Genomic DNA, 72089 nt, shown 5'->3' on the forward strand with positions numbered 1-72089 from the left:
GCAAGAAATATCTATACCTTTAAAAAGTGATGATGTTTGTACTTAAAAGAAAATGTGGAAAACCTGAGAAATTGTTAATTAATCTTTTAAGAAGGTGTTTTACTATGTGGGAAATTAAAGGAATGGTGAATTCAAGTTTACCTGCCAAGCACATTTTCACTGACTCTCTGGATGAACATACAATGAACAGAACATCAGTGAATAGGGAACTGCTATTTCATTAAGCTACCTAAATGAATTTATACTACTTAATATGATTAACTATTATTGTACACAAATGCTTCATGACCCTTACTGAATATTTACACAGAATCCTGGGACTTGCACAGAATCCTGGGCTGTTGTGAAGCCCTCTTATGAGCCGAAGAAACCCAAGCCAGATAACTTAATGGAACCTAGTTACAGGTACTCTAATTTTTTTAGCAGAAGTCATAGTTCACAAGATTCAAGGCTCAATATTTCAGGATAAAAACTCAGAATACCCCCTGAAAAAATTTCATTATTTCAAACCATTTGTTTCTAATAGTTGTATAGTACTTGGTGAAAAAGGTATATATGTTATAAATCAGAAATCATATAATATCTCTAATCTTGATTTGTCTCTACCATTTAACTGATCTTCTGATCCGTGATAGGTATGCATAAGGATCTGCATCTCACAACACTTTTTGAATGTCTATTCAAGTTTTCTTCTCTTTTTGGTTTCAGATTTGTATTCTGTTGTCATAAGCCATATAACATGTCTCCTAGGGCTGAAATTTATTAAAAAAAAAGTTAAAGAGCAAGAGGCAATTATTTAAATTTAATTTTTTAAAATACAGCGCAGTCATTAAGGAAAAGAATGAAGCAATGGAAAAAAAAAGTGACAAAAAGAAGAAAGATGAGAGAGACAGGGAAAAAGAACAGTCTTTGAATACAAAAAATGCTGAATTCAAATCTGGTTCTTTTTATTCCCTCAGAAGTTTCTTTCTTCTCTCCTTCTGCAGTGTTAAGTGCTAAAATGGTGTGAACAACCCCATTGTTTCTCTGTACGCTATTAACAATGATTTGTTGATCTGGGATCATACAAAGGCATTTATTACTTGAACTAAGTAATCACTTCGGCTTTTAACTCCAAAAAAACCTAGAACAATTCATTTTTATTTAATTACTATGCATAGTTCTTTTAGAGTTTACTAATAATGAATACCTATTCCCCCTGAAGTGGCATTGATCACAAATTTACACTGTTGCCTTACTGATTAGATGTGACAAATGTCACAGATCAGACACTCAAAGCCATTGCTTTTGCATATATACAACAAAATCAATTTATAAGGCAATCCATATTACATATGTAGAGAACTAGTTATTAACTCAGTATTATAAAAAAGTCAATTCCTTCAAGAAGATTTACTCTGGCTGAACAGAAGTATGCAACTTATTTCATTAACTTAAAAGCAATGCACTGACTTCTTTTCCTTCTTCCTCCCATATTACCTCCTTCCTAATCCTGCATCTCCACAGTGAATGTCGTGAAAACAAATCGATCCATTTCAGTTTAGGAGAAAATACCTCCAATTGATGTTTTAGCTGTCTTTTTAACAATGTTAAATGGTTGGAAACTGTTGAAGTGAAAGTCTTTTACTGTTTGCTGCAAGTGAATAGTGTAAGCTGTATTGATCTGCTATGAGGGCTTTACAGTAGAGAAACATTTAGCACATTATTTAAAGTGTAAATACCTATTTGATTTATTTTTGGCTTTTATCCAGATGTTTATAAGATGGCTTTTCCCTCCTTTGCAAAGCTTTCTTTAAAAATACAAATGGCATTCAGGCCTCTCTCGCAGATAGAGTTGCTCCTGTTTTCAGCAGTAAAAGCCAAAATCCTCTCAGGGAAAAAAGAAATAAAGCGGAGGAGGGAGGTTTAATGCTCCTGTAAGTGATGAAGCTGAGAACTGAGCATCAAGAAGAGGAAGTGAGAAAAGATTCACAGCTTCAAAGTTGGAGCTAGATGCCAGGAGGCAAAGCTAGAGATACTAGAAGGCACAGCCTTGTATCTTTAAGTCTGCTACTTCTTTGCTTTTGATAATATTCATCCAGAAACTCTTAAAGTTAAAACCCAGAGATCACAAACCTGGAACAATGAGAGCTAAAGGAACCCCAGGGACTAGGATTGTGACATGAGGTAAAAATCAGCACGGTTGATTTTTCACATATGAGGATATAAAGGATTATTCCCCTTCTGCCATGAGTTGTTCAATGCTTTCCAGAGAAAGGAGAGGTTTGGTTGCTTTCAGTATACTTCATCTAATTTATTTATTAATAAATCTGTACAAACAAAAAGGCAGAAAGTACTGTTAGTAATTGTATGATTAGTTTATATTATTTTATGCTTTTATTTGTATTACCTGGTTATGCAGTGATTCACTGGCCTCAACCAAGATGTCAATCCATCAAAGATATTTTTTTCTTAATTGTTTGCAATCATGGGCTGCAGACTAAAGAGCAAAGTACTTTGAACTCCTTTACAGAAGCACACAATGATCAGATCTAGCTTCAGCTGATGTGGCAGAAAAAAGACCTCTCCTCTCAGAGCAAACCAAGGTATGCCTCAACACACCTAATGAAGAAGACCAGATCTGTACAAGATTTCAATGCAAACTGACAATAAAAGAGATGAATTAGCATAACTGACTGTTTCACTTATGAAGATTAAGTAGCCTTTTACTGCAGATATTTGCCAAGGAAAATGCTCCCTAGTCGAAGACTATAAGCAGTTAAGATAGATTTGTTGAGGATTTTAATTGCTGTTATGCAATTGGTAATGGAAAGTTTTTATTAAATGTCATGCAAAAGCCAATCAATATTTTGGAGCAAAAAAGCTCTTTGTTGCTCAATGCTTGGACAGTTTGCTAGCAGTAATTCAGGCAGCAAGGAAGTACCTTCTTAATTTTTGTTCCCATTCCTGCTCTCTGACTTTTAAAAACAATTTCCTGAAGAAGGCCAAGTCACATTTCAATGAGGTAAGGGCAACTGCCTAAAAGCAAAAAAACCCACATCATCTCTTTCTCCTGAATGCAGCTGGAAAAACTAGGATGTGGACACTTGCCCATCTCCCTCTTCAGAAGGGACTAAGTAGTTTGAGCACTCCTTTCAGGAAGGACACAAATAATCTAACTTGTTTGCATGATGGTAATTTGCTTTACACAGGAAACACCTAAGAGCAGTGCTATAAGGTGTTATAGGTTTTTTTCAACCCCTCCTCTAGAAGCTGTTCCATATTGCATGAAACTATTAAATATTCACCACCTTGCTCACCAGAAGGGGGGAAGGAGGGAACATAGCTGCATAACATAATGGCTAGCTCTAAGAGACCTAGCTTTCTTGCTCCAATGGATACTTTAATTCCCTGCTCCAGTTGGTTCAGGAGCTGGGACTCGTGTCTTCCTCCCAAATGAATGCAGTAACAGACTATGACATCATGCTTAGCTTCAGCTCTGGAATAATTATTGGGCCTTGCAAGCTGCAATAACAACATTTGGTTAGTAGAGCACTCACAGCAGAAGTGCATATTCAACTTTTCCTTCTCTGCCTGCTCATGTCTCTGAAGCCAAAGAAAGGATCCTACAGTCCTACCTGCCCAAGGACTGTAGCTGCTGAAGTACCAAGAATAAAGAGAAAAGGACAGTACCCTCTTGGTCACACCTAGAATGCCTTTGTCTAAGTGCAATGATGTGCTCTCCAAAAATGTGCCTTAGATAGTATGTGTGAGGACACCGGTGCAACTTATATGTGAAAGAGCAGTGTAAATGCTCAGCACTGCCATCAGCTAGGAATGTCCCACAGGCACTGGGGCACTGAAAGGGTATAAACTCTGTTGGGGTGGGGCTGAGCAGGCCTGCTGAGCAGGACATTTAACTGAAAGAAAAGTCCAGAAGAGTTACTGTGCATTAGATAAGCTTCTTCAACAAAATATGAGATAGAAACTATGTTTACTGGGATTGCATCATGCTGGTTGTTTTGGGGGAAAAAACCTATAATTTTAAACATGAAAACATATTGGAACCAAACAAACAATTCAACAGTGTTTCTTCTAAGGTGGACACTTTCTTGGTAGGCAGCTCTAATTGCTGCAATAGCTTTTAGGTGTTCTAATGCACTCATGTGAATTATGCACCACACTGCTTCTGAATGACACAGCCATTTCTGACTCCATTAATATGGAAGATTTCAGCCAAATGCTTTTAAACGATAGCTTCTCTTTATTTGTAATTTCAGACTCTATTGATTTCCTTCTGTTCCCTTCATTATGATTTCAATTGATTACCTTGGCAACTGCAATAACAATGATTGCACTTGACACTGTCTGAGACTCTTGAGATGGTATTTGAATAGGAATGGTATAATTTGGGGAAAAATGCCTACAAAAACCTGCCATTAACAGTACACTTACACTTTACTTTTATTGACTTCCCTCTCTTTCAACAGGCCCTTGACAAGGAATCTGTTGCTAGATATCAGTTAGGATTTCAGTGACTCCTTGAAGTGAAAGATTCTTATTAACAGAGAGCAGATTTTATATTAGTGGGCTTTTTTCCGCACTGTGAAAATTCAGGGAAACCTCCTATCCTAGATGAGATTTTTGTCCCCTTGGTAACAGGGCTAGCAAGTCTTTGTAAACAGTGTTACTGGCCAAGGCTTAATTTTACTAGCTGTATTATGTCCCAGCACACAGAAGAATTTCAGGTACATAAGCGTTACTTTGGATTAAAAATTGTGACAGCTTTATTCAGTTTAATTGCAGTTTATACCTTGTAGAGGAGCGATTACATGTGTTTTTCTTACGGAAAAAAATGATTCTTTAGCTTATTTAGCATTTGTATTCTTCAGTTTGCACATATACCTTTCAGCTTTATTTAAGAACTGTCTTTAATGTAGTAGCAGTATCCTTCCTATGGAAATAATATTATACGGGAAGTCTCTTTTCTTATTCAAGGTATGTCAGAACTGTATTTATGTCAGAGCAAATACCACAGGGAAGAGAGGGTAAAGCAAAAGAAAGACATCCTTCTCTCCAAATTACAAAGGTAATTCACATTTATGAATACAATATTAGAAAGACACAGCTTCAGTTTACTCTTTGTCGCTGTGTCCATGACCTTTGATTTTGATTTTATTCCACATCACCAACAGTATCTTCTGATTAAATATACCTTGTATGAATGTCAGTCATTTGGTACTTCATATAATAATAGCATTCCTGTTTCTAAACATACTGTTTCAATTTCAAAAAGAAAGAAAGGCCAGCCTGGAAAATAGTTCTTTTTCCTTAAAAGCTAGGGAATTGGATGCGATACATAGTAAAGGAGTAATTTCAGCAATCTGCCCTTCTGTTATTCGTTGTGCACTTTGCAATGAAAAGCTGTGCTCTTCCTTCCCAGCCACTATTTTCTAGGGAAACTGTATAATTACAATTAGTGACTACTGATAGCTCGAAATCACAGGTTAGGAGAGGAACACTCGAAGTCAGACATGATCACATTCTTCAATGTGATAGCCCCCTTCTGCCATCTGACCAGAAGATTCAAGTACGATGAGAGTCAAGAAAAGGTAATTGTAGAATAATGGATATTGCATGCTGTCAATATACTTTCTACTGAGAATATTTATCCATAATTGTCTATATAAAAAAAGAAAGTAAACCTTTCCTTTTATCCTGTGCCCTGTGCTTGGTGAGGTAAAAAAAATTTCTGGGTAGCCCAAGTCAGCCTTTGATCAGACTTTATAGACATGAACTTCAGCTATGTAGAAATATTCAAAAGTGATTCAGTCCGTTACTTTAACTCTGGTGTCATTCGGGGCAATGCAAATTTTATCCTAACTCAGATGAAAACAGCTTTAGAAACTGTGTTAACAGACCTCCTGAAAATTTCTGACTCAATCTGATAAGACAAGCTCAAGAAGAAAATAAGTAGAGTCTTTGTATTGGTCTGTATCAATGTTTTACATGATCATGAAAAGATTTGAGAAAGAGGTTTGTTTTATAAAATGCTACTTTGTCTTCCAACCAATAGCCAGATGTTACAGCCAAATCAGGAAAAACTAGTGACATCAATAATTGAGTAGGCAGACTTCAAAAAAGGTAAAGTCTTTTGGAGAATAATTAGAAAGTAATTACATAACAAACTACAGTACAATAGAATAATGTACAGAGTAATATGATCATCCAATAGGAAAAATCCAAATAATTTGAAAAAACAGATATGTTACCCAGAGATCTTACTTTTATAATTCCTTCACTTATGAATCCTAGAGTTCTCAGCCACACAGTCTGAGATGATCCAGGGTTGATCAGAATAACTGTTTTCTGAACAAATGAGAGGCATACCTAGCTGAAAACCTGTAAGATCCTTAGAAGGAGTGAGGGAAGTAGATTAAGGAGAGAGAGTGAGAGAGAAGGATTTCATGGTAACATGTTGCACACGTGGATGCAGCACCTCACTGTCACTCTGTTGCATTTAAGGTAATGAATTAATTTGATAAGAGATTAATCCCCTTGTGTTCTAACTGGTCCTCAGAGATTAGAGGGACTAGGGGTGGCTGGATTTACGTCTTAATAGGTATCCCAATTACGGCCGTAACTATAGACCTGACCAGATGCACGAACAGTCCGTATGCTGTAGGTCTGGTTGCTTTCAAGAGAAGCAGTCAGGTTCATGAATAGTACAGTTTATTCTTACATAACATCTACAGATTTTTTGAGATTGCCTACGATAAATGCACAAACTGCAGGTTGGCTATATAGTGCTGTGGATAAAAAAATGATTGCAATCACACACATTTAATTCCCAGGTAATCACTCGGTATAGCTGAGGGCCCAAATCTTAGCAAAAGGCGTACTTTTGGGGGGGGGGGGAGGGGCAGTGAGGAGCACAAACCCATTGATCTGTCCCTGCAATTTGGTATCGGATTATCATCCCTCCGAGTTAGATACAAACTCAGGGTAGTATTTATCTCAGTATGTATGTGTGAGTGGGTGGGACTGTGGTCAAGTCATTGTTTCTTGAGTAATGACACAGCACATTCCTTGGTGCAAGGTGTGCACTATTTTTGTGGGAAAAGAGGAAGAATGAGAGATAAGGTCCACAGAGTACTGCAAAACAGTCCTTGAGAGAAGGGGAAGAGCAGGATATAAATCTGCATAGTCATGCAGATTTAAAGCAACTGGAAGGAAAACACTAAACTGACGTGCCTTAAAGAAGTGGTGTTAGTGAAGGCCAAAAGAAATTAAATGGTTATAATGACTATCATGAGTAACTCAAGCTTCACCTAGATAAACAACATTAAGTATTAATTAATTTAGTTAGCTGGATGGAAGTTCTCTAAAGTTCACATAGCCTTACTTTTGAACATTCTCACTGCTATGTTACTGGAGTAATGATGCTCAATTTCCACCTCACTGATGACCAAGATACCTTGACTTGAACCACCTGGTCATGTGTAGGCAATGATAACTTATCTTAGCACAGTTTATCAGCAGCCATTGCAGTGGTTTTTTATTTTCAATACAGCTTTATGTTGTTGCTGTGGTTTAACCCCAGCTGGCAATTAAGTAACATATAGTTACTCACTCACTCCCAACCAGTGGGATGAGGGAGAGAATCAGAAGGGTAAACATGAGAAAACTCATTGATTGAGATAAAGACAGTTTATTAGCTAAAGCAAAAGCTGCATACGCAAGCAAAACAAAATAAGGAATTCATTCATCACTTCCCATCATCAGGCAGGTGTTCAGCCATCTCCTGGAAAGCAGGGCTCTGTCATGCACAAGGATTACTTAAGAAGGTATGAGAAAATTGATTGCTGGGTGTCAAGTGTCTGTATCTTCCCTAAACCCAGTGAGCATGTGGGGGCTGTGTATATTCCCTGGCAAACTTTAAACTGGACTAGCCAGCCAGGGGTACTTGTGAGTGTGGGGTGCCTGTAGGATGAAGGTGTCAATGCCACATGTTTCCTAACAAGCATTGAGCTGGACCAGCCAGCGAGCAAGAGGCCCATGAAGTGGGTAAGAGAGCCCAGGATGTGGGCAGGGATGCCGGGTGGACAGAGGGGCTGTGCTGACACTTGAGGGATCTGCAAACATGCATGTGCTTATGAAACCCAACAGTGTAATCAGTGTGCTTTGCTAGTGACCTTCTGCCTCTGCCGGCCCAAGAGGAGGAGGAGACTCACCTATCTGTGCTTGTGTTTTATGTGAGTCCTGTCTGTGGGTGCTGTCGAAGGCAGTGCTTTACCTGTGGCAGTGTGTGTGACCAGCCATGTCAGTGTCCTCCGTGTGCCTCTGTGTGTGACCACACCCATGGCTCTGTGTGTGTCTCTGGGATATGTGCTCAGTTTCACCACTGGTTGAACCAGCAAATGGGACAGTGGCAGTCACGTCCCTCAACCTGGGCAGAGACACTGGGTCCCCAGGCTCACTCAGCTGGGCTCCAACAGCTCAGCAGGAGGGAGTCCTTGACCAGAGCAGCTGAATGAGTTGGCCACATTCTTAACATCCTTTAAAAGCTACTGCAAGATCTCCAGACCTTTTCAAAGGTCACCATCTCTGTCCAGTAATCTACATGCATCTTGGTTCCGGTCCTCAAGCAAGGGCCCTGGGTTTGCCACATGATTACTAGACACTGTCAAAATGTCTGCAAAATGTCTGCATCATATCTTGAGTCCTGTAACTGTTGCCTTTTTCCACTCCCAAAAGTTTGCATGGGTTATAGTTATGGCAATATTTGGCATTGATAATTTTTCATTTATTGCCAGCCAAGCAAGGATCAATTCACTTGGCTTCCCAGATAGGATCTACCCATTTTCCCAATGGACAAAAACCCAGAAACTGTGTCATCACACATCATAAAATAGGATTACAGGGAACACTTGTATGGAGTTTGCAATGGCTAAATTTACAGAGACTTGCTGTGTCCAGATTTCTTCACCTGTCTGAAGACAGGCTGGTGTAGCTGAGAAAGGAATTTTTCCACCCACTTTTGTACAGATAACAGTGATGAGTAGTTATTCTGTGTAGAATGAAATATTTATAACTCTGACACAATGACATAGAGCAGAGAAACACAGCCCTGGTACGATAACAAAGGCCTTGAGAAGTTGGAGACATGGGATGTGGTATAGAGGAGTACAGTCATGGGATGATAAGAGATGGTGTATACACTGAAGACCCAAGAGCCTTAAACGACTCAGTTGATGGTCAGATAGAAAAATGCAGACCTGGAACTGTACACGACTGATATTGGGGTTAGCAAAGAAAACAAAGAAATAGCTAGTATTCAACACACAGAAAGGCATCCCATACTGAGTTCATATGTCATGTGGAGCTGCAGACCAGTGAAGAAAGGGAAAGATGTAAAAGCATGTTAGCAAACATTAAAAAAATTCTCCAAGTGGATCCCAGGAGGATGAAGAAGAAACCATCAACATGAACACCATATTCCTCCTGGTGCAGGACTCCAGATGCTGACAACTAACCGTAACACCTACTCCCTCACCATGCATAAGATCTAGAGAAGCTGGGGATAAAGGTGAGCATAACACAGGAGAACAGATAGAAACTAAGAAGTGTGTGTGTGCAACAATTTTAACTCTATTACTGTTCTTTCTTGTTCTGTTACAATTAAATCTAGACTAATACTGATTTGTATCTAGTTTTCCATTCTATTAACAAGAATTCCTTTGTTTACTTAGATGTAAGGTGGTCTTCCTTTATACCTGCAAAAAATATTTTGAGCATAACATCAAGAAATTCAGAAGCTTGATTACGGAAAATAAATAGGTTTGGTAACTTATTTACTGACAACTGTGTGGCAAAGGTTTATCCCCTCAAAGCTTTCTGATTTTCTTCTCTTTTGTCAATTTATTTGTTTTCTTTCTCCAGTTCTCTCTATTGTTTAATTTCTTTTTTGTCTCTTTTCCTTGCTCTTTCCTCTTTTCCAGCGTCTTCCTGTTGTGTCTAACAGTCTTTTTTACAATCCTTCTTTCTCTTCTTCATCTGACTCCCCATAAAGTATTTACCAGTGTTGCTGCATGAAATCTCTGAGTAGAAAGAAAACAACATTCTTTACAGGACTGCAGTACAGTGGAGTCTGAAGCCTCTAATAAGGTAATAGGAAGCAATTCCCTTTTTTTGACACTACAGTAACAGGACTGGAATTTGTCTGCTTGGAAAATCCTCCAGTCAATCCTCCAAGCTTTTCTGTTCATATTCTGGGCTGACCATTGATTGTCTTTTCCCAGCATTTTTATGAGAATGTCTGTGTTCTTTGGCTTCTACACATCATTGAAGAAACCCCAGATTACCTCAGAAGCTTTGAGAAAGAACTCAGAATAACTGTTTATAGGCTAAAAATACTATTTGCCTCAACTTCTAAATTTTCATTGCTTCAGTACATATAAATAGACAGCAAACATCAAAAATATGGTTGCTGTAATAAAGTTTTGCCTCTAGTTGTTAATAGCATCACTGTACAACCCACATTTCATCAAGTTGGTTTTCCATGATTTAATCATTTACAAATAATAGCCCCTTGTAACCCTCCTGTCTGTTCATACACCTTTAACAATGTTACTAGTTCTTTATGCATGTCTGTGCAGACTTGTGACACAGTACTGACCTCATGATACAAAAAGTTTATACACACAGACACACACGTTTTTATCACAAATAGGAGCACCCCTCCATTTACTAACCTTCTCTAGCTCACAGAGGAAGTACCATTCTGGGTCATATATTTGAATGGTGCAAGTACAAGATTTAAACCTGTATATAAGTAAATGCAATGTTTTTAAAGTCCAGGTAGAAACAGATGTACTTCTATGAAGAAAATGCACTTTTTTAGAAGTCGCATTGACTTTAGTGGAAATATTTGAAAGAAATATACCTTTCAATATAGTGTATTGTATTGAATTAATGTATCAAGACTTGCTTCTTAGGATATGGCAACAGAACAGTACCATTATTTTCCTAAATGCAATTCTTGCCTGACAGTTTAATCATAGTATGTAATTGTCACACACTTCTATAACCAAAAAGGTAGAGTATTATAGCTAATGTAGTTTTCTTTTTTAAAGTAGAAAAGTTTTCAAACTCCCCTAAAGAGTGAGCTTGTTCAGATAAAGATTTTTTGGTTCAGCCTCATTTCCACTTATAGTTACTATTTCTTACTCTGTTTCTAAAAAAGGACAAATTATTGAATTTCATTCTGATTTGCCAAGTTGCTGACTACAGTGGAGAATATCATCTCTCTGAATAGCATTCTAACATTTAAAAAGCAGCCTACAGGTGCACTTTGTCTAACATTTGGTGTAACAGAGCAATCATAGTATCTTATTAAGTTGAATTCTATGCCTTACCAAGAATTGAATATCAAGATATTTTGTTCCTTTTCATATATTTTTTTCTCATATTTTTCTTTGGTCTGATGATGCATTGCAAATACTGTTAAGTAAATAAAGTGCTGTTTGGTTTTTGGTATAATGTAATCTAATAAAAGAATAAAAGAAATAAACTTCCATAATGGTAAAATTAGTGGAAAATTCTTTGCCTGACAGAATGAAAAGGTTGTTATGAAAATGGTAACTCCATTACAGAGCAGTACTTGCTCTTAGATTGTAAGTACTGTAGTTTAAAATGTTTTAAGAAGCTAATGGTATTAGCTGACTATAATTAAGGGTGATAGGAACAGCAGATTGAGGTAGGCACAATAAAGTATCTCATTGAGTTGGGCAGTTTATTAATGCTTCCTTCTGTGGTCAGGAGTTGTCTGATCAGATGTCTGCATGGACTATATGCTTCATATAATGGATGACATGAAATTTCTTTCAGTGGTTCTGCTTATAAAACATGCTCAGTTATGTGAAAATCTATGAATAAAAAACATTAATCCTAAAATATTATTTTAAGGAGCTTTGAGAGCTGATGAATTATACTTCCCTTTGGTTGCTTGGTTTGAAAAAATGAGGTGCTGGAAAGCTGTAACTGCCACCATTCCCTCTGTTTCCTCTTCCCAAAGACAACATCAAGACTTCAAAGTACTTCTTCCTGAGTCTTGTCAGCTATAAAAACTACTTAAAATATATTTTCTGTTCATCTTTCTAGTTACTTGCTTCACTTTTATGAATGGTAATTGACGTGAAAAATGTCAAAAAACCCTCCAACAAATAGTAACAACTGACAGAGTAGACCATAACACAGCTTCTTAGTCTATGCTCATGTGGATCTGTTCTTAGATATGACCTGAAGCAGTATGTGCTTGAAAGCTTTTGTCTTCACCAGTTATAGCAGCTGGTCTAACGAAAAGCATTGACACTGATACAAGTTTTGTCTTCAAGTCTAACAATAAGAAATATTTCTTTATAGGAACCACTCTCCCACTGGTAGCTAAACACATGTATGAAAGTGCTCAGTCAATCAATTACACAGAAGAATATTAATAATTTATTTGTTGTTAACTCAGTCTGGTAGAATATCAGCAATGAGCTCTGTGTAGACCCTCAGTCATTTCTGAGAAGGCCACTTGCTCCAGATGGGAAATTGTTCATCTACACATGGTTAAGGAAAAATTGCTGAAAGCCCCAAAACCATGGTCTAAGGTAAATTTTTCTGTTATCCAATTGGCATCTACACATGTAAGAGCTGAAATAAACATTGCATGCAACAGGAAGAAACAATTTTTTATATTAAAAATAATTTTTTAACATTTTCCATACAAAACAACTGCATTTGGTATTTTTCTTCCATTCAAAGTGAGTCAGTTAAGGATTCACAAGCCACAAGATGTCACAGTAGATTGTGAATGAGGAAAAGCAGACAATGAATTCTTTTGAGTGTAATAAATGAATCTGATGTTTTCCTGGTAAGCTCCTAAACAATGCTGTTCAGAAAGAATTTGTAACAAATTAGACATTTGGATAACTAAAAGCCTCTCCCATACAGAGTTGAGGTGCCTTCCAGCCATTGCACTAGCTGGCTGCTGCTCACTGAACAAGTTTGAAGCCCTTTGCTGGGACAGCAGCAAGATGTCAGCAGGAATCAGGCATATGCCTGGATTTCTCATTCTTGATATAGTGGAGGAATTTATTTTTCAAGCAATTATTAAGATTCAGAAAAAAATTAACAGAATCCTTTAACAGAGTCACTAAACTGTGAATGTCTTCACATCATAAACTTAGTCAACGACTGGTGTAAGCCTTAAGAATCCTAAGAATAATAGCATATTCCTTGGAAGTGAGTGGCATCTGACTAAACATTGTCTGGTAAGCTATTGTCATCAGTAACATAATGAAAGTCCAGGTGTCAAGCACCTTGGTGAGAGCAGTTGCATCAGTGATCTTGAAAGTACACAACATCCACAAAAGACTGCTCCTGAGCACACAGAGACATTGCACGATGCATGGATAAGTCAGCCCTGTGCTTTCTAACATGGCAGATAAGCAGGTACAGGGAGAGTCTGTTTTCTTAATCTGTTCTGCATTATTCTCATGACTCAAATCAATTGTAAATCCCATATAGAGCTTTTCCAGCCAAAGTATTTTGAGTGGACACTTAATGAAGTGTTTCATTTTAGTTTCCAGGGTTGCTTTATTTTGTTTCTCTTCAATATACTTTAAAATTTAAATGTAGGCAACTTTTATCCTTCCCTTCCTTTCCTTTGTCCCTTTCCCTTTCCCCTCCCTCTTCCATTTCCTCTTTTCTTCTCCATGTTACTTTTTCAAATTATTTTTCTGGCTATTTTTCTGTCTAAAATGTTAATCAAATCTGCAGTGAGCTAAAATCATTCTGATAGAACCTATGCATATTATGTTCAATAGAAAAACTACCTGTCAAAAACCTATATTTGTGATTGTCGCTGCAGCAAAGACTGCTTTGATGACATGTTTCAGTCATATTCACTACTAACTATCCACACACATTTCCTCCTGCTGCGACTGTCAATGAGACTTTCAAGTGGAACATACTACATACTTGGAGTACTTGTACTAACTTGTACTTGTGACTCTCCTGCAGGAGAGCTGGAGAAGGACTTAGTTCGTCAGACCTGTGTAATCAATGATACTTAAGAAACAGTTGTACAGTATGTCTGTTACAAGATTTTGAGGCTTACTTTTCTCAGCTTAGTCATAATGCCCATTGGATAAGCTGCAGCTCCATATTTTAAACAAGACTTTGGGCTTTTTTCTGAAGACATTCTTGCATGGTTGCACTGTTGGGCTTGTGTTTTTTGTGGTTTTTTTTTTTTTTTTTTAAAGAACTTATGCAATCTTCAGCAGAAGCAGCAAACAGTTTCCAGGTATTAGCCTGCCAAGGCAAATCATAAATTATGCTTAGGGAAAACCCATTACTGAGCTTCAATCATTTATTGTATAATGAATGTATATTTCAGGTACAGTGAAACATTTATAAGGTTACTGAAAGTATAGAAATTAATAAAGCACAGGCAAAGTCAAACAGCAGTGTATTTGGTATATAAGAGTTCACTGGTGATACATTGTATAGGATGTTAAATATACTTTAAATATACTACCTTTCCCCTCCTCCAAAGCCCCAGACTTGTATTGCTTCATTACTGGGAGTAACAAAATGCATTTATTAGGAAGTATTCATTAATAAAAATATTAGATTAATTATTAAAAAATTGTCTTTTTCTGATTAAGTTAATAACAAAAATCAATCTGTAACATCATAAAGGTCAGATTACACATCTCAGGTGGTATTTTCTGGTTGCAGTTATGACCGCATCCTTCTTCCAAGCTGTGAAATGTCTAGTCATATTTCATACACATTCACCAAATGGAAGTAGCCAGATCTGCTCTGGTATAATTTGAAAGTTCTGAAATCACGTAAGACTAGAAATGCTCCCATCCTCCATCTCTTTTTCTTGTCATTCCCATGTTCTATGTTCATGAAGGTGGTTTATGATTCCATATGAAAATATTAGCATAAACCATAATCAGTTATTTTATCGAGTAAGACTATAACAAGTCTGTTCTTGCTTCTACAAAAAGAAGTATTTATGCATGGATCAAATGTTATTAATAAAAGTGATACATGAAACATATTGAATATCCAGATGATACCTACTGGGACTTTCTACACATTTGATTAAGAAACTGCAGTGATAGAAATTGAATGCAAGGGTCCATTTTGTTTAAAATGCACCAGTAAAGTTTGATACTCAATTACAAAAGCAGAGTGCAATAATTGACAGTCTAAGCCATCAAGGAAACCAAGCTCTGAATGAACTTTTAGACAAAATAAGAAAACACAGCAGCTGCCAGGGGCAAGGACTACCTGAAGACTCAGGAAAAGGAGACTTTGACTATATTTGCTCATTTCCAACTGACTAGATTAGTGAAATGTGAGCTGGAAAAGCAATCAACAAACTTTGGCACATAACCACTGCAAGCTTCAGGGATGTGTAAGGCATCAGACCAGCAGGTGACAGAAACCCTGGTGACAGCTGCTGACAGGCCCTAGATGAAGGTGTCACAGAGACTGGGCCAGAACCACATCATCAGTGCATGACTACTGCCTAACATACACAGTAAGAGACAGCAAAACCAATAGTTCTTCAGTTGGGGACACATGTCCACAAATGTCTGACACTGTGTCAAGGCAAAGCCTGACCTGCAGCCATGGTGAGCAGAGGTCAGCCATCTGGCTGTTGGCCTGGCTGTCCTGGGCCTCAAGTGCTAGGCTGGGCTGTGATGCAGCTGTTGGTCCATGTAGGTGTGAAGTGCATCTTAGAACAGAAATCTTAGAAGAGGGATTGCAATCCACTCACTGTACCCATCATGCTTAGGAAATTCATGTCTGATCATGTGTCACTAAGCAATGCTGATTTGCTCATGTGGACACACCACCAACACTCTCCATGACAGCAGCAAAGGTTTCATAAAAGCATTACATGCTCCAGAAGAAATTATGTGATGTTGTTTCTGCATGTGGCAGAAGAAGATCTGCCAATTTTAAAAAACCGCATTTTTTTTTTAAAAAAAGAAGTGTTGTTCATAGATTGATTGGAAACAGATTTATAGCAGTAAATATAAGAAAAGTCTGCAAGGTCTAGAGACAAAGAGGGGTTTTATCTTTTTTGCACAAAATAAAATAAATATAATACAATTACTGATGCATATGAAACCACCTGGAAGTAGCTTCTAACTATGTGAATGTTAAATGTGATGTAAATCATTCCATTGTGTACAGGGCTCTAGGAGAACCATTGCAAGACAAGTCATTATGGCCAAACACACCCTAAGTATCAGCAGAGGACAGTAACCTCTAAGAACTCATTCCTGGTACAAGAAGGAATTGAATACATGTTCTGTACAATATGGAGAAAATCATCACAGTCTCAGTTTTAAACTTACTCTACAAAAAACAAAGAACATCTTCAGGCTTGCTGTATTGGGAGAGTTTTCAGTAGAATGGCCTCCAGTCCACATTTCAGTGCTTTACAGTAGTGCCCACCAACTGGTGGGAGGGGGAGAAAGAGTATGAAGTCCAGTTACGGCTGAAGGCAGGAAGTCATACAAAAAGTTCACTAGAAATGCACAACTGACATATGAGAGATAAGAGTATAGCAGACGGTGGACAAAACCCCTCATCACACAGAGTTTTGTTTTTGAATGTAATTGCTGGAAATCTAGCCAGTACAACTGTTTATCAAAATTGTGCAGTGACTGTAGGAGAAGATGTGTGATAATTATGAATGTGCTTGTTTGTGACACTTCAAAGGAGGAACAGAGATTGACACTTCACCAAGAATCATTGTTGCACAACCAAGCTCAGGATCAAGTCTTCTTTCAGATAAGGAAAGGCAAGCATCTGGGAAATTTAACTTAAACTGTACTTTCTATAAGGAGAGAACAGAAGCAAACACTTATTTCACACTGTGGTGTTTGGCTCGTAAGCAATTCTTGGTTTGCCAGTAGTAACAAGCATAAATGTAGAGTCAATATTGTAAAGCAGGAAGAAGTGAATGCTGACATGTTTACAGCATACCAGACTGTATTTGAAGGAGTTGGGTGTGTTCCAGGAAAACAAACCATAAAAATGAACTCAAATGTTATACTAGTAGGAGAGTACTGGGGAAGGTAATGGTAACGTTACAAATGAAAGAAAAAGACGGCTAAGCTGTGTTGGAGAAGCGCAATCTAGAGAGAAAGAGAGAGAACATATAAATTGCAGACTCAATGGTAGTTGCTGTTAAATCTGAAAGGACTGAGATAAACACAGATTTGGGTCCTTGAAATCTAACTGTGGTTACAAGGCAAGAACAGTCTTGACTACACAGTACTGGAAAAATAAAAAGCAATAGAGAATGAAAAATTATTTATACATTTATGCACTGGCAGTGTTTTTAGTAATTCTACTGGCCAAAAAAGTAAAAGCAGAAAGGAATCTGTAACTGTAGACTTTTACAAGTTAGTTAGAAAAGTCAGATTTGCTGGACAGATGTTTGGTACACAGGAAACAAATATATTTCCTAGTGTGCAGTGGCAGAACTTTGAACAATATTACATTAGTTTGTCTTAGACCAAGAAAGCCAATATAGGAGAAAATCTTTCAAAAGATTCAACTGTAGTCACATTTTGACTGTAAAATTTGCAATCAGATATTATGTATAAAAACATCTCAAAGTGGTGTTGGTACTAATATATTTTTACAAAGATCTTTGAAATAGTTAACACTGTGGAAATTTTACAATTAAAATGCTGCACTGATGTCATTAATGACATCATTCCAACTTTTTCTGGAGACAAGTGTAATAGTTTATCAAAATGTCAGTACATGAGAAAGTACAGAAGGTAGTAATATTTCCTTGCTTTTAAATAGTTGAGCACAAAGAGGTTTTTGGTTTGTTTCTTCTAACAGTGGATTCAGATTTCATAGGATCAACATGTTGAGCCAGACTTTTTAATAGTGTAAACCATGTCTTCACTAGTATTTTACAAAGAGACTGCTTATTTCTCAGTGCTTGTCATGCATATGCAACACAGGTAGCCCAACAACATAATCCTGCAAAAGAAAGGAGATTATCATAGTGTTGTGTTTGGTTCTGGTCAACTTCATCAATATGTCTATAAGAAAGATGAATGTAGAAATTAATGGCAAGTCACATGGGGCCACTTTTAGAAACACTCTGATGAGCAGTGCTTTACCAGCAGTAGAGTGAAAGCAACTTACCACTACAGAAGTACCAAAAGAAAGCTGGATACAAGCCATGAAAGTGTTCAAAAATAGCAGATGTCTTTCTCAGAACATATTTGCATTATGGAGAAGACTTGAGAATGGAAGTCAGATCAGAGAGTAGGTATGCATGAACAGCTGGGACTTATCATGGTATATTCCATGTCACCATGACTGATCTGTGATCTTCGGTTCTGCTTGATGAGTATCACTGTGATGGAGAGTAGACATTGGCCTTGTGGCACTTCAGTCAGAACAAATACTAAAATATTGCAGAGGCTGAGACACACCACATCTTAAAATATTGTCCCTTGAGGACACACCTGTATTTTTCATATATGGCATTAAACCACTTCTGTACATTAAATGAAAAACATAAAGAGTTAACAAGTGAGAGGCTGTTACTTGGCTCAAGAGAGAAGTGAATAAGTAGATGTACTCTGATACATTATGCACTGTTGTTCTCTAAAACCTCCCCATGCTTTTTCTCTCCTTAACACTAAGAATGTCCTAGATTTCACTTTGAAGATCTGTCATCCTACTCGAGTGAAACATCATTTCAGTGCTATCTGTACCATGCTATCAGGAATTAGTAGGATGTGCATTAAACCCCTCTAAAACTGTATTCTGTGTTGGCCCACATCAAAGGTTTAGCATGAATAACCACTCTAGTTGCTTCATTCATTTATTTAACTGATCAGTTAACAGTAAACAAAACCATCACCAAATTTCTACTCTTCACTGCAGAGGTGAAGATCCCAGATTATGGGTTTGCCCCAGTGTATACAGAAATTTCAATCAGCCTTGAATATCTTCCTTTGCTATCTACTTCACTCTACTGTTATGTCATTAAAATAATGCCTGCCTGCGATGTTCACGATGCCATCTTCCAGGACTGATCAGCTTTATAATATCACCTCACATTGTATCTCTTGAGTTTAAACTACCATAAGGCAGCGGTTTGGCAATATCTTTATGGGACTGATAGGCAAGAATGCAGAAGTTTCAGCAAGGGTGAAGGGGCAAAGTGCCTACAGTAATGATATTAATGATCTCACTAATGTATTTATTAGTCAGTGTGTAGAGCAGAAATCAGAATTGATTCATCTGTCATTATAATTTCCTGCATCAGCCTCATTCTACTGCAAAGCAAAATGTCAGATTTGCTAAAGGAAACTAGTGTTATTGAGCAGGAATGATGTACAACTCTCTCACTTTCTCTGTAATATTTTGTGTTACAAATCAACACGGTACTCAAGAACTTGACAATCCCAGAAGGAAAACTGCAGAATAAAGTTTCAAGATCATGTGTATGACATGGGAGACTAATTACCTCCTAAACAATGTAGGTACTTTTCAAAAAGTTCACTCTATCCTTATCTTATTTCTGTATCCCAAAGCAGCCAGGATTGCTTTATGCAAACTTGTGCTCCACCTCTTTTCTTGTCCTACATCTGGGAGTGAAATGCATTAACCAAAGTTTCTGGAAGGATATACATAATACTGTCTCTGATACCTGATGTTTTTCCTCTGATTTTCAGCTGATAACTATTCATGAAATTGCTGCTTACATTCTCTTTCTCTGGGGAATAAAGCTAGTGAGAACTAAAAAACACGCTAAAAAAAAATTATTCTAAATTAATTAGTTAAAAACTATCTGTTGTCTTTTTAAAAATATTTTTTAGTCTCAGAAGGTTAAAAGTGTCAAACTGAACTGAGACATAGAGTGATTGTATCAATATTCATAAGCTCAATTGAAGTGCCACTGGCTCCAACATAGTTTTGACACCATGCAATCTGACTAATAAAATAAAAAACTAATTTTTAAAATAATTTACCTCCTGGAGACCTTAAAATGGATTTTACTAATGAAAAGCTACATAGATTTTTCCTGATAGGTGAAGCAAATGAGACTGTGGAAGCATGTATATGTTCACAAGCGCAAAACGAAATATCCAGTAAGCTGTTCTATTCAATTAGAAGTAATTTTGAACATTGTCTATCAGTGTTTATACACTGCAGCCTAAGCAAAACAAAACATAAATTGTTTATATAGCAAAATGATCATTGACAATTGTACTCACCCAATTGTTCTCTAATGACAAATTATATTGTCTAAATCCATAAAACAGCTCTGTATTTTTTTCAGCTGGTGGATAAGTAAGACTAATCATTCAGTGAACTCTGCAGAAGCACTTGGTACAGATCCTCAACCTGACTTTGCCTGTGTAGAGTAGATAGGGTTTTTTTTTAAGCCATAGGTAGAAACATCCATCTGCACAGAGGTCTTTTTGAAATTATGGATTCATTTAATTTACTCATTTTAGTCAAGGTTTATATTACAAAAGAAATTTCAGGAAACTGAACCAGTCAATCTATCAGAAATCCTTTAAAGGACAAAAGGGCGAGATCTACTGCCTTCTAAGCATTAGCAGGTTATTGAGGTGGCTTCTCCATAAGAAGGAAACAGATAACATAAAATGCATGTTATATTCTGTATATGACATATGCCCACAAATGTATTTTGGTTTAAATTCACAAAATTGTAGTAAGATACGAAAAAAAGTTTCAGGGTTTGGTTTTTAGAATTGCTTATATATCTGTAGTTAAATATTTAAATCCCCATTAAAATGTTATAGTCAAAATGACTTCCACTGCAGAGGGCAAGATCCCCTTTTAGGACAGTTTACACACTTGAGAACAAAGTAAAAGGAATCTCACAGAGACTAAATGTCCAACTTGGCAAATACAGATTGGATGGGTAGTCTGCAAGATGGGTAGAAAATTGGCCAACAGGTTGAACTCAGCTGGTGTTGATCAGTGGTTTTTACTCAGGTTGACAAGCTGTTATGGCTGGGGTCTCCCAGGGATCGATAGTGGCGTCCACACTGCTCAGCTTCTTCTCTGGCTGATGGGATTAAAATCACCCTTACCAGGTTTGCTGGTGACACCAAACTAAGTGGTGAGGTGGACATGTCAGATGGGAGAGCCACCTTGCAGAGAGACCTAGAGAGTCTGGAAGAGCGTGCTAGCAAGAACTCTATGAAGTTTACAAAGACAAGTGCAAAGTCCTGCAGGTGGGATGACATAATCAAAGTCCCCAGCAGAGGCTAGGACTGTAAGGCTGGGGAGAAGCCTTGCTGGAAAAGACCTGGGGGTACTGGTGAACGACAAGCTGAATGTGCATCAGCAGTGTGCCACTGCAGCAACAAAGGCAAATCAGATCCTGGGCTGCATCCTCAGGGACATTACTAGCACAGATGGAGACATGATTATCCTACTCTCCTCAGTACTTGTCAGGCCAGAACCAGACGTGGAGTATGGTGTCCAGTTCTGGTCCCCACAATTCAAGAAAGCCACAGACAGAATGGAGAGAGTCCAAACGAGGCCCACAGAGATGATCAAAGGTTTGGAGAACCTGCCCCTTGAGGAAAGACTGAAGGATTTAAGTCTTTTCTCCCTGGTAAAGAGAAGGCTTATGGGGGACCTCATCACAGTATTCCAGTACTTAAAGGGCCTCTACAAAGGGGATAGAAGCTCTCCCTTCACAAGGATCCACATGGAGAAAAAAAGGGGAAATGTGTACAAGGTACACCAGGAGAGGTTTCATTTCAATATAAGAAAGAAATTTTTTACAGTGAGAACAATCATTCATTGGAACAACCTCCCCAGGGACATGACAGAATCCCCGTCACTTGAGGTTTTCACTTGAGGTGCTGGATAGTCTAATATGGGTTTCCTTTTCTATGCAAAGTTGGACCAGATGATCTTTCAAGGTCCCTTCCAACCTGGGAAATTCTATGATTTTATGAACCTTTCATGACCAGATTTGAAATTTTTTGTCTACGTGATTTCCTGTCAGGTATTCATTAAGTAAAATTTGCAAATTTAGGAAAAAAAGCAATGGTCCTACTTTTAGTGGCAAGCAATGGCTCAAAAGCTGTGGCTGCAGTCTGTCAAGGATTTTTCCACACAGTTTTATAGATCATTTGCACTAGGATGAAGTGGAAGAGACACTTTCACATCATAAGATGCCTGTCTCAGTTGGGAAGCCATAACTGATGGCCCATAGATGACAAAAAAACCACTTTCTGAACAATCTCTCAGCTTTAACTGTGTAGATGACCACTTCTCAGCAGCTTCAAAACAAACTTGAACAGACTGTTCTAAAAGAGGGCTTTGTACTGAAGCAGATTGGTCACAGTTTTACATGGCAAAGGGGAACATTTTTAATGTGCTCCCATCTTCCCATTACCTGACCATCGAATGGTTCGTTTTTGTCACATCTCCAGATTAGATTTCAGGTCTATCTCTACTATGTCCATCTCACAAGGAGTCAAGTGGTTAGCTTTGAATCTGAAATCCTAGTCCAGTCCTTTTCTGTTAGAATGCTTAGTTTGGTGTTAGCATGTTTTCAAGTCTAAGCTAAACTCTTCTGGCTCTGACACTTCAGGTTTAGACACATGAAGGTTGCTTTTGGCCCTGAAGTACCAGTTGCAAGGTTGTGAGCGATTCCTAAAAGGTTGTGTCTGCTGCCTAGGAGGGTATCTTTCAGATGCTTGTCTTTCAGATACTGAGGATTAGAATTGCTGAACATAAATCACTGGCTAATTTAGATCATATGGGAAAAATAAGAAGCTGATAAAGTTTATCACCAGATGAGGAATTAATTGAAAGAACTGTAATTATATGAGATACACAAAAGACTGATGCCATTGTTAACACCAACTTTTTCTTTGCACTGAAATGTTTTACCTCTGTGGCTATCCTTTCACATTAAATTGGAAAGCTTTGCTGATGTTAAAATTTGTTATCTCCTTCCTTTCTTTCTTTCTTTCTTTCTTTCTTTCTTTCTTTCTTTCTTTCTTTCTTTCTTTCTTTCTTTCTTTCTTTCTTTCTTTCTTTCTTTCTTTCTTTCTTTCTTTCTTTCTTTCTTTCTTTCTTTCTTTCTTTCTTTCTTTCTTTCTTTCTTTCTTTCTTTCTTTCTTTCTTTCTCTCTTTCTCTCTTTCTCTCTTTCTCTCTTTCTCTCTTTCTCTCTTTCTCTCTTTCTCTCTTTCTCTTTCTCTCTTTCTCTCTTTCTCTCTCTCTTTCTCTCTTTCTCTCTCTCTTTCTCTCTTTCTCTCTTTCTTTCTCTCTTTCTCTCTTTCTTTCTTTCTCTCTCTCTTTCTCTCTTTCTCTCTCTCTTTCTCTCTCTTTCTTTCTCTCTTTCTCTATTTCTCTCTTTCTCCCTCTCTTTCTCCCTCTCTTTCCCTCTTTCCCTCTTTTCCTTCCTTCCTTCCTTCCTTCCTTCCTTCCTTCCTTCCTTCCTTCCTTCCTTCCTTCCTTCCTTCCTTCCTTCCTTCCTTCCTTCCTTCCTTCCTTCCTTCCTTCCTTCCTTCCTTCCTTCCTTCCTTCCTTCCTTCCTTCCTTCCTTCCTTCCTTCCTTCCTTCCTTCCTCCCTTCCTCCCTTCCTCCCTTCCTCCCTTCCTCCCTTCCTCCCTTCCTCCCTTCCTCCCTTCCTCCCTTCTTTTCTTCCACTCATTTAGTCTTTCTTTTAATTTTCCTTTCCTGTCTTTCCCTGTCTTTTAGTTTCTTTCTCTCTCTTTTTCTTTCTTCATCAGTTATGTAATAAATTCCAGATACACAGTAATTAAGGCCCTAATAACCCTTCACAATGAAAGCTTCAATGAAACAGCTTTAAGTGAAAAGCAATTTCATCAATAACTTGCTTTGATTTGTAAGTTCATAATCTTTATGACTTGTTATAAATAAAATTACACTCACCCACCAATCCATAAATACATATGTATACATACTTAAACTTCATGGAAAACTATCCAGACTGGAACAACATGTTTGAGTCTGATCAGGTTTGTTAATGAAGAAATGAGGTGCAAGCATATGAGGAAGAGAAATTACCATGCTACAAGTAACACTTTGGAGGAACTGAAGTAACAACCTGAAAATATTAAGAAAACTCAGATGAGAAATATTTCACTGAACTGTTTCAGAAGAGCTCTGCTTATCTAGAATATGTACTCAAGCAATAAAATAAAGTCCAGTGACCTTAATCTCTACCTCAAATCAGAATATGTATGTCTTAACAGAAAGTGTATACCATTTTCATCAATGATGGTTGAGTATTGCACCATTTTTTTGTCAGAATAACCCTTGTGAAAACAAAATAGTTTAACAGTTTACTCATGACTGGACATATTCCAAGCCATTTTCTGTGTGGGTCAATAGATAATGCTTCCACTGTTCTTCGCAAAACAAATCAAGAAAAGTCACCACAGTGAAAAAAAAACACCTCAATGCCAATCCACCTATAAGCTGTTAGAGTTCTAAATCTCACTCAGAGGCCAAATCAGTGAACATTTAATGAAATATCTCCAAGTGTTCCAAGAACACAACATACTTAAAAAGAACAGCAAAGCAGTTGTCAAGGAACCACCACTCTGTGGTGGTCTGATGAAACCATAATTAATGTCTCAAACACCAGATAAAGAACTTTGGTCAAGGATACGGTCTCTGTGGACACGCAGGGGTTGTGCAGGCGAAGGCAGGAAGACACGGCAAGAGGAGGTGGTGCCATGGAGGTGAGACCACACTTTTCTGAGGCTGAACTTCCCTATTGTGAGCGACTCCATAAAGAACAAACACAGAAGTTGTTTTCAGGACACATGTACTGAGAAGAAGGTCAGACAATGGTCATACCTGTAGGGAGTGGGGAGTACGACCCCCAAGCCCACCAACCCATTTGCAGATACAAACTATGCATGCACCAAAGCAAAGAGAATTTGAGAAGCACAGACTACGCATGATGCCTAATTGACTTAATGAGTCCAAATGTCCACCGGAAGAGAGGCAAGGATTTATAAAAGGACATGAGTCAAAGCGCTGGGCAGTGGTGCCCCTCTGGAACTGAATCTCTAGGCTGGCTGGACCAACACTGGAACTAGGACTGGTAAAATATTTCTTTTTTGTCTTTCTCTCTCCTCCCCTGCCTCTCTCACTCTTTTTCTTCTCCTTCTCTCATTTTTTCTCTCATTATCTATCCCTGTATCCCTGTGTATAAGGCAAGGCGTGTCAGGGCATTTTTAAGGCTTGTGGCTTGTCAGTATATGTTGTGGGATCTGCCACTTGTCAGCGTATATTGTAAGGTTTGCAGTTTGTGTGAGGTTAGTCACTTGTTGCAGAGGTTACAAGGCTTACTGACAAAGTTTTGTGCCAATATCTATTGTTAGCAAACAAAAAATGGGTTTTGTGAATTGAAGAATCCCTGGTATTATTTCACCTTAATCCTGACCTGGGAATTGGTGAATCTGAGTCGTTGTCCCAAGAAATTGAGATGTGACACACCCAAGCGAAGGACACCAGTGGGCAAATGCAATCTGAAGGCATCATAGGTGTCCAATGCATTCAGTCTAAAAATACGGCAGTAGGAGAAAATACTACTAATGTGTCTTACCATCAATCAATGTAACTCACACTTTGGTAAAAGACGGTGCATAAAAGTTATGTCTGTCTATAGAGAATATACAGGATATGCTTGGGTAAACATAGCTTTCTTATTTCATGACTGTGCTCATGAAACTATCTCTTCATTGAGATGAGTTTTCATGGGGTGAGCTTACTTTAAAAACTATGAGCTCCTTTCACAGTGTATCTTGTAGCAGTAATGCTTATATGCTTATAGAAAGCCTTTCTGAACTAACAGCAAGGCTTTTGTTATAATTTCTTTAAGCAGTTTCAATATTTTTTCACTGTTGCTAAAACTACTGATAATACATACCTATCTAGACAAGTCATTTGTATGAAATGTCATATTTGTCCTGGATAATTGTGATAACAGAAAAAAGTTTGTCGACATGATTCCATTTCCATTATGTTCTGTTTGTTTCATACTGTTTTATAATATTTTCAGTTTAGGCCACCCCCCAAAAAAATTCTTTTGGTGCAGTGCACAAATTTGGCACTGCTTCCTCCCTTTTCTAAAAAGATCTGATCTGAGAAGTCAGTCCAAGTAGAGGTCACGCATACATGCATTTTAATTTTTTTGTTATACAAACAAAATGAAAATTCCCTTTCTTACTCTTTGTTTGTACTGTGGATATGGAAAGATTAGAATATTCAAAACCAGAATAATCCTCTTATGCTTATATTTAGTGCTGTGTTGACTGTTCATGATCATTTTGGGAGAACTCTGTGGTGTGACTTTCCTAGCTTTACAAATTAAACACTGAATCTGAAAATGTGCTCACTGGCCACTCCATTTGACTTTAATTGTCTTATTCTTGGTGTGACACTGACATCAACTTGATTGGCTTAAGTGACCTTCAGCACTTTCAGGAAAACAACATCCATGCCCCTCCATGCCCTCTTCACCCACAGTTTTTCTAGCAGGAAAGCTGGTTTCAGACTAGAAAGAGCCAACTCCTTCTTCAGTGCAGGTTTCGCCCACATGTGCTGAACATGTTTCTGTCACAAACCACGGCTTTCAGGTGAGAGGAGGAGGAAGCACACATTCTCCAGTACCATCAAAATCTAGCTCCTCCTGAAAGGAGGTCAGAATACTTGAAGCTAAAATCACTTATCACATTTTCCTAAAGTTTCCCTTCAGAGTTGAAAGTTCACTATGATCTGTGGTCTAAGTGTGTTATTTGTTGGCAAATATGAAAATACTTTGAATTCATCTACCTAGTGCTTTAGCTCTGACAGTCATAGTGGGTATCTTAGACAGCTGTTTATAAACTGAAGGCTAAGGATGACAAGGAAGAGTTAAAACTAAACAAAAATTTTCTTTATACCTATGGGCATTTTGTTTCTGTTCGCCAGCTGTTCAAGAAGTGACTGTGCTACAGGAACACCAAGCATAGTAGTGAATTTAGAATATTTTGTTACAGTCTGCTTCATACCTTCATAGGAAAAAATTGTGGGTTTTTTAGAAATTGTTCCAAACAGCTAGACCATAAAACCTGTTCTTCACTCATTTGACTCTTGTATAGAATTGCTGACATCTTACAATCACATTTTCTTAAAAAAAAAAAAAAAAAGACTAAATTTATGAGTGTTGTAGACTTACAGTTCACATTGTCTCATGACTATTTAAAGTCAGTTGAAAGCCCACTGGCTTCTTCAGTGGCTGAATTGTTATCCTCCTGTAATTTTGAATTTGAGGATGTCACAGTATCTTTTGAAGCAGCATAAGCACTGTCAGCGGCTGACAAATTGTCATGCAGGCCACAATTCTGCTTAGCAAAGCGCTCAGCTTCTCCCTCATTAGCATTCCAGATAAGGAAACACCTTCGCTTCTGATTTGCTTAAACCAGAGCAGCAGGCAGTGTACTAAGCTCTTCAAAGGCAGCTGCCTTAACCTTTCACGTTTCAGCGCCTTGCTTTTATCATTCTTTTCAACTAAACTTAAAAGTTCCTGCTTACTCCGTTGCCAGTCCCAGAGCATTTGCTGGCCAATCCTATGGCAGTTTTGATATATAGCACTTCAGCCAGTATCTGTTTTGCCTTTCATGACAATTAACTTTTCCAATAAGTTTGAAATTCGTTTGAGAATGTGTACACGTAGAAACACACATGCACACAGATTTACAGCACCCCAGAGCTGCATTTTATCTCAGGAGATAGCCCTGTCACACTCCTGCTCAGAGCAGGGTCACCTACAGTAGGTTGCTCAGGGAGGGATGTGTCCAGACATGTAGGAATATGTCCAAGGAGGGAGGTTCCGCAGTTTCTCTGACAAACCTGTGCCAGAATTTGATTAAAGTAAAAGTAAAGAACTTTTCTTATGTTTAGATAAAATCCCTTTTTTTCAGTTTATGCCCATTACCTCTCATCACTGAGAAGACTCTCATTCTCCCAATCCGTTATTTACACACATTGGTAAGAGCCCCTGAGCCCGTTCTTCTTCAGACTAACATTCCTAGTGCTCTCAGCTTCTCCTCACATGACAGATGCTCCAGTCCCTTCATCATCTTTGTGATCCTCTGCTGGACCCACTCCAGTGTGTCTGTGTCTCTCCTGTAGTGGGAAGCCCAGATGTGAACACAGCACCTGGATGTGTCTTACCGAGTAGAGAATAGAAGACAATTCCCTTGATCTGCAGGCAATGGTCTTAATGCAGCCCTGGATGCTGTTGGCCTTTTTTGCTGCAAGGGTACAGCTAGCTCATAGACAACTTGATGTCCATCAGGATTATTTTGTACATCACCTTCCTAGGGATTGAGGTGAATTATATTACCCTGTAGTTCCCTGGATCCTCTTTCTTGCCTTTCTTGAAGACAGGAATGAAATTTGGGTTCTTCACGTCCTCAGGAACATGGCATATACACTGAGGGATATAGATAAAATCCCTAGATATAGGAAGTCTGTGGTGGTACAAGTAAGCAATAACAATGTTATGTGGACATAGATCAGGCTGTCAAGGATGTCCTGGATGGCAAGGAAGTGGATCATAAAACAGTTCTAGTCATTCCTCTCTCCAAAAAATTCAAGATGGCAGCTGTGAAGAATAACTCATCCATCCTAAAGGCAATCACATATGTGGTCTTGAAAGAGTCATCTCACATCTTTATGATATTAAGTACACTTGTAAAGGTACATATAATACAGCATTGATTATGCAGGTTATTGCATTTCCCAGCCAAAAAAATATCACTTTCAAACCGTAATTGGCATCACAATGTTTCACAGCTGACTACAGATTTTTCAGTTACAACATATTGCTGTCAGTGCAAAGGCAATATTTCCCTCTCTCTCACTTTTCATGAAAGCTAAGTCCTACTGCTTTCTTATGTCTGCCATGACTGTAGAACTAAAGGTGTCAGGTCTGGGTTCTTTCTGATCACAGGTATGACTTAAGGGAGCTGCTACACTGCAAGTAACAGAGAGGGGTTTTTTTGTTTTTTATTTTTAAGTCACAGTATTTGTGGAGTTAACAAGTGGAATTGAGGTTGAAAGGGCTCAGATTTTATATTAGGGAAATCAGTAGTTCTATACATGGAGGATTTAATGAAACTTCACTTCCTAGGCTGTGTGCAGATTCTCTGATGTCCAATACTATGTCATAGCTGATTGAAATTTTTTCTTTCAGTTAGATTATTAATAGCTTCTCTGACTTATGTGGCTATTTTGTTTCTTAAAAAGGCTTAAGTGCATGCTACAGCTTTAATCAAAGGAATATTTCTTATTCACTTGTTTTCAGTAACTTTACTCTCCTTGAATTCTCCAGTCCTTTGGTGAGTTTCAATAACATTTGGTAAAGGATTCAAAAAAGGGAAGAAAAGAAGGGGGCTACACACATAATATGAGGACAAAACCAGCTTTAAAGTTGAACCACAGATTTTGACTAAGGAAAGTGAGCTAGAAAAATGTCACATCCCGTGTCTCCTAGACTCCATTCAAGTGATAAAGTTCAGTACACTCTGTAATGCCATACACAAAGGTTTGTGTTTTTGGAGTGATAAAGGACAGAGTTTTAGTCTCCTTTTTTACTCCTACTTTAGTACTTGTGTCAGCTTCTGAAAGAAGAAAGGAAGAACATAGCAGGCCCTAGCCCATGCCTTACTGCTAAATTACTGTGAAGGGCTTTCTGTGTTTATGGAATCCAAATGAAAAATACACAGGCTCAGCTTATCCATCTTCCCTCACACACACATGAAACCAGAGGGCATTATAAGTAGACATCTTCTGCTGCAGGTCTGAATTTTGGGCATGCATGAAAAGGGAATGTGAACTTGACTTTATGTTTTTGTCTCTTGCTTCTCCTAGCAAGAGAAAATTCAGTTCTGCAGATGGATCATAGTCATGATCAGTGATCCATCCTCTCCAACCATGTCTTTCAGCTGATGCCTACTTTCAGTTTTCAGCATCATCTAGGTGTTCTAAAGTCCATGAATATTACAAGCAAGCAGGGAATAATACTGTCTTCTCTGAAAAGAGAAGAACTTGAAAAAGCAGAACCTGGATAATCAAAATCTTATATTTCCTCCATTGTAGCTCCTTTTACTGACATCTATCTTTGCTACTTCTGGTGCAAAGCTACTTTGCTACTTCTGGTGCTAGATTCCTATTTACATAGAATCATTTAGGTTGGAAAAGACCCTTGGGATCATTGAGTTCAACCATCAGCCCTACTCTACAAAGTTCTCCCCTACACCATATCCCCCAGCATCTCATCTAAACGACCCTTAAACACATCCAGGGATGGTGACTCCACCACCTCCCTGGGCAGCCTATTCCACTGTCTAACCACTCTTTCTGTGAAAATTTTTTTCCTAATGTCCAGTCTGAACCTCCCCTGTTGGAGTTTAAAGCCATTCCCTCTTGTTCTGTCACTAATCACCTGTGAGAAGAGACCAGCACCAACCTCTCCATGATGTCCTTTCAGGTAGTTGTAGAGAGTGATGAGGTCTCCCCTCAGCCTTCTCTTCTTCAAACTGAACAGTCCCAGCTCCTTCAATCTCTCCTCATAGGATCTGTTCTGCAGGCCCTTCACCAGCTTCGTTGCCCTCCTCTGCACTTGCTCCAGCACCTCGATATCTCTCTCATATCGAGGTGCCCAAAACTGGACACAATACTCCAGGTGTGGCCTCACCAGGGACTATCACCTCCCTACTTCTGCTGGTCACACTATTTCTAATACAAGCCAGGATGCCGTTGGCTTTCTTGGCCACCTGGGCACACTGCCGGCTCATGTTCAGCTGCTTGTCATTTAGAACCCCGAGATCCTTCTCTTCCACACAGCTCTCCAGCCACACCTCCCCAAGCCTGTAGCGATGCATGGGGTTGTTGTGGCCCAAGTGCAGGACCTGGCACTTCACCTTGTTGAAGCTCATCCCATTAACGTTGGCGCACCGATCCAATCTATCCAAGTCTCTCTGTAGTGCCTCCCTATCTTCATGTAGGTCGACATTCCCGCTTAACTTGGTGTCATCTGAGAATTTACTGATAACACACTCTATGTCCTTAATTTACTGATAATACACTCTATATCCTATTTTAAGAATAGGAATACCTCTTTTCAAATTTCTATCAATCTCTGTTTGCTTCAGTATCCTATATTGCTGACACTATGGCTTCAAGACAGTCCAGACACAAATAAGTTCTGTAGTGAAGAAAAGCCCTCAAAACTACTCGCAGAAGAGATACCAGGTATTTCTAGCTGCTGCCTAGTGGGAATTTAAATAGATGTAGGGTCAAAAACACCCAGACAAGAAATGACAATCCAATGCCAGAATTACTTACTTTCCAACATATATTACTAGTAAAAGTTTTACAGATATTCCAGGTTTTTACCAGACTCCATGCCACCATGCCTCCCAACCTGCAAGACATGGCTTAAACCTTGTGCTTTTGTTCATATGACTGAAAATTTGTTCAGTATCAGATGAGATCTACTGAATATTTTAGATTTAATTCTTCAGAAGACAATTTATTAGATCAAGGAAACATGCACATTTTTCTTAGTTATACAGTGCTCACTGATTTGAATCTCATGTATATAAAGATATAAATCTAAGGAAAATTGTTCCCGGTGTCCTCTATAACCCTTTTGCTGCTTATGGTATTGTTCATAATCATCACTGCATGAACTCCAGGATGAGACCTGTCTAACTTTTTACATTAAGGGATAAAGCTTCAATTATAACGTTGAATTGAAGACAGAGTTTGATTTACCAGTGTTAAAGTTGCTGTGACTCTGTGACCTAGAAATAAGCATGATTACAAAAATATAGTTCTCCGAAAACTTAAGGATAAATTAAAGCAATGTTTGATTGTCAAAGTGTGTTTTAAAAGACTGAACTAAACCTCACATCATATTAAAAAATGCAGAATTTGAAAGACCAATGGAAGCAGGTGGGTTGTGGACCTGAACTAATGCCAATTCGAGTCAATAAAATGTTTTCCATTCACATCAAAGAACTATTATCAACCTTAAAACATGAATTTCCATGCTGTAGCATTATTAATAATTGGAAAACTTTGTTTCCCTACTAATACTTGGAAAACTGCAATTTTCCCTACCAGGAATTGTAGGACTTTCTTACAAAGAAGACCTGTCCAAAGACAAGATCAAGTAGAGGATGGGGAGGTTTCTACAGAAAGATGTTAACTGCTGAGCTGTTGAACAGTTTGCAGAAGGATGTGTGTCTCTGGAATCTTGAAGAGAGGGATGTTCATAAAAGCACAGGGAAATATTTTACATCTAATTAATTTAAATTAAAAAAATATACAAAAAAAGGGGTTCAGTAGACTAAGGAATCTTCCAGAGGTGCAATCCAAGAAAAATAACTGGCAAATACAACAAAAAAGTTTCATGGGCAGTCTAATCATTGAAAGTTTTACTAGACTAGGGGCTCAACAGATATGTAGACCTGAAACGGTAGAGCAAATTGAACTGCTGTGTAGAAACTCAGTAACAGACAGATTTAAACTACTGACTTGGATCCTCCTTCTCGCCCTTCTTGAAGATAAGATTGACATTTTATTTCTTCCATTCCTCAGAAACCTTCCCCAGTCTCCACAGTCTCTCAAAGACAATGTTCGCACAATGACATGAGCCAGCTTCTTCAGCAATTGTGAGTGCATCTTATGAGAACATATAGACTTGTGTGAAATCACTTGTGACTGCTAGTCTGATCCTTCTCCAATTGAGGAAAAGTTTCCAGCGTAACAAACTTCCCCAGTGGTCTCAAGGGCCTGGGAATTGTTGGAGTCTGATCTTACCAATAAAGACTGAGGTGAAGAAGGAACCGAGTACCCTGGTTTTTTATTTATACTTTATACCCAGGTATCCTGTCCCATTCAGCATTGGCCCACATGTTACTTGTGGGAAAGCATTTGCCGCTGATATACCTGTAGAAACCTTTCTTGTTGTCCTTTGTGTCCCTCACCAGATTTTACTCCAGGTGGGCTTTGTCTTTTCTAAACCCACACTTGTACACTCAGATAGTTTCTCTGTATTCCTCCCAGGTCACCACCTTCCTTTATACGTTTTCTTGGGAGCTCCTTGTCCATCCATGCATCCTTCTGTCACCTTTGTTTGATTTCTTACATATGGGGGTGAGCCATTCCTGAGCTTGGAGTAATTTTGATGCTTGAAAAATCAATGAGCTCTCCTGGACTCCACACACATTTCCCATAGGGTTCTTCCAAGCAGGTCCCTGAAGACGCCAAAGACTGCTCTCCTGAAGTCCAGGGCTGTGGTCTTTCTTTTTGCCTTGCCCTCTCCTCTCAGGATCCTGAATTCCACCATTTGGTGGCCACTACAGTCAAGGCTGCCTTTGACCTTCACACCTGCAGTCAGTCTTTCCTTGTTTGTGAGTATGAGGTCCAGCAGAACACATCTTCTCATTGATTCCTCTATCTTTTGGATCAGGAAGCTGTCATTGCTGCTCTCCAGGAACCTCCTGGAGTGCTTATTTTCTGCTGTGTTGTTTCTGCAGCTGGTATCAGGGTAGCTGAAGTCATTAAAGAGAAGCATGGCCTGTGAATGTGAAGTCACTTTTAGTCTCAACTACTCATTCTTCCTGATCAGGTGGCCTGTAGCAGACATCCACAGACATACTGGTCTGCCCTTTAATCCTTGACCAAAAGCTCTCAATTGGCTCATTATCCATCCTCAGGCAGAATTCTATGTAATCAACTGCTCTTTCACATAAAGGGCAACTTCCCCTCCTTGTCTTCCTGGCCTCTTCTTCTTAAAGAACCTTTATCTCTCAATTGCAGCACTGCAGTCATGCAAGACATTCCACTAAACCTCTGTGATCAAAACAGGATCATAGCCCTGCAAATAAACACAGATGTCTAATTTCTCAAGTTTATTCTCCATGATGCATACATTGTTGTACAGGCACTTTAGAGAGGTACTCTGGTATGTTGATTTCCCAGAAAAGGTCTTTTTTTCCCATAATTGAGCTTTATAAGCACTTCCTTGCTTACATGCAAATGCTCGAGGTGACTCTGATTCAGACCTGTTTTATTGATTTTGTGTTCCCTTTCCTTCACCTCACCCCAGGCCTTTTGCTTGTCAACCCTGTTTGTCACTCCCTCACAGGTGTTAACTTTATCCCTCCTGTGTCAGTCCTAATTTAAAGTCTTTCTTACGAGTTCGGTCTTACTGGCAAAGATAACTTCACCCTTCTTAGTGAGATGGATCTCATCTTTCTCAAGTGGATGTTGACCAGACTCCCATCATCATAGAAACCAAAATTGTGTTGCTGACATGAGCTCTGAAACCAATTGTTGATACGCAGTAGCAGTGCCCTCCTCCTTACAACATTTCCCCTCACCAGCAGGACTGAGGAAAACACCACATGGGTCCCCATTCCCCTAAATGCCACTGCCAGATGTTTTGCTGATCAGGGATATCAATTAAACTCAGACACCAGAGTGAAAAGAGCAGGTGTATTTACTAGAAATAACTAAATAATATAACAGAATAATATAGAAAACATACAGTAAGAAAAGACAAAGTAGCGCGCTTAAACAAATAGGAAAATACAGGGTAATGCATCAAATCATTACTACTTGAGAGAGACAGAGAATAGTGATTAAGAAAGATACATCACCACTTGCATACTTTACCATCATCCAGATCCGCAGTCGCTGGGGAGCCCCGGTTACAGCGAGGATTTGGAGAACCTGTCCCGGCAAGTGGGAAATCCTACGCGGTGCGTCCACCCGTAGGTGAGGCTTCCAAAGTCGCTGTGAGCGGGCCCAGCCTTATATACCTAAAAATCAGTAAGCCAGAATAGCTGACACCTTTGTTTTAAGCGGAAATATCTGGTTTTCATCTCACGTTAGGTTCCCCCCAGAGCCTGGCCAGGGCTTAAGGGAGAAGCTAAGGGAGTTTCCCTGCTTATCTAGTTAATTTATGAACAAGGTCACAAGGCCAGACAACTGTTTCCGTGGCCTTGTTATCTTGCTCACACATAAAGAAATATAAGGATACATTCAGGATAGACATGTTTTATGCTGTTTAAACTACATCTTCTATGCATATTTCACTAATGACTACATAGAGTTAGCAGTTTCAGTTCAGGGCCTGTTGCTCAGGCTTCAGTATTCCCACCTTTTACATCAGAATAGTTGGTTTGCTATAACTTAGTATAATACCTATTAGCACAATGGTTATCAGTTATAAAATGTACAGGATTCATCTATAGGTCAACTCTGGCTTGGGCTTATTGTCCAAGCCTTAGCACTTCACCAGAGAGCTCTATAGTCACTTTTGATACTCCAGGTTGCCCCTGACAGTACCATTGGTAGCCACATGAAAGGACAACTTGTTAGAAGTCAAGGCCTTCTGTATTTTTTACCTCTCCTGGCAGCAAGAGGTGGCCTGAAATTCCTCAAAGGGTTCCCAGGAATGCCACAGCAGTCTCCAATGACTTTTCCAGTTGATTTGGAGGATGTTGAAGCAGGATCAACGAAACGTTGCACAAACTGCTCTGTATATTAGCTGCCCCTGTTAGCATCATGGTGAGGGAAGAAGCAAAATGAAACCATTCTCTGATTAAAAACCTCTTCACACTTCTGACATCCCCTGTACCAACTCTGATCTTCCCATGCCTTTCTCCTTCACCTCAAAACACCTTTCTTCTCATTTACCCCAGAGGTGAGTGGGCACCCAAAGGTTGTTTATCACTTCCCCTTCATGGGACCCCCAGCTCTGTGAGCCACCCCACTCATTCTTCTCCTTTTGCAGGTCAACTGGAACAGCTTTCATAAAATCTAACTACAATACTTGTGTAAGCTTGAAACTCCTACTCACTACTAGTCTGAAAGAGAGCCCTTTCGACACAGAAGGTTATTGTTACCATTTTAATTTCAGTATATGGATTTCTGCATGTCACAAACTCCCTCAGGATTTCAGAGGGTCAGGAACATCTTTCCTACTTTCCCATGTATCAGTAGGCTTTCCTGTCTCTCACTGCTAACCACCTGTCTCTCACTTCTGATTGATTATGTCAACTTTTAAATTAGTCCTTGGAGTTGACTGAGGTAAAGTGCTTCCATAACAGGTAGCACATTCATGGGATTTTTTTTTTTTTTTTTTAAAAGGGTAAAAATGAAAGAGAAAAAAATAATGCATTTGTTGGACTTCCACCACCATCAGACATGCATGTTCTCTCCCCTTGCTGTCACAGACACTTTCCTTGATCCTGAAAAACATGGTTCTCAGGCTGAATTTCCTCAAGAGAGCCCATTCTGCTGATCCATGTGTTTTCTCTCTCCTTTGAGACCAGTCAGAAATTACAGTCACACTGTCATTTTCTCTTCCCCTCTTCATTTCCCACTACAAGCTTATTTATTTCTAACTAATTGGGGAAGTCAGTTTATAAGACTGCCAAAATGGAGGACTAGATAATCTGTTTGGTGAGGCAAATGTAGTGGTAAAACAGATAGCATTGCCATGTTTACCCACCTTACTAGCAACTCTCATTCAGTCAGGAATGAAACAACTATCCTACCTTACACAAACACCCACTAAGAAACTTAGTAAGTCTACTTACTAACTTGTATCCTATTTACTGACTCATATATGCTTATATCAACCTGTATGTTAATAAACACATACTGAAGGTCTCCAGTTGGAATAGATGTCTATATCCTGGCTCTGATTGGGGTGAGGTACTTTTAGATAATGATGTCCAATGAGTATCAAACTCCTCATATGCAAATTCTCACTTAATCTTCCCTACCAAACCTATCTTCTAAGGACACTGTAACTTCCTAGGTTGAGGTTTTTCATAAATGCTATCTTCTTTTGTTATACTGGAAAATTGATCTTATGGTAGTTGTTCATACTATTCCTCCAAATCCAATCAGTTTAATTATAGTTGCCAACATTCTTTTTACTTTGAATGAGATTCAACCTGTTGATGCCATTAGTTTATTTTGTACTACATGTTGCTGAGCGACATCTGTTATAACATCATCTTTTGTAATCAGGTCAAGTAACTGTAGAAAATTTCCTTTATTGACTGATTCTATGGACTCATCATGACCTCTCAGTGCTAATTCTTTCTCTCCTGGCACAAAAGAAAATTACTTCTATTGCTGTCCTAAAATAACATATTTAATTGACAGTCATTTTCTGAAGATGCCCATTAGTTCAATGACACCTCAGTTTCTGTGTGACAGGGATTGAGTGTATAGTTTATTTATCTTTGAAACCCCAGTCCAGTACTAAAATCTGATGAATAGTAAAGTACAATTTTCTACTCTGTTTTTCTGTGTGCTTTAAGAGAGGCTGAAGAATGTTAAATAATTTTGCCACAGTAGAGCAGCTGGGAGGACAGAGGTACTCACATTGATATTGATGGTTTTGTCAGTGGTTTCACAAGGACAGGGAAATTTGAAGTTCTGCATAGCATGATATGTGAAAAGTAGGGGGAGATAAGCTTTCCAACAGATGCTCCAATTTATGCACAGATATAGTACCTCTCTCTCACAAGTTCATCATTCTTGCAATTTAGTAATTACTACAAGGTAACTATTTAGATTCAGTTGAAACTTTTACATTGTGTCGCCTTGGAGATTCTGTCTGCAATTAAAAAAACCCTCAAAAACAACAACAACAACAACAACAAAAAGCACCCCACTGTAAGAGTTATAGACTGAATAGAACTTCATTCATTCTTCCAGAGACTTCCTGTACCTGTATGATTTTATACAAACTTCCCCTCACCCCTGTCAATCCAGTCCTTAGTCTTGAAGGACACCTGTGTTACTCTGGTTTTGTTTTTAAATGAAGACTTTACTTTTTGTGTTGTTTGTTTGTTTGATTGTTTTTTTTAAGAAAGCAGAATTCTTGGTTTGTATGATAAATTTAGTGTACATAAAAGTTCAATTTTTCTTTGAAATTGAAATCAAAATTACTTTGACCAGTTTTGACCATCCCTTAGTAAGACTTACTTTCTTACTGCCTAAAATCCTTTCCAAGTCTCATCTCTTCTGCTGACACACACAATAACAAAAATCATTAGATATATACACAATCTGGTATGTGGAAACCTCTGTCCTTACAGAGGTATGATGCTTATTTTTAAGTGCAAGTCAGGCAATCAGTAGAAACTTATTTCACATTCACCTGTTTCCTCTCTTCACTGAGTGCTGTGATATAGGAAAACTATGTATCCAGTTCCAGTATGCACTGCAAAAATTAAAATGGAACCACCAATGAGAGGGTATATATTTGTAGGCAGGATCTTCTGTCATTTTAGGTAGAATCTATTTATACAGTACATCTTCTTATTCAGAAGTCTTGTAATAAAACAATAATAAATGGGAAAAGTGTGGAAATATGATGCTAAAATGTTTATCATATAAGATATACCATGAAATTATGCTTTAATTTCTGGATTTATAAAGGAAAATAGTTATTTGTGATAAGAAATCATAGTTCTTTCTAAGTTTTATGATATTTTGTTTCCTTTCCTCTCTACATCTGGTATTTCTGTGGATACTTAGAATAAACTAGACATAATTTCTTCTACATTCCTTCCAGAAGTCCAAAATTTAGTGTAAATTTTCAAGATAATACTTCTACTGCACATCTGCAGAGACATAAAATGTTTTACAGCTTGTTTGACCCAGAGACAAAGAATACACAACAAGAAGTGAGATCTTCACCCTTAAACCCTGACAGTTTTTCACTTGACACCTGTCCTTGGTTATTCATTTAAAAAAGATAAATTGTTGCAAACATCCAAAAGTATTGGACATCAAGAGTCTCTGTTTTTAAAACAGCTATCGTTAAAGACTACTCTGACAAAAGAAATCCCAACAGTATGAAAACTATATGAGACTGTACTTCATAGAAAAAAACTGCCAGTAGCAAATGTAATTTCTTCTTATGAATGAATTATTTTGTAATGGGAGAGATATTTCTGTGTTCTTCTACCTTCAGTTTATGACAAAGCAATGGATCAGATACAGTAATTACAGAGTGGGTATTCCAAGCCTGATGTAGTACAGACAAAGCCATAACTAACAGGCTACTGGATAAGATGGTATAACAGACAAGACTTCCCTTGATGCAGCCATATTTTCATGGACATGATTTAGAAAGAAAAGCCTCCAGGAAAAAAAAAAAAAAAAAAATTAGCTGGTGTGATCTAATTTTTTCTTAACCTGCTTTGGGAGGCATAATTAATTAGAATCTATTCCAGACCCTGAAACTGGAAAGCACTTCATACTGGCAAGTTACATTACAAAATAGTGCTGCAGTCTGGGAACAGTAACTATGAATATCCTTTTTCTTCCTTACAACTGGAACTGCAGGAAATGTTGACATCGGCAGGCTAACAACCACATGTGACGTTTGGCCATCTCTTCAAGTTTCAACCAGTGACCCAGAGGTCATAGAAAAGCTGTAAGCAGTATTCCTAACTTTGTGAGACCTCTGCCTTTCTTGTTAGGTACCCCTGGAGAACACACAGCTGCTCTATTATAAAGCTAGTTACATTGCTAGTACAGCTTTGCAGGGTCAGCTGAAAACAAATTTCTAGCAGCCTGTGGAAGGGTTATTAACAAGACCTGTTCAGGACAAAATAACTTGCCAAATTAATGCTTCTTAATAAAATAATGTCAGGCCAGCCCTCTTATTTAACATCCTTTCTGTCCTTGGATGCCAGAGATACTGCCCGTACAGCAGGTCATAGTCTTCCAGCAGTAATAACAAATAGCACTGAAAGAGAAATATTCTTTCAGTCTGTATAACAGGTCATTGATACTTTCTGTCACAACCGTATGACATTACTGAGGTGAATAGATGTGCTGGTAACCAGTAATGAAAAGTAGCTCTTTTCTGAACCATTTCAGAAGATATTGTTGGACAACTCATCCTTTTCTACAGTCATTCAAAGATGTGTCTCAGAGGACTCAAGCTTGTTATTTCCTTTGATATTTTTGTGAAAGAAGAAATCATACAGTATGGAATGTCATCATGCTCCAATGATACCTATTCCTAAGCGTTACTTTCTGCAACTACAGGCAGACATGGGTCTGTCTCCTTAGTTACCACAATTGATATGTGGGTGGGAGACAACAGGCTGTGCTCCAGTGGGTCAAGAAAAGTGGGAAACACTAAAAAAGAGTTGCTCTTCAGAAAATCTTGGACAACAGCAAACTGGCGTCTCAGCTGAAGAGGCTTCACAATTATTCCCAGTTTGCTTTCTAACCTCTGTTGTTCTTAATGGCTCTTGGGACACAGTGTCGCCTCAGATGTTTTTTCACTATTTCACCTTCTTTGTGCAAAGAGATTCTGATCATTTTGTTCTGACAGGGACATTGTCTTGAACATGTGTGTCACTGTGATGTGTATCGGTCTTGACTTCTGTTGTGGTTTGAACTCGGCCAGTAGCCAATCACCATGTAGCCAGTCATTTACTTCCCCCCCTCCTCCCTAGTGAAATAGGGGAGGGACAAAAAAAAGAAATTTGTAGGTTGAATAAAAAAATTTAATAATAGTAGCAAGACAACAGTAACAATATTAAGTCCAAATAGGTAATATACAATGCAGTTGCTTGGTGACTGGTATGCAGCCTGCCCCTAGCAGTAATCCTGACTGCACCAAAAATCCTGCCATGCTGACCAGAAAATGGAAACAGAAATGAGTGACCACATGTCCCCTTATATACTGAGCATGACATCACATGATATGGAATACTCCAATAACTGATAGAGGCCTGGTCCTCTAACTGTGCTCCCTCTCAGCCCAAGGAAAGTTAACTCTATCCTGGCTGAAACCAGGAAATCTTCTTTGCCTCAGTAGGTTCTGTCTGAATCCTAGAGCTGGTGAAAATGCTACTGTTTATGTCACAAAAGGAATAAACCTACAGACCAGCATTACAAGACCTGTTGTGTTCCTGCCTAGTTTTCTATCAATTACAAAACTTGCATTTAAGATACTCTAATTTGGATACATACAAATTAGGATTCTGGAACTTCTAAGACAAGTGGAGAGAATCAGTAAATTTGCAGCCCAAGCAATGCTGTACAGCTGATCCACTCAATTTTTCAGGGACCATAGACATAAGGAAATGAATACATCAACTGACGTCTGTCCTGGAAGTCTGTTTAATTCTTGAGTTTATATTCATGTTCATGCAACACAATCCAGTCTTGACTTGTGTGAACAGAGCACAGCAGATTAAAGATGTGCACTTCTCCCTGTTGTCAAAGCAGTAGCAGGTTAGGACAAAAACTGACAGCACAAAAAGTGGAAGCCAGGCACTCTTGATGGCTGCTGATTGTTGAACTGCTAATGTGTAGTGCCTGTGGGAATCTACATGACTTCTGATGACAATGATTAGAGCTGATTTCGTAGAGAAAAGCTATTTCAATCAATAGCACAGTAATGAATCATGTCCAGTGTTGGTCTCTGTTTCTCTGGCATCTTAAGTACACAAGTTTGAAACACTCTTACTGTGGTAACACTTCAAATATTACAGAAAATACTACTCAGATTTTCCGATAAAAGTAAGAGTAAATGTATGAAAAACTGTATGGAGCTAACTTTTTTAGAGGATACGGGTTTCTGAAGCACCCTGATAAATGTTTCATTGCAGTATAAAATGCATACAGTGAAGAATGGATGATGTATTTATCAGCATGATGGCAGTTTTGGAAGAACCACCCAACATTACAGAGGATTAAAAGAAATGTGAGAGTAGTATTTGGCATGTCATGTACTTTGATCTGAGCTCTTAACCCACTAGAGAGTTGATCTCTGGCAGTCTGCAGCATTATCAGAGGTTAAGAATATCTGGGTAACTAATAAGATTAATAAGACTATCTGGGTAACATTCTGCTTGTTTTTTAACAATCCGACAGCAGCTTTTTTTAAAGCAGGAAACTGTATAAAAGACTTTCTCCAAATTATCTTTTATTAAAAACAATATTTTATTTCGAAACCAGCAGTTGTTCTGCAAGCTGTTGCAAAGACAAGACTTTTAGCTCTTCTGGAAGCAGTGTAGTTTCTATCTTTTGCTACTCTTGGGTATTTGGTCAGTGAATGGAAACTTTCTGTTATTTCTGAAGCTTTACAGAGCCCTGGAGATCAGTATATCAGCACAAGTTCATTCAAAAAGTACTCACTCTTCAGTCAGCACCGTCCATAATTGTATACTAACAACTGATGACAGGTCATCAAGAGGTTCAGAAGACTTTTCACCACCTTGCTTCTGGCTGTTTTTTCCGTTGCCTGAAGTGTTTAGCAAATTAAGTTCTATATGTTTGAAAACTTTTGCTTACTGTTTATAGTGATCCTTTTACAATCACAGAATCATAGAATAATGAACAGTTGGGAGGATCTCTGGCCTGACTGGAAGTAAGTCATTAAGTCACTATGACATTAATAAAACATGGTTTTGATTTTAACCACCTTTATTGTGAGTGATAATCCAAAATGGGTGACTGGGATGCAGAGATGTCCCTTTCCTCCCAACCTGTTCAGTAAAAACCCAAACATATAATTACATTTAATATGGGTATCAAATATTCTGAAAGAAAGACGAATACATGTTGTAAAACCTGCTTTTATCTTCCTCAGTGATAACTCAAATAAGATTAATGGATATCTATTTTTCCCTGCTTCTGGAAACAAATGAAGCATGAAACCTCTGCAGACCCAAATTAAAAAGATAAAATGTACTCAGTTATATCCAAGTAACAAGGACTTATGAAAATTAAATTACTCATCTTTTATGTTTTCTTTTAATACACAGGTGTTTCACAATATAGGGGTTTAATTTTGGAAACAGAGGTCAAAGTTCATCCTTCAGTAACTAATGCTTAGGTAAATACCTGATCAGCAAAGTTTGACCCTTCAAATTACCTGGTGGACAAAACTGTACCAACAGCATATACCATCACTGTGGACATCAGGTCATTTACCCTGTTAAAGAATAACTCCAGGTAAGATGTTTTCTGGTTGATTATTAGCTGGGCTAGGAATACTTATGCCAATGCAAACACAGTGATTTTGATTAAAGAAGTAGACTTGCAGTGGAGGTAAATACTAAACTTAATCCTTAAATTGTAACATTAGCATATTTGATCCCACAGTATCTGACAGACAGTCTTCCTTTTTGGAATAAATTCTCAGTATAGATATTACATTAGGATTAAGGAAAAGAGAGTCATTATTATTATTATTAATCATTCATATTGTATAGCTTCACTTATGTAAGCCTGCATTCTAGTGTAAGGTCTGTAGTGATGTGAGATGGGACCCTGCCAGAGTCATTATTCCTATTTATTGAGTAACAGACTACTTATAAGAACAAAACATCAATATTAATGGCTGGAACACAAGTTCAGTCTGACCATGAACAGGTCTTATTAAAGCAATGGCATTTTTCCTTTTTTAAATTTTTCTTTTTTTTAAAAAAAAACCAAGACAGATTTATTTCTGAAACAGCATTGTCTTGTTTAATAACATCCACATAAATATACCTGTCTTAGAGAAAGTGTATGTGGGCCTTTAACTCAGCAAATTCAAATGGAAAGTACTAAACCCTGGGTGTTTGCATTGCCCTGATGATTTCATATAGATTATTTTTTCTGCTGTAGACTTTATGCTAATTAGGACCATATATGTAATTGATTTTAAGTTTTGTCTGCCAAACTGAGAAAGAAAATCAAATTAAACTCTACTGACTTTTCCTTGTTTGCCACACCGAAAGTGAAGAAAAATGCTCAGAATTCACTGGTAGTAGAAAAGAAAAACATTCGCAATCTGCTGATACATTCTGCTGAAAGCTTAGCTGTTCTTTTACCAACAAGAAGCTTCAAGGAAGTAAAGAGTTTTAAATGGACATACATGGAATAATCTACATCTGAATAAAAATATCCTTCTAAAGAAAAAAATCTGAGCCAGAGACATATCATGTAAAATTTCTGTCTGTTTATTTTTGTTCTTATAGGCAAAGAAAATAAGTTTTAATGGAACATATCAGTAATCTTATCATAGGATGCTTTTACTGATATGCAACGCTGCATTTACAAGTGGTTTCTTTTTTTTTTTTTTTCATGGAAAAAATTGTAAAAGGAATCAGAGCTACTCATCTTGTTCCTCATGCATTTTTTTGGTTTTGGGGGGGTGTCCTTTTTCAAATCAACAAACAGTTTAGAATAACATATGACATATAACAATATTATTAGTGTTTACAAAAACAATTGAAAAATAATAGCTCTAGGGTAAAGCTGGAAGATGTGCTTTCACCAGTAATATTCTGTCACTCCTAATGGCCTCTTTCTGAAGAGTTTCTTATTATAATTCTTCAAAGAAATTTGCTATGCAGCTAGATTTATTTATTAATATTTTGCTCAGCTCTGTATGGATTTGTATTAATTCTCCAAGAGTCAAATTATTTTATGCTGAGTTTGGTCCATCAGATTCCAGCTCATGAAGCAGCTTGATTTTCACTGAATTAAGACACATCCTCTTGAGAAATACCAAATTTTACAAACTAAAATCTAGCCATAGTTAATCTCTTAATAGTAAGGAAGAAAAAAATCCTCGGTTTATAACAGAATATGTTAGATTTCTTGCTTATGAGTTGACTTTTGAGAACAGAATGGATGTTCACAGTATTTACGTAAATTAGACAAATCAGAACACTTGCAATTCCAAGTAATGCTTCCCAACTGAAATAAATGCATAGAAACACAAGCTGTCACTGCAATGTATTTGCATTGCAGATTAGCAAGTAGATCTGTATACTCTTCTTTCAATAGCCAAGTACTGACGGTTTAAGACATCAATACATTGTGAGGGGAGATTTAACATTTAAAGTTTAACAATCAGGATTTAAAGTTGAATCACACTGTCTTGATTTATGATGTTAAACATTTGTAAGTACACAGGCAGAACTGCAAATAACTTCGATTTTAATTACCTTATTCAAAACCAAGAAATAATCTCCTTAGCCTTGAAGGTAACACTGCTTTCATTTTGCGCCGAATTGTTGATAGCTCTTGCTGATGGAATTTCTTCCCAGGGATCAGGACAGGTTGAATGGCTGAAGCCAACAGTCCATAACAAAATGTACATCTTTCTAAACCCTGAAGAGAAGCATCAGCCTACTAAGACTAGTATTAATGCAGTGTTTTTCCTAATCAGTTTGGCAAATCAAATAAGATCTCCACTGAGATAACCCCATAATAGAAAATGAGTCACAAACTCAGGGCTCACCATGTATCTCTTTAACTAAGGCTGAAAGTGGAGGCACGAGGAAGAAAACCAACTGTGTATGGGACCAATATATTTCTGTTATGTGACTATTTCTTTCCAATAAAGTCTTTCTCTCACACACAAACACACTCCCCCCCCTCCCCCCCGCCCTCCCCTACAGACTTACTGAAAGAGGTGCTTAAGAATGTGAGTAAGAATAAGTACATAACACATCATGAATCTAAACACATATGGAAAGAAGTTCTGAGAACCCATGGCTCAGTCATATGTAGAAAACAGAGACTGAGGGCATCTCAGTGGACATCCTAACGTTATTTTAATCTTGAGAGAAGCATAATTCAAGCTACCTCAAACATATGATAAAACAAGACTTTTCAGCTAAGTCTGCCTAACTGATCTAAGACTTCTGACATTGAAATTTACTTCTTCAATTTCATGTGGAAATTTCATATGTAACTAGAAGCATCTTATAAATCACAGTACAAAGGTTACTAAGCAAAAACTGCTAAAGCAAGTGTCTTGACTTTTGCATTAGCAGGCTTTCTTTGCCTAATAAATCGAATAAGATCAACTACCTTAGGATGTTTTATGTGTTTGATATGACACCTTACAGCTTTCTGAAAGCTTTTTCACAGATGTCAAAGAATTTACTCAGTTTCAGAACTTAGCTTGTGAACTACTAAAGAATATATTTTAGAAAAATGTTTGACTTCTATAAATGTTAATTATTAAGTCTTATTTTTTTTGAGGATGGATTTGAACTGTTTAGGAGCAAATAAAAACCTTAAGGAAACTAAAGACTTCTTAAATGAGAATTCTCAGACCCCTCATGTCTGAGTTAAGAAATCTCAGAAGCCATGTATTCATGTATATTTTATTTTGATTTCCTAATGTACTTTAAACAATTTTTAAAAGTAAGAAGTCATCCAATAGTTTCTTCAAATAAACACCAATTTGTTTTAAAGGTATTTGGAGTAGCACTATCCCACTGAAACAGAGTGGGTTTCAGTGCATTGATTTACAGAACATCAGTCACAGACCAAAACATCTGTCTACAAAAGAAAAGTGACAGTCTGTCAAAAGTCAGATACTTTCTTCTCTGAATGCCTGCTTTCATGTTGGAGAGGGAGATTGTCAGATATATTATAACAGTGCAAAATCAGTACTGATTTAAACAGCTTATAGTTTGAAGATCAGAACAAGTCTTTATAAATCTAGTTTAACATGCACCCTTGTACTAAGCAACAAGAAGCTAAATAGAAGACTACCATGATGAGTTTTATCTCTTGAGCTTTTTCTTTCTACCCCGTTCTCTTATGATGTCTAATATTCTAGAGCAACAACTTCTTCCTTGAGCTCAGTTGCTCCAGATGGAGAAAACAGAATGTGTACCACCTCATATGCTACCTGGTACCATGAATCAGAATTTTTTATTAAAACCAGTAGATTCCAGTTGAATTTGTCCTTGTGAGGGATGTGAAAGCACAAGTTTTCACTTTTCTAAGGATGACATAATCTGTGCTCAGGAGAAGGTAGACATATGTCCAGAATAGGCTAAACCAAAAATGTTGGTCTAGATTCAGCTGAATCAAGCAAGACTGACAAATAAACACACAGGTTTACTCAGTGGTGTGCATTTGCTGGTTTATATTTTAGCTGTTACCATTCTGATAAGTGCATACAAAATTTTCCACCTGAGTTTTCTCAGGTGGAAGTTATGCTTTGATGAAATGCTTAATCCTCCTTCAGGACAAATAATTTTTATTATTTGGAGTTTGCCTTTTGTAACATAATAGCTTGTATTTGTTTAGGAGACAACTGCAGTGAGAAAATGAAGAAGGGAGAAACTGAGCCCATCTCTGTGAAATTATTGTCTTTAGACAGGCTACTATTGCCCAAGCTGTGCCTTTCCTGCAACAGTTCACTTCACACATTTGTCTTCAGATCCATTGATCTAGGCATAAGGGGGTTGCGTTATGCCTGAGGACTGAATAGGCTTATCTGAATATTAGTAATTTTGAAAGATTTAAGAATTTCTGACTTTGAGTTGAATGATGTGATTTCTTGCTTTTGTATCTTGTAAAAGGGATATCTTTCTTAGTCTTTTAAATAATAAGACATCTATGTCATGTTCTTAGAATTTATTGCACTCTATGTGAAAATAATAGGAATAGGAAAATATCACACCTATCTGAGTTGATCCTTTTATTTTTATTGACACCAATAATTATATTCTCTCTCAAGTTCCTTTTTGCTAACCTAACCTAGAAGAATCCTTTAGTATCATAAATAGAAAAGTATTTTCTCTAATCCTTAGCTGGTACTTCTCTATATCTGTTATAGTTCAAATTTATGAAAAGTCTCATGCATATCTTTTCTTTAGTACTAGTCCTTCTCTTCCTCAGGCTGTCTCTCATGTAAATACGTACCTAGTATATCTTCTTCATTCTTGCATCATCTTGGAGGCTTAGAGTTTCTCCATTTTCATATAGTATACAGGTTTCTTCTGCTCTTCTGCAACTGCCAACCAATGATCCTAAACTTAAAGAAATATTGTTAATCCCTAAATATGTGAGCTTGTATTTTATAACAGTAAGATTTCTTCCATGTTTTTCTCTCATGCTTGAGAGAATTCAATTCTTTCTGTACAATATCTAATTGCCTTCTAGAGTTTTAAGGCCTAAATTTTTTCTCAACAGAAATTTACATTAACATTGACTTATTTTTTTCTTACAAATACATTAAAATGTTTATGATTATGTTTACCCTATCAATCTCTGAAGACTTTCACTGGTAACCTTTTATAAGGTTGATATTTCCTCTAGCAACGTAACATCTAGCTGTCTAGTGTTTATAAAATTCTTAATCCACTCAGCAGCAGACTCTATTTTTTTAGTACTAACACTGATTTTTTCAAGCGGCACTGCAGCAAGTGTTTTATTGAGCCAAAATTTGTCAAATATATAGTACATTTACAGTATTTATTTATTCTGTAATTTGTAATCTTAACAGAGACATATACCAGGTTACTTTAGCATTTTTTTTCTCAGTAAATTACTCAGTTATGAATTTCCCATCATATTTTAGTGATTGTTTCCCTTAACATAAGCTTCAAAGGATTTTAAAAACAGTCTTAAAATAAATGTATACAATCAAACTATGTTCTCACAAAAATATTAAGCATGTTAGAAATAAAAACACCCATGTAACCTTAGATTTAATATTTCTTGACTTTTGAAAGTCTGACCATGAAAAATTAACCTAGTTAATTATAGTCTTTTTGAAAGCCTATGAAGAACAAAGTTTTATTAAGCTAATAATTTGGCTTGTACTTCAATTCAGGTCTAATTAGTGAGTGTCGAGGTATAGGTTTCAGGAAGATCAATACTGTGAACTGGGATCTGCTATAGATCTAGAATAATTTGAAGTATATAAATTTAGTGTATGTAGGTGAGTTGCTTAGTTGTCAACGTCTGTTCTATTTCATGTTCATAAAGACTGATGATATAACTTAGTAAACTGGATATTTTAATGAATGGAGAGGGCACAGTTTTTGCCTTTGTGCACACTTACTATATTCAGCACACTGTCCTGAATTAATTTGCACTTATAATGGTCATTATAGCAGAAGAGTACTTATTATAATACTGTTAGAATTACTTCTTTCTAAAGAAGCCTTGAATAAGATTATACAAAAGTATTTTTAACCTTTTTTACAAAAGTATTTTTTACTACTATCAGAAATTGACTGACTCTGTCAGACAATTTACATTTTTTTAGTTTATACTTCTAAGGCTCTAATCATACAGTATTTATTTGGTACAGGCAATGCATCACAATGAAAATATTTATTTTCCATTCATTTGTTTCTGCAGTAACTTTTAGTCAATATATTAGTAATAAACCATTCTGAACACTAGATCAATTAGATATAGTTATATTACAGTTTGCTAAGCCATTAAATCTAAACTCAAGATTCTGTGAACACCTCAACTGTAAAGAAAATTACAGAGAAAGACTCATGATTTGATTTCATAGTTTAAGCTTGCTGTAGATGAGATCATTTAATCATAACTTCTACCACTACAAAATGGCAAAAGTTAGGGCTGACCACTGGGTTAAAGAAAATTACACTGAATTTCCATATTCCTCATTTTTAGCTAATGCTGTGCAATTATATTAATATTCTTAAGTATGCCCTGATGTCTCCCTTCCCTTCCCTTCCCTTCCCTTCCCTTCCCTTCCCTTCCCTTCCCTTCCCTTCCCTTCCCTTCCCTTCCCTTCCCTTCCCTTCCCTTCCCTTCCCTTCCCTTCCCTTCCCTTCCCTTCCCTTCCCTTCCCTTCCCTTCCCTTCCCTTCCCTTCCCTTCCCTTCCCTTCCCTCGTCATTCCTCATTATTTGTCAGTTTTCAGGTTTTCAGTCATTAGTTCTCTTGATTAACACCAATAATAATTGCGTATTATTGTTATCACAAAGTATATCTTTAAAAAACAAATGCTATTCTGTTTCTGACACCAGGAATTGCAGCTTACTCTACCCTACTGGCGCTATCCCTAAGTGGCACTTAGTACCTGCAAGAGCTTTCCAGAGACATCAGCTGCAGAATAACATCCTCAATATTTTGACTGCTCTCAACTCATTGAATACACCTGAGCACTGCAATGTAGTGCCTACAGCTTCTAGCCTCAGGGATAAAGTAATTACTGCAGATAGGCAGAAAAAGTGTCTCAAAACAAAATAATTCAATTTAATTAGTTAGTCTATCAGTTATAATGGGTAGAAATGGAGGTCATGGAGGCAGACTATCACTGAGGTCCTGAGGAGTTCCCAACTTATGAGGAAGAAAGGACAGAGCAAAGGGGGGCATTAGCACCAGCAAAGTAAAGAATGAGATAGCAAAATGAGCCCAGGCCTCCATGGTATCACCTTTCCTTGCCTCATATATTTAATCTGCAAACTTTCACCTATTCAAAATGTAATCTAATAGCCTAAACTTCAATTCCTCAGATGCTTTTTTTTTTACCATTGTAAAATACTATAACTTTAAGCAGAGCAACCTGAATAAAAAATTCACAACATAAGTGTAAACTGTATTGATAAAAATTTGTGGTAGTTACAGTTAGAAGGGGACACATCAGTATCTTCTTCTCTTGAGTCTCCCAGACTGAAGTCTTCCTGCTACATCTAACAGAGATATTACAAACTTCAGTTTAAACATGGAAAAAGATATTCTCCAATTGCCTGTCTGTACACGGAGAGTTTGTTCCCAGCAGCTGTGTACAAAGTAGTCAGTGATTTCACCAAAAGGACATCTATATTCTCATATTACAAACCCAGATGAAAAGCACCAAATATAGTCTACCTCTAACAAAAAAGCAATATACATGATATTCACTGCTAAAGCAATTACAGGAGAATTTTCAGAGACACAGATTCAGGTGATGAAGCAACCTTTACCATTCAAGAAAAGGATGAAGTCTTGCAGCTCACAATCACACAAAAATAAAATCTTTTCTAAAAGGAACTTCCTGAGTTGCTCACATAAGCTTGTATTTAAACACAGCTATTGTAAATTTCTCATTCCAGTTCTGACAAAACAGACAACCAAAGAATTCCATTTCCCCAAATACTATGCCAAATATGTCTCCACTCACAGGATCAGTGGATTAATTACCACTCACAGGATCAGTGGATTACGTAGCCATATGAGCTACATTGCTATATATTTGTTTGGAATTTGGATACATAAAACTATAGGTAATTCTAACACCCAGAGATCAATAAAACTGGAAAAATATGACAGTAAACAGCAAATCCTAAACAAGTCATTGAAAGAGCAACAGTGAGGGAACAATAAACTCACAAGCCTTTTTTTGTGTTCAGGGATATTGCCAAGTCTCTGAGATGTCCTGATCTAGACTAGTATTAGTGTAACTCTTGTACTTGCTAATTCTTTATACATTCTGTGTCCTCCTTTATGAGATGATAACACAGAATCACAGAGTGGTTGAGGTTGGAAGGGACCTCTGGACGTCAGCATGTCCAACCCCACTGCTCACACAAGAGTCACCTACAGCAGGTTACTGTGCCTTTGAATATCTCCAAGAATGGCAACTCCACTACCTCTCTGGACAACCTGTGCCAGGGCTCAATCACTCTCACAGTGAAAAGTGTTTCCTGATGTTCAGAGGGAACCTCCCACCTTTCAGTTTGTGCCAATTGACCCTGGTCCTGTCACTGGGCACCACTGAAAAGAGACCGGCTCCATCGTCTTTGCAACCCTCCCTTCAGGTATGTATATACAGTAGTAAGATCCCCCTGAGCTTTCCTTTCCCCAGGTTGAATGGTCCCAGCTGTCTTAGCTTTAGCTCATAGGAGAGATGCTCCAGTCCTTCATCATCTTAGTGGCCCTTTGCTGGGCTCTCTCCAGTATGTCCATGTCTCTCTTGTACTGGGGAGTCCAGAACTGGACAGAGTGCTCCAGGTGTGAACTCACCAGAGCTGAGGAGAGGGCAAGGATCACTTCCCTCGACTCTCTGGCAATACTTTGTCTAATGCAGCCCAGGATACCATTAACCTTCCTTGTGGCGAGGGCACACTGCTGGTTCATGTTCAACTTGATGTCCACCAGGACCCCCAGGGCCTCCTCTGCAAAGATGCTTTCCAGCCTGCCAGCCCCCAACATATACCTCATATGCCTCAGTTTTTTCCTCTCCAGGTGCAGGACTTTGCACTTCTTTTTGAGTTTCATGAGGATATGGGATATATCTCTTCGTTGCCTGATCATGTTTGAGATATCTATGATACTGCTACTTTTAAGCACAAAACCAGCCAAGGAGAAGAAATACATTGCAGAGGCAGCATATGTGTTTATGATGTTCTCTCTGAAAAAAACATTTATAACAGATGCTGAAATTGTCTGGGTGCACAGTAAAAGATGAAGCTACACCTACTTTGTTACAGTGGCCAGCTGAATTTACAATTAAGCCCATAATTGATACTGATATCCCTAACTGTCCATTTTCCTGATCAAGCAGCAGACGTCTGACTTGGCATAGCCTCTAACCAGACCAGGTGGAATCAGCAGTTGATATGACCTGACTTATGAGAGCTTGGAAAATTAGGTATATAACAGTCCTAAAAAAGGACATTGACAGTTGGAGCATCTCACTTCTCTGAATTGAACTGAGATTTCACTGCAATCCAACCTCTTGGAGGAAGTGTCTTGGAAGGATACACCATGCGGTGGAACCATCACACCAGGCTGAAAACTAATGTGTGCATCATTTAAAATGTTATCTGCTTTGTCTGCCTTCCTTCTGATACAATAATCAGTGAAGTGCTCTCTACATCTTAAATTGTCAGTAACTGTGAGAATTCACAAAATTTAACAGGAGTTGTAAATTTTACAAGAAGAAAAGCAATCTGAAACTCAGCACTTCACTTTGGCCAGCCACCAGCTTACACTATTCTGAGACTGCAGGACTTTTATTTGCTACATTTGCTAGGCATTCCCAACCATTAGTCTCGATTCAGCCTCCCTAGACTCCTTTTCTAAGACACAGGATTTCTGCATAATAGCCCTAACACCAAATTATTCTTACTTAACTGGGCAATCCACTCCCTGTCACTATGATAACAAGAGACTTTTGCTCTTCCCAAACCAAAGCAGTGGGAAAGGGATTTCTGATCCCATAAACCTCTGCTTCTCAGGAGGCTTGGAGGTGGAGGAATGAAGGAATATACAGTCAGTCTCAATTTTCCACTTTTTAAAGCAGTCTATTGTCCTCTTTTTCCCCTACTGGGTTTGAAATGTAGTCTTCCACCTGCTTTGTTAACCTTTAACCCCCTCTGCTGCCTTGTTGTAGTTGGATATATTATCTCATAACTTCCACAAATTATGAAAAAAGCAACAGCAAGTAGCAAGGTCATGTAAAGACAGCAAATAAAAAAAATCACTCTTTTCCCACTATATCATCACTATTACTGCATAACGAATAAAATATAAATATCTAGATGAAGATGAGAAAATTCTTAACTCATCTTGCATTTCTTCTCCCTTTTTATAGTCTTTTTCTTTCACCTAACACTTTTATTTACCAAGTATTTTGGATATAAAGATAGACAAAAGGGGAAAATCCAGCAGCTTGCATTTCCACCTCCATCCCACCTACATGCATACACATATACAATTACAAACTCTCAAGTCTCCCCTTCCTTCCAAGTCTCTGCCTTGCCCTTTAAATATCTTTTCCTCCTACTCTCTTTCAAGACCCCTTGGATTCTTGCTGAATAGCTGGGTACTGAGAGCTCAGTCCCTGCCTGGTACATTCAGAGAACACGAGATTCCTCCTCAGGACACAGAGCACAAAAAGGCTTAAATATATATTTGTGACAGAGGGCTGGCATCTGCTATGCAGAAAGTAAGGTGGCAGTGAGAGGAGAGGGAAATACACAGTAATTTATCTGCCTATTATACTTCAGCAAACCTGTTGGCAGACCAGGTGTTGTCTGTGTAAGTAACACTTCCTCTTGGTGAGGCATTAGGTGCTAAGAGAACCAACCTTAGACACACATCAGCCTCTAAGAGCTGGCTCTGAAGCCTATACACCTCCTTCACCTTCTCAGGATAACGTGTCACCATTCCTCCCGACAGAAGTCAATCCAGCTCTGCCAGACAATTTTTACCAGCCTGTCAGAAAGGTGAGTAAATTGTAGCCTGCATCAGTATTGCACTCTGCCAATCCATTTTCCAACCCTTGATTTTTTTACTTTTACAAAAAAAAAAAAAAAAACAGTAAGCTTTTATTTGTTCCCCTTGAATGTGCAGACTTCTGAGTACATAAAAGCAGCCATGACCTCCAAGCCAAACCTGCATTTCTCTCTGTAAAATTGAGGAGAATATGCTCCCTACGAACAATTTACTTGTGTCTTTCCTATAACAGGTCCTCTGTACCAATAACCTATTCTAGTTTTTCCAGCAGGTTAAATATTTCTCTGAGGCACACAGGGCTCATATTAAATGAGTGTCCTCTTGGCTTTCTGACCTCTGGTTAGTTTCCTCCCCTCCATAGTAATGGGAAAGAAAAAAAAAAGTGATAGATGACAATGAGAAATGTGCTAGAAAGGGAAAAAGGCGCTTACAGTACCTTTTCAGTGTGAAACAATCTACTTCAATGGCAGTGTTGGGTGACATATGCAGGACCTTTTCCTATAATCTGACTTCATTTTCACTCTTCCTGTTTTGCACAATCATCCTAAAAAGAACTGCATCAGTTGCCACTGTTTGATGTAGCTTCTTTGTATGCAACTCCTCATTTCTTTAGTTTACCTAGATGAACTTTTCTGACATGGTGGATATATTTGGCTTTTTTGAAACCTGATTATTTATTTGCTTTGCTTTCTGCAGGGAGAGGGACAAAAGTAGCAAGGCTAGAGGTTGTTCAACAGGATGCTTTAAGCCCTAGTTACATTCTTGAACTACAGAAATGCAGATAAATTTAGGAAAAACAGATACATACATATCCATATTCACAAAGTACAGGTGTCTTCAGAAACCACTGAGGCAAGGGCAAGGGAACAGACATATCAAGGCCACACTTCTAACCCAGTGAGTGAGGTGTTGTCCAGGAGATGAGTGACATATATTCCATCTCCTGGTGTTCTGGGAATTTGTGATGTTTGAATAGCTCTCACCCAAAATAGCTTCCTGTCCATAATTTTTGCAGCAGAGTCAATGTGTCCACATCTTTCCTGGCAACATTTAGCATCATCAAAATTGTCAACTATGCTTCATTTTTGGAATCTATTTGTTCTCTATGTACAAATCAGTGTATGGTTTCTTTATCAGATGCTGCTCTGAGCTTTCAGTTCCGGCAAGTGAAAAAATTATAACATAAAGATCTTGACTTGAACCACAGACTAAGATAAATTGAAATTTAAACTATTGCTGAAGAATTACTGTCAAAACAGTAAACCCAAGACTGTGAGAGGTTAATTTTTTTGTAATTGTGATCACAGTGAGATGGGAATATCTCTGGAGCCCAAGGCTTATTAGTTAAATATTTAGGATGGTTTCTTAACCTACTCAAGACCAGTCCTTTTATAGTGGACTTGATATACTCTTTCATTAAACAAAGGGTATACTTAGCATGTATGGACCTCACTGGTCTTTCTGCAAATAGTTATGCAAATTGTTGGTTTAAATTCTTTTTGTATGTTTGGTGTTTGGTTTGGTTTTAACTTTGCAATCAGGTAGGTCTCTACAGACTTCTAGAATTACAAACTAAGAACTCTTGTTTCTATGGCATCAGTAGGCAAATAATACTTGAGTTTTCAGGAAGTATTTTTCTTTAATTTCTTTTTTTTTTTTTTTTTCCTTAGGAGAGTTGTTTGTTTATTTGTTTACCATCAGTAAAGCTGCTGGGTACCTAGTACACTTTCCTTTAACAGTCAATTTAAAGGCAGCATTTGTTCTCATGAACATCTTGTTTGTCAACTTGCTGAAGTCACTGTTTAATTTGCATAGGAAGTGCTGTTATGCAAGTGATACAACAGGAAAGAAATAAAGCAAGAGAAGTTCATTCTGCATGACAGTCACTGTTACTTTTGACAGAAAACCAGGTGAGAAACCAGGAAAGAGGAGCTGACAGCTGGATACCATTGGTGGAGAAGTTTGCCACAGAGTTAATGATACTTTCAACCTTGCACCTGCAATCAAGACCAATGTTGAAGGGTAGCTGCATGTGTAAAATGTTGACAGTGCTCTGCACTCCCTGCAACAGATGAACTGTCAGGAGAGTAGGAAGCATTATAAATGAGGCAATGTGTTTTTGAAGTGCAATGCTATTTTAAAAGTAAATACTGAGCTCAGGGACTTGGACAACTCTGGAGATGGATTAGTCATGAAATAAGAGGTCTTTCACCTTTGTCTCTCTAGTAAGAATCCACTATGTATGAACAGAGACTGAAAGCTTATTAATTTGTGAACTATTTCGTATGACTTACATGAACTGAAGCAATGGACTTTGAATCATAGAATTACACAATAATTTAGGTTGAAGGGGATCTCTTGAGGTCATCTGGTCCAAATCCCACTCAAGACAGAAAGAACTTTGAAGATACATTAGACTGCTTAAAGTCTTGTCTGGTATTTACGGCAATGGATGTTCCACAACTTCTCTGATAAATCTCTTTCAATGTGTAACCAACCTCATTGTGAAAATGTGAGCACATTGTCAGCTTCTATATCACATGCAGTTCCTCTGGGGGAGTCACACACTAATTCTCACCAGGAGGGTCGAAATTTAACATGCAAAGAGTCCAACATCTCTCACTTCTGTATCAGATTAATGATGACGCTGGTGGACCACACGCTGCCATCCCCAACACGCTTAGGTTTTCTTGAGCTTTTCAAAAGCTTGTCTTCTTTTCTTGAATATGCAGTTAGGGGGGTGGGGGGTGGGGGCATGACAGGGAGAAACTGAGAGCAGGGAGGGAGGAGAATTTTTACATTTTCTTCCCTTGCTGACTAGCTAAAAGCAAATAAAATGTCTAGAAAACAAAAAGTTCTAACATATGAACAAAATATCTCTGATCTCTAGGAGAGAATCTATGTCACTGAATGCATTCATCACTCAAAATATATCTGTTTTGAAACCTTTAATGGGAAGTATCCTCAGGGAAAAGTTTTTTCTCATTTTACTTGAGATTTACACAGTTTATCATTTGAGTATCCACTGGCCATATTAGAATTCAGACAAATATCTGCATATTTTAAATGTCTGCCTGAATACTGAGATCATTTGTCAATGTCCTCACTGAATTGTTAGTCAGACAGAGTCGTGCACATTATTTGAGACATAAAATGAACTGTTTGGGTTGCTATGGTTACAGCCATGGAGAAGATAAATTTCTGCATCTACTATCTTTCCTGAGGGGGTGGGGAAAGATAATTGAAAAACTAGAAGTTAATCCAGAACTTCAGGATAGGGTCAGAACTGAAACAAAGCCTTATGTGTGCATTTCATTATATAGGTGAAAGACAATGTATCCATAAAGGAAAATAAATATTGATGAATGCTTCCATTACACTCCCTTTCTCTAAATTTATGCTTCAATTTGTACTAGTCAGGTTGTGATGATTGGGCTGGTTCAACCGACACGATTTGTTAATTTGGACAGTCGTCTGATTTAGAATAGCTTGATGAGGTGGTTGTTTCCTCTCCCAGAATCTTACTGCTAAGGTTTTTGTTTCATTGAAATGGAGAATCAGAGAATCATTTAGGTTGGAAGGGATCTCTTGAGATCATTTAGTCTAACCTCCCTGCTTAAGTAGGGTCACCTAAAGCAGGGTATCCAGGACTGTGTCCAGTCAGATTTTCAGTATCTCCAAAGATGAAGACTGCTTAACCCCTTCGGGCAATGTATTCCCTCACAGTAAAAATAATTTCCCTGTGTTGGCATGGAATTTTTTTTTTTTTTTTAATTTGTGCTCATTGCCTCTTGTTGTCTCACTGGGCACCACTGAAAAAAGCCTGGCTTTGTCTTCTTCATTCTCTCCTGCCAGGTATTTATACACAATGATAAGATTCTGCTGAGCCTTTTCTCCAGGCTAAACACTCCCAGTAGCCTCAGACTCTCCTCATATGACAGATGCTCCGGTCCTTTCATCATCTTTGCGGCCCTGAGCTGGGTTTGCTCCATTAAGTCATTATCTTACTTGAACTTGGGAGGTCAGCACTAGACACAGTACTCCAGATACAGCCTCTTTGGTGCTGATCAGGGAGGAAGGATCACCTCTATTGATATGCTAGCAATGCTTTTTCTAATGTGGCTCAGTATACTATTTGCCTTTTTTGCTGTAAGGGTCCATTGCTGGCTCATGGTAAGCTAGGTATCCATCAGGGCTCCAAGGTTCTTCTCAGTGAAGCTGCTTTCCAGCCAGGTAGCCCCCTGGATGAACCAGTGAGAGGTTATTCATTTCCAGGGCAGTACCTTGCTCTTCCCTTTGTTGAACTTCATAAAATTCCTTTCTGTCCAACTCTCCAGCCTGTCATAGATACTCTGAATGGCAGCACTCTCGTGGTGTATCCTCCCAGTTTTGTATCATCTGCAGACTGTCTGAGGGTGCATTCTGCTCCATAAACCAGGTCATCAATAAAGATGCTAAACAACATTGGGCCCAATATTGACCGCTGGGATACACCACTAGTGACTTGCGTCCAACTGGACTTTGTGCCAATGATCACAACCCTCAGGGTGCAACCATTCAGCCAGTTTTCAATCCATGTCATTGCACACATATTTAACCCATACTTTGTCAGCTTGTCTATAATGATATTATGGGAGACAGTGTGAAACAGTTTACACTAAAGTTGAGGTAAACAACATCCACTGCTCTCCCTTTGTCCATTAAGCTAGTCACCTCATTGTAGAAAGCTATCAGGTTAGATAAGAATAATTTTCCCTTTGCAAATCCATGCTGACTAATTCTGATCACCTTCTTTTCTTTCATGGGTTTGGAAATGCTTTCCAAAAGGATTTTCTCCATTAACTTCCCAGGGATTGAGATGAGAGTTACTGATCTGTATTCCCTTGATATTTCTTTGGCTTTCTTGAACACAGGAGTGTTTTTTGCTCTCCTCCAGTCTTTGTGACCTCTCCAAGTTGCTAAGACTGTTCAAAGATAGTCAAGAAAAGCCTGAAAATTGCATCAACCAGCTCCCTCAACCTTGTGGATGCAGTCTGTTAGGACCCATGGACTTGTGTATGTCTAGTATGTTTAAGTGCTCCCTAACCTGGTCCTACTGCACTGAGGATAAATCTTCCTTGTTCCAGACTTTCCTTCTGGTTTCTGGGTCCTGAGATTCCTGAAGACCAGTTTTACTGGTAAAGACTTAGGCAAAGAAGGTACTGGAGTACCTTGACCTCTTATATGTCATTTATCATCAGTTCCCCTGTTGTTTTCAGCAGCAGTCCTACATTTTTCTGAGTCTTCCTTTTGCTGTCGATGTAAAATCTTTTCTTTTTACCTTTCACATCCTTTGCCAGATTCAACTCCAGCTGGCTAGAAAAGACAAAGTGTTTTTGCTATCGCTGCAATATTGGATAGCAACTCCTCTTGGGTCATGTCTCCCTGCTTCCAGCTCTGTGCAGTTCCTTCTTATGTCTGAGTTCAGTTAGGATCTTTTTGCTCATCCAGGCATGTCTCTTGCCTCCTTTTTTGGTTTCCTAGTTGTTAGGAGCTTGGAGGAGGTTATCCTCAAATATCAGCAAGCTCTGCTGGAGCTGCCTCTCTTTCCAGGTTATATCGCATGGATTCTTCCAAGTAGATCTCTGAAAAGGTTGAATTCTGCTCTCCTGAGATCCAGGGTTGTTGTCCTGCTTTTTGCCTTGCTCTCTCCTCTTTGAGTCCTGAACTCTTCTATCTCATGGTCACTGTAGCCAAAGCTCCTGCTGACTTTCACATCTCTGACCAGTTCTTCCTTGTTCCAGGTCTAGCCATGCACCTCTACTTGTTGGCTCTTCTGTCATCTGGTTTCAATTCAGTGAGTAATATGAGGTATTAACTCAAGAAGCCAGAGTTTCAGGTTTATCCACTCATGACTGAATGTCCTAATTACTAAGAAGCATGATTCTATTCCCCAACTTCATGCAGGCAAGAGGGATAGGCAGGCAGGCATTCACCTCTTCCCTAAAATAGTTTTCATTTAGGCAGTATCCTTCTAAGACACATAAGAGACTGTGTAAAAAGAGACTTCAGGATGAAGAAGGTCTTGAAGGTCTGTGCTGCTTAAGGCTTTTCTGGTGCTCTAACCTATGTGCTAGCTATAACTACACTGCTCATATTAAGCTGCATGTAGCCCAAGTAAGGCTTCTGTGTTGAAATTATCTCATGTTCCTGGTACCAGAACCCCAGGATATCCAGATCCTTAGCTGTGAGAAGAATCAAGTTAACAGGATTTTCCAAATCCCACCCTGTGTTTTGCTCTCATTCAGTCCAGAAGGAAATCACAGTCATCTCCTTAGTAGCCATCCAGCACTCCATTTTCCTGAGCAGTCTTTGACACATCTTCGGTATGTAATTGGTCTAGGGAGTTTAACAATCTGGTATTATTATTAGTCTAATGTAAAACAGGGGGAGGCCTGACCACTTTCTCTAACTACATATATAGATAAATGTGGCCTTGGCTATTTTCTTAACTATGATTTTTAGCATATCCTGAGCATACCTGTCTGGATCCTTAAGATCATAGCAGAGGTAAGGCAGGAGCTAGCTGTCTGCCTAGTCAGTCAAGAACAGGCTGAATGAATGCAGACACCTGAATTCAGGCTCATAAGAAATACCAAGGTCCTCCAAGAAGCATCTGCTGCATTTTAAACACCTTTGGGACTAACCAGTGATAGAGAGAGGAGTTTACAGATCACTTCCTCGAAACTCAGATAGCGCTGATCTTTCTCTTAGTTGTTATCTTTTAATTTAAAACCTAGAAATGCAAAATTGCCAAAGACACGAATGAAGTTTGGGTTCAGTTTTCTGCTGGGAAGTCTTTTTTGATGTCAGTAGAGGTGCTGGTAACTTGTAGCAGAGAAATGAGGTAATTATTAGGCCTAACATAACTTATAACAAGTCATTTAAATCACTATGAATATATGATTTGACACATTTATTCTTGCCTGTGAATTATTTATGAACCAACCCAGAAATCTTACAATTCCAGCATTATTTGGAGCCATCTGCCAGTAGATTACTATGTAAGATAATTTCATGAGTATTTTTGCATGCTCTTCCCCACTGGTCACTGATTGCTGGTACTCTATAGCTGCCAGCTCATGATTACCTTTCTGAGGAAAAGCAACCATTTCCCAAATTAAAAAGGCTGAAGATTTCCCATTGTTAGTCTAGTCTGCTAAGCACACTAAAATTTTTTGGCATTGTGAGAGAAAATTTTGGAGCTGCATAATAATTGTAATTGTTGATGTTAATTAAACTTGTTGAATCTACAAAAAAAGATATTTCTGAGAGATCTACAGTTGTCAAAATATTCCTAAACTCTGAAGAAGCACCAGAAAAAGCTTGTGATTTTACATCACTACATCCTCACTATTTTAGGGATCATATCAACTTGCTCCAGGAATTGTATCAGTGGTGAACTATACTGATGCAGTGATTAATACCAGGTTTTGATTGACTCTGGTCTATTTGTTTAAATGAGGTTTTGTAAGAGATTTAATGACCAAGATTTTAAGAAAAAAAAAAAAAATCTCTTAAGAACTAAATTCATATTAACAGAAACCTTCCTTTAAGAGGTAGGATTATGATTAGCCAAATCTAAATTAAAACCTAGACCCCCTTTTCCTACCAGTACCAATGCTTTTAATTTATTTCTTAGGAAGGATTATGTAAAATATCAGATAGAATTAGATTAGGCATATTTCTTCTCCACACAGATATAAGGTGATAATAACTTTGATAAAAATCATCTTCAACACAAAAACCTTTTGGGGCATGGCAGAGCTCAAGAGTGGCTCCCCATGACAGGGACTGGCAGCTGGGGCTGGTCCCACTGTCTCACACAGGAGCTGGGCAGCCAGGGGTGACTGGGGCTTGCAAATAACTTGCAGAGGTATTTAAATGTTGTAGGTTTCCAGGGGGTTATTTCAGAGAATGTAGAAGTGAAGCACGAGCAGGAAACTGGGTGCATGGCACAAGAGACTTGAAGCTGAGTGGGTAAGCTCAGGTTTGCCACAAGGAGCCCTGGAGGCCAGGTGGGTTGCGGGGGTGACGGTCACCATGTATAAGCAAATACTCCTGCCATAGGGTCTGCATATGCTTTCTCTTCAGAGACTCCTCTGAAAGGCTGTTTTAATCAGCCATAAATCAGTTCTTTTCCAGACCCTAAATACAAAGCGTCAGAGCCAGGGGAAATTTCAAACAATCTTTTACTCTACTTCAGAAGACTTTTTCTTGTTTTGGTTTTATTTTCAGGTGTGAAAATAAAGCCAGTATGCTGTCATTTTTATGACACTGCATTTCTATCATAACTAAATAGTCACATTAATAAAATAATTTAATTTTCCAGTTCACTGGCCCATAAAGTGGCTTATTGCACTTAGGTATTTAATACAAATACAGAAAAGTATTTACTTTGATATATTTTAATTCTTTCAAGAGTTGTGGTGACATTTTAACAATAAGAACTAGCGAATGAGTTGTTTAGGCCATTAACCTTTCTCTTCCAGATCAGCATTGAAACCTAGCCCAGGTGAGACCATGTAATCTCCAGAACTGTTTTTAGCCAGGGGCTGATGGGCAATAACCTACAGAGGGTTCCTATCTGGAAAATCTTTGCTTCTTAGAGAACGTAGAAAATGCCATCATTCCTGAAGGTAGATGCTGAGTGGCCACATAGGGCTAACATGGGTCCCTCTCCTTTTGTTCAGCTTGTGTAGCTTTCTCTGCTCTGTCCAGACTGAATGGCATCTGTGCAGCAAAATGGTCACTAATGTAATGACTGTTGCAGTCCCCCAGCTATCATCAGACACCGCAGAACACCCCAGCTATCCTTTTGGCAAAATAAGAGCAATTACAGTAGTCAGAACTATGAAAAGCAAGGTACTAAACACAATTTTTATAAAATCAGCGGGTCAGAAATCATGTCCTCTCTCATGTTAAGAAGTGATACATGGAAACTGTTGTGCATTACTGCACGTGGTCCATTTTGTCTCCCCCACTTCCCACGTATTTAGCTCTCCTTGAACCCAAACGCTTCTGCTAAATTTTGTGAAAGTAACACTTTTCACAGCTAAGTATGAAATGGAAGTGTTTGTAAAATAATTGCCATATTCAGTTTGGTTTCTTTAAAGGAAAATACTGAAACTGAAGAGGCTGAGAGAAGGTGCATTTCCTTGTAATCTTATTATCTGTTGACGGTGCACATAGTCATGTAGAGGTTTTTTTTAATTTGAATTTTGTTTTAATACACAGATAGAAAGGTAAAAAGAATAGTCCCTCAGCTGTGGAAATGCAGAAGTTATGAGTGCATAAACTGAAAGAGGCCTGAGTGCAATGAATCAGATAAGATATTGTCTGAGTTTGTAGGAATCTAACCCTGTGTTATCACATTAAAGTGTGCAGTGAAGGGACCACAATGAAATATGGCACCATCCTCTTCTTTTGGACCTCCTCTGATGACCCTAGATGACCCATAATAACTAAATCTGGATTGCCTATTTTTGAATTACACAGCAATATATATCCTAACTGTTGGTTGTGAGGCAACTTGTTCACCTTTTCCTAAGTCTTCTGAATTTTTGACAGTCTCATTAGAAAGTTGACATCTTTCTGGTTATGAACATAGCTTATGACCATTACACAGGAACAATGAGGCAGTATTCAACATTTCACACATGGGCCATGCTGCAGGAATGGGAAGGTCTTGATATTTTAGGAATTTATTGAAGCTGCTAGTAGTTTATTAGTTTGGATTCGTGACTGTTGCAATAGGTAAGCTATCAGTCCAAAATGGAATCAGGCCACATGTTTGAAGCACAAATGATCATTTTTCCTGGGGTAATAGGCTCCCCTTTGTGAAATAAATTGCAAATTATTATTAGTTCATATGGCAGAAAATTGCAAATGCAAAAGAAAATAAATATATTCTTCCATTACTAGATCTTAGAATTGCTTATAAGGTTGGAGGGTCTAGCATGAGGTTGCTTATGACTTGGAGGCTCTAAATCTATTTAATAGGAAGTTATTAATAGAACAGAGGAGTTAAATTATATAATCAAATTAATGTTCTTGGTGATCTCACAAAAAACCTGTTCATTTCTTGCCCATATTTAATAATCTTCAATATCTTTAGGTGGTGAGCTTATCTCTTTTTTTCCTTTTGAGACATAAGTGATCGTGATAGAATAAATACCTGCTTCAAAAATATGTTCGAGGCTATAACTACACTCAGTTCCATAGAGCAAAAATATAAGGTCTGACTTGTCAGAAGATGTTGCAGCACACTAAGTAATAAGGATATATTTCAAACAAATGAAGCTAAAGTAAAATTTTTTAAAGAATAAAAAACTTCTAAACATGGCTCTAATTCTTAACCCAGCCAGGCAGATCTGCGGTAACCTACAGAAATTCTGTGGGATTCTGTAGGAAGAAAGAAGAGAATTATAGGTGGATAATTTTCACAGATTCACATTACATTTTTTGCTCATTTGCCTACTTGCTTTTTGGCCTTTGTATCTTTGAAAAGTGTATCAGGTACAACCCACAGAGAAGGAAATCTCCCCAGACTTACAACACATGCAGTGCCTCAGCCATACCATTTCAGTCAGGACATGTCCTTGCCTTCTGTTCCTACTGTCAAATCTAGTCCTCCATCTTGCATAGACAAGCCTCATTACTCCTGCTGGCAAGTGGATCCTTTGCTGAAGATCATGCCCCACCTCTACCAAATAGAAGTGAAATATGGTATAAAACTAGTCCACAGGATCATTCAGGTTGGAAAGGAAGGTTCCTTTTCTTAAACTAGGCTTAATTTTTTTTTTTTTTTTTTTTCCTAACTCCCCCACAAGAGTAAGTAAATGAAAAGCTGTGAGGTTTCTTCTTGGGAAAAAAAAAAAATTAAAAAAAATCCTTGCTTTTTGTCTCTCTAGTTCTCACTTTTCTGTTACTTTTCTGTAAGTAAATACTTATTTTGGATTTTCACCTTTTTCATCTCATAGTAACACAATTAGGTGGATGTTCTTCACTTGAAATGGAAAGTTATTCAGATCTTGTTGGAATCTGATTTTAATCAGCAAAGTTACCCTCTGTTTTATATCCCATTTAATCTCTCTACCTCTATTTTCTCCAAGAAAGATTACAACTTAACCTTTAAAATAATGCATGCAACAATCCTCTTAAAAAAAAACACAAACACACAGAAAAACTCAGGGGAAAAAGAAAAAAAAAAAAAAAGGAGTGCAGGGTCTGTCTTAGGATATTTTTAAAAGGTTTAGTGTTTTTCTTAATGCTTATTTATGCTCTATGCAAAAGAGTTGCCCATTTATGAGCTGGAGATATCCTTAAGAATGACTGAACTATGGAAATGTATAACTGAATCAGAAATTAATACTGCATTTCTGAAGCAGCAGGCTTTTTTCTAGTTCAGGTTAGGTCATTGTAATGGTCCATTCAGCCTTCAACCTTTTTTGTGCAGGCAGGTCTTTTGTTTATTTATTGTCAGCCCTGTGATCAGTCCTACTGTCATTGGGCGGGTAGCATCCAATCATCTTCAGTAAATGCAACAGTAACAGCACCCTTGTCTGTTGTATATGACAGGAAGAGATACACTCGATCTGTTTCTACCTGTGTCATCTACCAGTCACAGGCCCTACAACATGATTTGCCTTTCATCTTGGTAAAATACCCCAGCCTACTCTCTTGGACTGGGAGTAAACAGATTCCATTCCATTAGGCAACCATGCTAAACAGATAATGTTATTGGTATCTGAATTGGTCATCAGGTAAAGATTGCCAGAAGATGATCATAAACTTTCTCTCCCAGTTAGATCATATTTTCTAGAAACAAGAAATAAACAAACCACGTAGTTCCTCCCCATCCTGTTTCCGTGGAATATGTCTGGTGTCTGGTCACTGCTGAATGGTGCACTGGGAAAGCAAGCATTTCACCTAACACAATGAAGCCACATCTAAACTGATAGTCTTCCCTTGTTCAGTCATGTAACCATGTCCTTGGTTATATTTATCTGAAACTAGTACTGGCCAATTACTTCACGTACTTATTTCAGTCTATGTAGCTAACATTTTGCTGATCATTTTGTGAATCTTCAGCTTAAGTTAAAAATCTAGTTTAAAAAATCTAGAAGGACCGAATTTTAAAAAGGTTGGTGCCTTCAGAAGTTTTTAAATGAGTGTTTGAAGTTAGTTATGCTAAAAATTAATGAGATGAAAAGTCTCTGAAAAGTTGAAAAATATCAGTCTGTGTTTACAGATCATATTCAAGAGTTTCAGAAAAAAAGTCAAGACCAGGTGTGCTAGGAACTACTCTTCCACGTTTTAATGCTACATTTGCATTATCTTCAAGCACAGACATGCAAGACAAGCATGTCTGGCCTAATGTGGTTTTGGAAGAGTGAAAAGTCCCAATGGAGCAACAGTTCAGTGCAGATAATGTTACTAGCTTCTCAAGTTCCTGGATTATGCTACTTCTAGTTGTTACGCATGTGTGGATCAGAGATCAGAATTTACTCATTGTGAAAAGCCATTTTATACCCATATAAAAGAGCTTATTTCACAAATGAACAAGCCAAAGATTTAGCTTATTTGAATATCTGAAGGAGATCCAAAACAGATTTAATTGAATATTCATTTCATGCAGCTTTAGCCAACTGAGTTGCTTAAATGAATTAATCCCATGAGTAACAGTATGTGTATATGGATACTCAGTGAATGAATTGACAGTAGCCTTCAGCACTATCCTGCAGAAAGTGGCAACAGGGTGATGAAAGACTAAATTGTACCCTAACACACAACAGTTTTTACAATACAGTATCTCATTTGTGGAAGTAACACATGAAACTTACCTTTTACAAGCTGTCAAGAGCTTGTCTTCTTTGTCCTCTGAGGGACTAAGGTGCTGCCATTCCCATAAGGATCATCCCCTAGTCATATAGATCCACTTTCTTCCAAGAACACTTTAAGTTTCTCAGCGGGATTTAATAACAGCTTCTCACTCACTTTCAGCATATATGTGAGCTTCTGTCTTCCTACAGATGTTTGCACTCCCCAACCATGGAGCAATGCAGCAATGTCCCAGCCCAAGAGGTATTACTTTTTGAAAGGGAGTGCATGAAAATGTGTTTCTGACATTTTCTGCTCTCATCAGTCTTAAGCATCTTCTTTTATTTCTTTAGGTTAACTAGACTTCTCAAATGATTGGAACCCAGTGGGTCTAAATAAAGTCCTTAATCTGTCTCGTGGGAGAAAGGAAGGGGGTGTACTTCATGGTAGTACTGTTCTTCACACCATCTGATTCTTGCATTTTTGTGCTTGCTACAAAATCTACAGGACAGAAGATACAATGTGCTTTCAGAAGAGTGGCAAAACCTTCCCATAAACATTTGTCATTTACCTGTGTGGTAGATTGGCCTTGGACAGCTGCCAGACACTGACCTAGCCACTCTTTCACTCCTCCTCCTTCTCCAACAGGGCAGGGGGAGAAAATAAGATGAAAAAGCTCATGTGTCAAGTGAATACAGGGAGATCATTTGCCAATTACTGCCATGGACAAAACAGATTCAACCTGGGGAAAATTAATTTAATTCATTGACACTTAAAATAGTTTTGAATAGTGAGAAACAAAGACAAAGTAAAACAACAGCTTCCCCTGCCTTTTATTGCCCAGGCTCATCTTTAGTCTGTCACTCCCAAGTCCTCTATCTCCCCTGGGTGGCACAAGGAGATGAGGAAAGGGGGTTAGGTGTAGGTCTGTAATTGCTCCTCTCTGCAGCTCCTTCTTCCTCACACACTTCCCCTGCTCCAGTGTGGGTTCTCCACAGTCTGAAGTTCCTTCCAGAAATGTCTACCTGCTCCGGTGTGGGGTCTTCCATGGGCTGCAGGGTAGATATCTGCTCCAGCATGGTCCCCTCCATGTGCTGCACTGAAATGTCTGCTTTAGCACCTGGAGGACCTCTTCCTCCCCTTTCCTTCTTCACTGACCCTGGTGTTTGCAGGATTGCTGTTCACGCTTTTCTTTTCCTCACTCCTCACTCTGCCATCTGGCATTTTGCCCTTTCTTAAATACATATTCACAGGGGTGCCACTTTTCTGTGTCATGTGGCTGATGGCCTCAGCTGTGTCCTTCGGTTGGGTCCATTTTGGAGCTGGCTAGATTTGGCTGGAATGGGCTGTGTCTGGCATGGGGCAACCTCTTACAGATCTCACTGCCAGCACCTGGGCACCTGCACCCTGTGCAGCCTGATTGACTTTCTGTCTGCTATATGTTGTATGTTGCCCTACTTGCAGCAAATGTAAGAGCAGTCTCTTGTTTTGATACAATATTGGTATACTCCTCCAGGACACTTTGTATTTCTAAAATCAAACACAGGGACATGCTTGTGAGCACTCAGAAATGTTAACTGCAAAAATAAAGAGATTTTTGACAGAATTATTTGAAGAACCAGTAGCTGAATGTGAAATTAAAGTAAGACAGACAAGTAAACAGTACATGAACCCTGGAAAGATGTAGCTAAAGGAGCCATAGTGTACACACAATCTGTGGCTCTAGAAAGAACTAGCAGAGTGAGCAAGAGCTTTTGTTGGCTGGTAGAGGTTCAGAGCTGCAAGCAACTCCTGAGTCTCTTGTTTTGTTCCTCCTGTTGTGTTTTACGCATTAACTGTAAATATAAAGCTTCAAATTTTAAAATACCTGGCTGTATTTTCAGTTTCCCTTTTAACCTAATTTCTTTTTATCTCTTTGATAATTACATTTCTCCTTTGTTAATTCATGCTGATTGCTCCTTTCCATTTTCTTATTCTTCATGTGTATGGAAATGTTTTTCAGGACTACTTACCCCTTCACTTTCTCAGGGATTGGTGTGAGGTTGACCAGTCTGTACTTCCCCAGATTCTTCTTCTTGTTCTGCTTGACAATGGGATTGATATTTGCTTTTTCCTACTCTTCAGGAATCTCCACAATCTGTCAAAGACAACCAAAGGTAGCCTTACAGGGTAAGTTGTAGCTACCTTACAGTAGCTCTCTGTGAGAGATGAAAAACAGGCCTGCAAGAAACATGGACTGTGGAAAACAGCCTGAGAAAGAGACAAAAGTTAACAGGGTGAGTGGAGGCCCTCCGAACTAAGGAATGCCTCAAACAGTTGTAAGATGAAACTATAGTCATGGGTTGGATAGTGTGGAGGTCGAAGCTGCTAAGGGTGCCCGAATAACACAAGATGCAGCTGGAGGAGGGAGCCCTGTGGAGACAGGATGTCTCTGCTCTGGTGCACCTGGCCAAATTTCAAGGGCCATCTGTCCAGTGAATGACCTTTGCTTCATTATCCACTAAATGCATACTAAAGTTAACACCCCTCAATATGCTAACGAAGACTAACAAGATCATGCTAATTACATCATCCCATGAAACACCTTACCCCTCCCTGTACATCTGTACATGGGATATGTAGGTATGTGGGTTGACCTAGGGGACGGACCCAAGGAAAATGTGTATAAATCGAGGGAGAGGAAAGGGGCAGGGGGGGGGGGTGGGTGGGTGGGGGGGGTGGGCACAGGCCTGGAGAGTGAACTGAAGTGAAGAAGACAGATGTCTCCTTGAACCCTCACTGGCAGGATCAATGCAGGAACCCAGACTGGTGATCTCTATTCCTCTATTCCTTCTATCTCTGTCCTTTCTTTTTTCCCCTTTTCCTTCACTACCATTAAGAAATGCAAGGTATACTGTACTGAGTATACTCATTATATACTTAGCCAATTATCATGTGTCCAATTAGCACATAGTGGGAAGTTAATAAATGTTTGGACTTTGAGACTTGTCTCACTGTTGTCCGCTCCATTTGGGATTTATGAATCTGAGTCACTTGTCTCCCTCATTTGAGTGGGATGTGACACTCTCAGCACTCATGAGTGTATCCTGTCAGGTCCCTGGACATGTGCAATTTCAGTTTCATTAAATGTTCCCTAACTTGATCACCATCCACTGATGGTAGGTCTTCATTGCTCCAGATTTTCCATGCATATCAGTTCCAAAAAATCCAAATATATTTCTAATCCAAACACTTGTAGCTTTCTACTGGCCAGTTCAGGAGGTGTCTACCCAGCTGTTAGACTTTTGTGGATTCCAATCTTTGGCATGTAAGTCTCACCCTATGGACTCAAGTCTGTAGAGAGGACTTGAGAATTGTAGGTTTCCATAGGTATGTTGGCACTTTTACACCCCAATTGTATGGCAGTGCTCTGCTGGATCCTCACAGATTCGCTTGAGGTGGATCCATTTCCACAGTTTAGGGAAAGGACACTCAGAAAGAACTTAATCATCATGATCCATATTTTTCCATTAAGACAAATTAGAAGTTTTCCCCTAAAACATATGAGTTTAAAGCTAAACCTTGTTTACACGGCTGGGTGCAAACACAACTGAGTTGCTTTGCTACTATCCTCGATGGACAGTACCTCTTGTACAGAAATGTGTAAGCTCTGAAAGGAAAATGAAGATCTTAGCACCACATTTTGCTCCCATCTGCTGTGAATCTGCTAGGCTTCTCCCAAATTCATCTGACAACACAAGGTAGAAGACTTTCCTCTCTTTTTACCCTTTTGTAGAAAAGCCCTTAACTGCTATGAAATGGCCTGCTAGTTAGCATTTTCCTGCCTTGGGCAAAGAGTAAGATGGAACAAGAAGTGAAAGCTATGCTAGAACATTCACAAACCTACCAGTTTGCCACTGGGGATCCGTGCTGCTTGCCAAGCTCTGTACTCCATCTCCCACTGCAAGATGTAGCTGACTCTGTTACATTTGCTGTGACCATACCTACAGTATTGAACAGAGCTGGAAACTAGAGCAGAGGAAAGCTGCTTTGAGAATTATTCTGCAGGAGTCCTAGTTTGAGTTAGAGCTGCACTTTTATGCAGCTTCATAGGGACCTGTTTCATAGGGAAGTCTGCTGCCTCCCTGGGGCCTGTGTCAAGGACCTTATGGCTAAACTCCCTGCTCTAGTGAGACCCAAGGACTACTACCGTCTCCTGGTTTTTCAGGTAGGTAGTGATGACATTACCAGGAGAAGTCCTAAAGCAATGAAGAGAGATTTCAGGGCCTTGGGGAAACTGGTTAAGGGGTCAGGGGCACAAATCGTGTTCTCCTCCATCCCTTCAGTTGTTGGGATGGATGAAGAAGAATACCGGAGAATTCAACAGATGAACTGTGGCTCCAAGACTGGTGTTACCATCAGGGCTTCAGATTTTTCAGTCGTGGGTTGGTGTACAGGGCACCAGACCTTTTGGCATTAGATGGAATGCACCTGTCCCTGAGGGGAAAAAGGATTTTGGGCAGGAGTTAGCTAGGCTCATAGACAGAGCTTTAAATTAGATTTTAAGGGGGAAGGGGGCAAAACATCAGCCCATCTGAAGCGCATGTATACCAATGCACACAGCATGGGTAACAAACAGGAGGAGCTTGAAGCCATGATGAAACAGGAAAATTATGATGTCGTGGCTATTACAGAAACATGGTGGGATGTCTCCCATGACTGGAGTGTGTCAGTTGATGGCTACAAGCTCTTTAGGAGGGATAGACAAGGAAGGAGAGGTGGTGGGGTCGGGCTGTATGTTAGGGACTGTTATGATTGCTTTGAGCACAAGTGTAGTTAAGACAGGGTGGAGGGTCTTTGCGTTAGAACCAGGGGGAAGGCCAAAAAGGCAGATGTTGTAGTAGGAGTCTACTATAGACCACCCACCCAGGACAGAGAGGTGGATGAAATATTCTGTAGGCATTTAGGAGAAATCTCACGATCGCTTGCCCTTGTTCTTGTGGGAGACGTTAACTTCCCAGACATCTGCTGGAAATACAACACAGCAGAGCGGGATCAGTCCCAGAGATTCCTGGAATGTGTGGGAGATAACTTCCTGA

The sequence above is a fragment of the Strix uralensis genome, chromosome Z, assembly GCF_047716275.1.
Source record: "Strix uralensis isolate ZFMK-TIS-50842 chromosome Z, bStrUra1, whole genome shotgun sequence".
Taxonomy (NCBI): domain Eukaryota; kingdom Metazoa; phylum Chordata; class Aves; order Strigiformes; family Strigidae; genus Strix; species Strix uralensis.